General features: G+C 42.0%; 2 protein-coding genes across 2 annotated transcripts; both read right to left on the bottom strand.

The window, feature by feature from the left end:
- Positions 1–20,783: 20,783 nt before the first annotated feature.
- On the bottom strand, positions 20,784–48,694 carry LOC117542283 (zinc finger protein 260-like; the record flags this gene model as incomplete). Its single annotated transcript, XM_034209852.1, is given in 6 exon segments — positions 20,784–20,848; positions 22,973–23,083; positions 23,630–23,911; positions 24,352–24,768; positions 24,771–25,725; positions 48,222–48,694. Coding segments are annotated over 5 exon segments (1,617 nt in total), but the record flags the coding sequence as incomplete, so codon positions are not given.
- A 7,565-nt stretch (positions 48,695–56,259) lies between these two features.
- LOC117542287 (zinc finger and SCAN domain-containing protein 12-like) lies at positions 56,260–70,334 on the bottom strand. Its single transcript, XM_034209855.1, has 2 exons — positions 69,895–70,334; positions 56,260–57,182 (listed from the first exon to the last, which is right to left on the bottom strand). The coding sequence occupies exons 1-2, from the start codon at positions 70,079–70,081 to the stop codon at positions 56,305–56,307; spliced, it is 1,065 nt and encodes a 354-aa protein (XP_034065746.1). The 5' UTR covers positions 70,082–70,334; the 3' UTR covers positions 56,260–56,304.
- Between the last annotated feature and the right edge of the window lie 1,755 nt (positions 70,335–72,089).

Raw genomic sequence — 72,089 nt, 5'->3', positions numbered from 1 at the left:
CAGCCCGAGCAAGAGCTGGTCCCGCAGGACGACATCGGAGGGGGCGTCACGTGGGTTGTGCCGCCGCAGCCTGCAACATAGTTCTCTCAACCTTAGAATAAAGGATGGCACTGTCTCATTTGGTTTCTGTGAAGAGCTAAAGAATTGTGACCTCAACACTGGGGTAGGGGTTCTATCGCCATAAAGGGAATCTAAATAACAATATCTGGCGGACCTCATTCTTCTCATTGTCCTCAAGGACACTCACCTGGCGTTTAGCTTCCCCAGCAAGCGCTCCCAGCACAATACCAACTTTACTAGCTTCAGCTAATTCTTGTGAGCCCAACAAACCTTGTATTTGTGCCTTCCAATCTTGGTATTTTAAGTCATCACCTGACCCATTGAATTTAGGGAGCCAAGGGGCACCGAGATACACAGGCATCATCATGGTTAAAAACTAAAATGTGCTTAAAAGCTATGCTAAAAATGGTGCTAAAACTATGATACAAGCTAGGCTCCTGATTACCACAGCTGCTCTCAAACCCAATCCTGCCGACAACGCCACTTTATGTAAAGGAGGGGGAGGGGTAATAATTTAAGGAGAGGGAAAGGGTTCTTTTAAATCAGGTGGAGAGCAAAACTGGGTAATCAAGGAGCCAACTACTAAGTTTAAAACACAATAATTTATTCAGTAGTATAACATCTTTACTAAGAAAACTAAAATCAGAGCTGTCTAAAATATAATCTCAGTAAAAAGATAGTCTAAAACTATGTTAAAATACAATTAAACGTAGTTAGGTAATCAAGGAGCCAACTACTAAGTTTAAAACACAATAATTTATTCAGTAGTATAAAATCTTTACTAAGAAAACTAAAATCAGAGCTGTCTAAAATATAATCTCAGTAAAAAGATAGTCTAAAACTATGTTAAAATACAATTAAACGTAGTTAAAACAATACAAAGAATTCAAAGGTTAAAAGTATTTTCTCAAAACCAGTCTTTCCAGGGCTGTAAAGGTGCTTCGTCGACCCTCTCTCGGACTGCCGTGTCTTTTAATCCCTTTGTTGCGTGTGCCTCTGCTCCTGGTGCGTTCTGCTTCTGCTGTCTCCTTCAGCCTCTCTCAGTTTCCGTCTCTGCTCCTGGTGCATACATATACATTGCCATGTGACATCTGTATTGAAGTCAATGGAGAGAGAAAGATTATCTTTCGATCCCGTTCGAATTGTGTCACGAATTACACATATGATGTTTGTCAATTTAAAAGATAATTTTGCAAGTAAAAAGAAAAAAAATGTGTCGTAACCGCTCAATGAACTACATCTCCCGTCTCGCACCACACACCAAGATGGCCGTCACGTTGGCACATTTCACTTCTTTCTTTCAGAATGAGGCAAAAGTATTAAACGAGGAGAAAATCACTTAAAGTCTGGGCACGTTGAGAGCTGTGCACACACACAAGGGGAGTTAGTTGGTTCCGTGAGAGCCAGCATGCGGGATCGGGACTCTGGGATTTGTAGTCTTTCTAGTTGTGTATCTTTCATAGTCTTATATTTCAATCGTTTTACGACAAACTGTGACTTTTTTTACGTGGAAATTATTTTTTAAGATTGACAAACATCATATGTGTAATTCATGGCACAATTCAAACGGGATCGAAAGATAGGTTTTCTCTCTCCATTGACTTCAATACATAATTTTTCCGAAATAAGGTCCCATGGGTCGGAAGTAGATGGGCGGGACTGCTATGGCGTTATATTTGTGCCTCTATCCTGAGCACGCAATGAAACATGTTGAGCATAGAAAATGCTATTGAGCGCGCACTTGAACATTTTTGAGCAGAGAAATATATTTTCTCTCATAAAACTCCTGCTCTGTGCGCAAGCAGACCGCTGCACGCGCTCTCTCTCCCTCGCTCGCTCGACCTCTCCAGCCTGTGCGCGCTCAGCTTTGCCTGCAATCACTCAAGTTGTCACAGCGTTACAAATGTGCCACAAAACCATTGACTGTATATATAAATGGACGTAGGGTCCGTGACGTCACCCATAGGATTCTGCAGACTTGCCGAGAAGCCCTTAGTACAGGGTTGCCAGTCTCACGCATCTGGCGTGTGACACACGCTTTCACTCTCAATCTCACGCTCTCACGCTGCCCAAACTATTCTCACGCCATAAACAAGAATACCGAAGACTAGAAATGGTTTTGAAAACTTTTGTCACGTAGTGATTGTCTTCGCAATAGAACATCTTTGATAATGTCTTCTGGCCAATCAGAATCAAGATAACGGCGTGGAAGTCCCGACGGAGAATACTTTTGCTGTAGTACATCCCTATATACATCGATACAACATTACGTGTTGATAGAAATCAACACGTAATGAAATAAGACCCCATGGTTTGATGATTGATAGGTGTGTGGGCTGTCTTTCATTTTGACACACAGAACAATGGGGGCTATCCACCCTATCCACAATGTAAAGTAATTCACACACCCTCTTCTCTCTGTGAGGAGCAGCAGGTTCAGCTTTCAGAACAAAGTAACAAAAAACTAAAATGGTATTCATTTTTTTAAATATGTCGTGTAGTAATAGATGTATTTTTTTTTTTTCTCAAGAGAGTACCAGAATGTGTATTTTATGTTAGTATTTCAAAAAATCTCCTGGGGGAGAATCTCCCCAGACCCCCCTGCAGGGGTTGGGTTTTCAGCATGTCAACTCTTTCACTTGTGGGGAAATTGCAGGATTGGCTCCAGGTCGCCCTTGTTATTTACTACAAGACAAATGTGCCTTTTTATATCATACAGTTCAATTTGGATTGAGGAAATAATCTAAACCTCACGCGTGGCGTTTCACTGTCAAGGGGAGCGTGTATGTAATTACATTGCAAATACTGACTTGAGCCCCACCACTGTATGGGTTAGCCCTACCATAGATTACCCAACACAAATACTCCGTGGCCGCCACTGCCGACCCGTATTGCGCATGTGTAGATCTAAGATCCAGTAGAAATGATAACAAGTAAAAGTTTGCTGCTTATTGTTCTACTAGGCCAAAATAGAGTCAAAGAGTATGAGAGTGAGTGTGTTAATTAATATATTTGGCAGTTTGGAGTAAGTCTGTAAATGTGTTTGTGTGTGTGTTTCATGTATAGGCATCTCACGATAATTAATTTTGTTGGATACATTTTCCCGGAAATTATTGCAATAAACGATAATATTGTCGGCACCGTTGTATGACCATTTTAGACCACTGACATAATGATAATATATAATAATAATTCAAGTACATCCTTTCAAACTGCTAGTCACATGCTCATGTAAATGGCAATTTATCGAGTTCATTTGTATTTATCGTACGATAAGTCAACTAATTGCTTATCGCGACAGGCACACAATAAAACAGTGGAAAAAAACATGTTTGACTTTCATTAGTGAATGAAACTGTGTGCTCTTTATAGTCTGTGTCCAATATTGTGTATTTGTATATATTGTATATAGGTTGAAACAGACGGTGCATGCATGCGGTAAGTGAAAATCGAGTACTTATTTATGTGTTAATGATTTTAATCAGCTACGTAATGAATGTTAAGGCTTGGGTTAGCGTGTAAGCGAGTGGTAGCTACATCGGTGCTAACGATGCTTATCGTAGCCTCCAAGTTAAAATCATAGACTGTATATATAAAGGTTAAAACGAAATAGACAAGTGTTAAAGCGTTAAGTGGGATAATACTGTTGAACAAACGGCTTCTGTTTGAGGTTGATAAAATAAGGTCATCCTTGTAACTGTAAATTGTATTATGTAGGTAGGAACTGTATGCATCGCTAAGGTTAATTTAAATTGGCTATGCTCAAGTATGTAGACAAGCTAATGTCAAAGTAGTGTATGTGAAATCAACCTCACAATAAGATGTGTGTATATTACAATTATTAATATCATATTTTAAGATGATTACTTATGACTCTTTTTTTCATACTGTACAAAGAATCAAGAAAGATATTGGTTTAAATAAATGAAGTATTGACTTGAATACACTGATATACATTCCATTAAACAATACTAAATACTAGATCACCTACACATCAGTTAAGTTGAGGGTTTTTTTCTATGCACAAAGTTACATTTATATATTTAGCAATATGACTTTGTCAGCTTTCTAATTTAATGTATTGAAGGCAAAGATATTTAACACATAGTGAGAACTGCTACTATTTATCTCTCAATATTGTCTGTAAAAAACGTGGTAAAAGTAGAACAGCCAAGAGGAACATTAAAAGCTGATGTTATGAGATTTTAAGACCAGTACAGGACATTCACTAAGAAACTACTTTTATTGTAAAAACAGTCAGCTGATAGAATGCACCTATTTCCACATCTACACTCCATCAGCTGATTATTTGCCTCACTTTATGAGCTTCACATCACCTGTGCCTTGTACCACAGAGTTTGCAATGTCACAAATAAATGGGACCAATCTTCAGTCAGATGTGAATGTGTAATCTAACATTTTCAGTAAGAATAATGGACGAAAGGAATGCAAATACAAATACAATTTATTGAAATGTGAACCAAAAGTTAATCAAACATGTTTTGAATAAAAAGCACATATGGACAGAAGGTGTAAACCTATTAAATGTATAAGTAACCACATTTAGTCAAATCAAGTGACCGACTAGGCCTGTGCAGTTGGTATCAGCTGTGCCCAGCATGGGCTCCTCCATCAGGCCTGGTCCTCCTCGCTGAGGAAAGACCCTCAGTCCTCTCCAAACAAACAGACAGGACGTCCATCACACGGAGGTTTCTCCCTGAAGTCTGCAGCTCTCTGGACACCACGCTGTCTCAATCCGTCCACACTGAATATGAGAGGGGGAAAATGAAAATAATAAATGCTTTAGACAATAAGAAATATAAAGTTGACTGTTGAGTTGCTCAGATTTTTTAGATTGCCAATACTATTACTGTATAACTAATATCTCAGGTTAAGAGGCACATTCAAATAAAGATTGGTCTTTAAATACATGTTGTCTTTTGAATTGTTTGTCTAAAGTCAAGAATCTAGAACTGGTACTTAGTTTTAATGATACAGTTATTATGCTGTTTGGAGGAGGCCTCACAGGTAAGAGCGCTAACTAGCTACCATCACATGTACCTTAGCTTGACTTAAATGTATTAAACGTATAATTAAGTGATATCAAAATATAAATAACTAATGTCATGCAAACATATTAATATTTGCTTGATTCCAGTGTTGAATTTAGCACAATTGCATACAAATGTTAAGGGGTTTTAAGATTCTGAAGTATTAAAACTCAATAACTTAGATTATTATTTATAGTTTTGCTGAATAGTTTCATGTCCGCTTACCTTAGAAACGAAAAATGCGACGGCATGTGTGCAGATGGGGAGCATGTTAGCTTAGCTTGGTAGCTTCAGCTAGCTCTGGAACTTCCAGCTCGGTGGCAGCAGGTCCCGCCTCGGCTCCACCTCTTTTCCCTTATTTGGAGCAGGCGGGAGTTGAACTCTGACGTCACTGTCGAGCCGTTAGTGGCCGACTTCGCCTAAAACTGGCCTGGCCGCTTGAGGACGTTTAAGGACGCTTAAACGGGGCTACCCGCTGCAGTGGAAATGCGCCATAATAAGGCAGGGTTGCCAACTTTTGGTACCTGGCTGGAGTGAGATTTTGGTATCATGGGTTTGCTTACACATATGCGCACGAAATGACTGCTATCGTGTCAGTAGCGGGACCTTAGCATATATATACTTTTTTATAAAGCTCTTTCAGTTTTAAACCTGATGTTTATAAGCTTCTTAGTTTTTGCAACAGTCTGTAAATATACACAACTTTATAATAAAATGCACACATTTACCTTTTTTACCTAAGTTAAAACATATGAGGCTATCATGAGGTTGTTAACATCGCAGTTTATCAGTGGATGTTTGCTGGAACTACTTGTAAACAGCTTGTTTCCTGACGGACACACACAGCGTTGAGACTGGTCAGGTAGAGACCGGTCTCAAGTCAGCACCGCTGCAGACTCGATGTTTTACCTCATTCACACCAACGGTGTTTCAGGGCCGGTTCGGAGCTGGAGCTTGAAAAGCACCGGGTTTTCCTGTTCACACTGCAGCGGAGCAGCCTCTTAGCTCCGGAATCCGGTTCGTTTCAAGCACCAAAAAATTGTCCGGCTAGAGCAAAAGCACCACATACGTCATGCTAACGTCGAGGCGGGGGCAGGGGCGGGATCAACTCCTGAACAACAACAAAAAGCCAGCGTTTTATCCAGTTTGTACACAACGATGGAGAAACTTAACAAGCAGCAGTGGTCCACTGAAGAGACCAGCTACCTACTGGGAATCTGGTCTTCCGAAGAGGTACAGAGGAAGCTGGAGCACAATCGGCCATTGTTGTTGTTGTCGGTGTCAGCTGTGAGGGGTTTCCGCGCGGTAGAGCCGGAGCTAAACCGAAGAACCGGTTCTGAACCTGAAAAGCTCTAGCACGGAGCTTGAACCGGAGTTGCTGTCAGGGTTTGAGTTTTTGTGTGTCTAGTTTTGGGGTTATTTTGCAGTTCTGTCCTCCCTGTCGTTAGTTTCCCTGGTGTGTCTAATTGTCTGATTGTGTTCACCTGTTGCCCTTGTGTTTCTCCTCCCCTGCCCGGCTGTTTCTTGTCTCGTGATTACCCCTCCCTGTATTTGGTATTGTCTCTTCCTGTGTTCAGTGTTGGTTCATTATTTGTCGTTCACGTCTCCCTTCATGTTGGTCACAGTCCCTGTGTTGGGTCCTATTTTTCCCCAACCCTGACAGTTGCGTTGGTGTGAATGAGGTATTTGAGGGCTTGATAGCCCACTCCTCCTCCACACCGCTTCACACTCGTTGCTTTGGAACAGCCCTCAATATGGCGGACCCTCCGCGTGAACGCGCAAACGGAGGGGTAGGGTGTAGGGGGCGGTTTGGGAATGGGCCTAAATGCATGTTAAATGCCCAGCATTCTGCACCACTCTATGACGTAGTATACTTGAAATAGTTGCTCTGCAGCATGTGTACTCGCGATTGAGAAACGGCCTGTGACAACTTGAGCGAGCGCAGGGAAAGCTGAGCGCGCACAGGCTGGAGAGGTCGAGCGAGCAAGGGAGAGAGAGCGCGTGCATCGGTCTGCTTGCGCACGGAGCAGGAGTTTTATGTGAGAAAATATATTTCTCTGTGCTCAAAAATGTTAAAGTGCGCGCTCAATAGCATTTTCTATGCTCAACATGTTTCATTGCGTGCTCAGGATAGAGGCACAAATATAACGACATAGACTTCACCTCTCTATAACTGCACCCTAACAAGAGTTAACTGATTGAATTATGAGTGAAGATCGTCAGCTGTCTTCCTCTTCCGTGTTTTCCCTCCAATACGTAAAGGCTGCAGCACCTTGGACAACTTCTCTCCATATATCAAACATACCGGTAAACCAGCATCGTTTGCTGTGAAAGCATATAACTCTGTCCACGCAGAATTAAACCCTCTGTGTTCCTCCGATACTTTTCTTTTCTTTGATTTATCCATAGTTCGCTCATCGAGCCGGGGGTCAGGTTATTCACCTGCAAGAAAAGGCGCTGGCGCAGGATGTGACGCCTATTTTAGTTGACGTTATTAAAACCGTTTTTTTTTTGTTTTTTTTTCACAGTATCACCTCAAAATACAAGATACGAAACATTTTCAACCGTGCAACAAAATCCTACAAATATTTTAATTTTAATTCCTTCTTATTTGTATCTAAGCTCAAGGTTAGAGGGCTTAAAGAGCCGCATGCGTCTCGAGAGCCGCGGGTTGCCGACCCCAGAGGCCTGTACTACGAAGCTGGTTCAACCTAACCTGGATATGTTTGAGTTAGCCGGTTGGCCTAATCCAAAACATACGCACTCTCGCTAAACTGTACTATGACGCGGGTTATCAAGTGGATCGCTCAAGCCAGCCGTGTCCTATCTAGTTAGGTGCGCGTTCACATGAAAGGGGTGGTATCTGGAGCATTCGACCAATCACAAACATGGAGAAGCATACGGACAGCGCAGCACGTCATACTTCCTGAATGAAAAGTCAACTATAATATGAGACATATGAAGAAGTTAAACTTTAAACATCCATGACTTAAACACTTGATCCAGGATCAAAGCCACAGAGCTGCACCTGCAAGGTGAATACAGCTGGTAACAGAACAAGTGTTTGAATGCGTACATTAACAGGTTTATGATATCACTGCCCCGTCTAAGACACCATCTGACTTTCATTACATTTGTCTCGAGTGTTTCGTCAACTTAATGTGTTGCTTAAAATAATACTTCTGCATACAGTATGTGACACTGTGAGTGTTGCACGGCCAGATACGGCTCAGCTGACTCAGATAAGGAAATATATGATACATTATGAAGTGATATGCCGCGGACTGTACTTAATGTTACTCTGATCCGGTTACTTATGTTGTGGCAGATATTTAATTAAGCTTTCTTAACGCTAATGTTATAGGCCTAATAGTCAGATTGCTCTGAAGATGGAGCTGATATTCTATTAATGTTCACGTTCACACAGTCTGTGATTTTTGACGGCCGTCTTTCCTGCAACGGCAGCTTTTCTGTATTTCCTTTCTCCTGTAATATGACTTGATAGCTTTAAACTCTGCACACTGAGCTCTGATTGGTCAGCAGGCGGTGCTTTCACTGAGTTGAGCTCTTAGCCTGCAGCCTAACCTGCTCTGGAGCAGGTTAGCCGCTCAGCATAAGTTACCATGGAGATCTAGCCCGCTAAAAAGAGAACCAGCTTCGTAGGACCGGAAACCCAGAGTTTTCCCTGAAGTTAGCCGCTAAGAGAAAATCCTGCTTCGTAGTACAGGCCTCAGGTCTATAGCCATGTTTATATATTTAGTTGGGAGTGTGTATGGATAGTTTTTTATATATCATTTGTTATTTCTCTATGTTTATTTATATTGTTTATATTTATTATTTATTTGTGATGTTTATATGTCTTATATATATGTATGTTTACTCATCTCTTTCGACTCCACTTCGAGCGTTAGAACGATTAACGAAGCACTTTTATACCAATAAAGGACTGGATTACCTAAAGCCAGTTGAGTAGCACTTGAAATGTTTGGCTCTATGAAACCTGATGTACTTATATGATTCTGTTTTCTTCAAGGTTGTGTCTTCCTGGTCGAATGTACTTATTGTAAGTCGCTTTGGACAAAAGCGTCAGCTAAATGCAATGTTTATATGTCTAATTTTAATATTGTTTTTTAATAGGTTCAACATTTTTTATATATTTGTTATATATTTAGTTGTATTATTTAAACCTTTATTATCAACTGTTTTAAAGTTTTTATGCAGTTTTATTTATTTTAATTGTTTTATTTTCAATTACATTTTTAATTGTTAGTGTTTATATATGTAGTGTATTTGTATCCTTACCAGTTAACTGGCTCCTGCAGATGGATGATACAAATGATGGGGATGAGATAGCCAGCCAGCCTGATTGTTCTTCAGTTGTGAGCAGAAGCAGAAGAGTCTTTGATCTCACATGTTGTGTGTGAGGTTTTGAATCCCTCAGACTCTTTCGTACGTGTTGCACAGTTAAGATAAGCCAACATCCCCCATTTTCATCACTTACAGCGCCCATCGTACAGGGCAAATGAAACGTGTAACCGGGGTGAAAAGGGTGTTACATTTACTTAATTATGAATGTTGTTACATCAAGGCCGAAAATTAGGATGAGCCCCAACGGTCAAAAATGTTTTTTCCCTCCCAGAGCTGTCAGCGCAGCGTCTCCACAGATCTGGCGCCCTAGGCGAACATCTATAACGCCAGTGCGAAGGGCCGGCCCTGGTCCCAGGTTACGCTGTAGGAAGTGTAGGTACTGTACAACCAGTGGCGCCTCCAGAACATTTTCATAGGGGTGGCCAAATGGGGCCACTGAAAATCTTGGGGTGGCCCACCAAAACCAAGAATGTAATTGTTGTAAAAGTAAAGACTAGATGAAAACAATGGCAAAGAGAATCACCTACTGATATACTTTGGTTTCTTATTTTACATTTTCTGATACTATTCAACTGAAGTGAATATAATACGGATAGTTAACATTTTACTTCAAACAACATTTAAAAGAACCTTGTTTTGTGCTATGTATACATGTGTTGGTGATTTATTGTTTTGTTTTTTATATATGCTAGTTGTTCTTTCCTTTTAAAAAAGACAAATACAGCTTAATTTAAATAAGTTCCTTTATTGTAAGGCACAAAATGATTACAAAGGTCACAATCACATTAATAAAACTGTACTTTACAAAACAGAGTTCCACATGTACTTTCTAGCATGTATGGCTAACACCCAAAATGAATGAATGTTTCTTAAATGATATACCATTTCAGGTAACATATTTTTTATTAAATAGTCGATTAATTATTTTGTCTGCTTGAGAAAAACTATGAAAAATGGCCATCAGTTATCTCGAGCCTAAGATGAAGTCATACGTATTCCTATCAATAGTCTCAAACCAAGATACATTTTATTTACCTAAATGTAAGAACAAGAGCAACAATCAGTCAGTAGTAGCTCAATACAGTTTTATTCGCCTGTTGCTGTGTTTTTTGGCAAATGCATCCACAAAATCATCAAGATTGAAGGCCCTAGCCCTTCTTAATTCTACACTTAACACCCCCACATTGCTCAATCGCTCATCAGTCATAGTATTTCTCAAGGCAGTCTTGATTAACTTAAGCACAGAAAAACTGCGCTCACATGATGCAGTGCTCACGGGCAGGGCCGCCTTAATGCACGGGCTGACCTGGGCTGAAGCCCAGGGGCCTACGGAGATTGGGGGCCTATCATGAGCCACGGATGTTTTAATTATTTTTTTTAAATAAACAAAGTCTTGGCTTTCAGAATATGACATTTTTATTTCCAAAATCCGCCGATAAATAAATGTTTGAAGCTTGTAAAGGGAAGAAGACAGCTCTCCCTCGCCACTCTGCTGTTCTGCTGTTCCCCTCCCTCCGCTGAAATTATGAATGTAAGGCGTATAGTAATCATAGATAACACGGCAGGGTCCGTTACAGTTTGTTTTCATCTGGTTTCAAATAAACAAAGCCTTGGCTTTCAGAATATTAAACTTGTTTCGGCAAATTCAGATGATAAATACAACTTTGAAGCTTTGGCATAATTACAAGCGGAAAACGGAGTAACTTGACGTCACAGCAGGCATAACAACAGCCGGTGTTTCTCCTGAGTGTTTTCCCCGGGAAACAAACACAATATACCACACACACACACACAACACACACACACACACACCACACACACACACACCACACACACACACCACACACACACCACACACACACACACACACACACACACACACCACACACACACACACACACACACCACACACACACACCACACACAACACACACACACACACCACACACACACACCACACACACACACACACACAACCACAGCACACACACAACACACACACCACACACACACACACACACACACACACACACACACACACACACACACACACACCACACACATCCACACACACACACACACACACACACACACACACACACACAAGCTTCCCCCAGACCAGTAATCCAAACTAAAATATCTTCCCTCTTTTGATCATTTGCTCCGCTAATCAATCAGATCGATGGATTCCAGAGATGACTCAGTAACAGTCAGTGGGCACCACTTAACAGCCAATCAGAATGAGAATATGTTTCACATGTGACGTATTCAAATTGCGAGTGATTGAGTGACAGATGAAGGTTGTTTAGAAGAAAATGTCGGAGAAGAAAAAGTTTGAGAGTAGCGCTCGGAAAAGGAAATTGTTGAGGGAAAAGTAGTTTCGAGACAAGCAGCCATTACAAAACATGCCGAAGCTTACAGGTTATTTTAAACCTGTAGGCCAGGATGAGGAGGAAGGACAGATGAGTTCTGTACCGAGCGTCAGCGGTGCCGGACGCGGGGCCTCGGAGCCAAGTAGGCCGTCTGGTTCTGATAGCGATGGAGTAGCGGGAGAGGAAAAACAGAGAGGAGGGATGTTGGAGGAGAGGACGACAAGGACTTGCTACGTGGAGGGGAGCCAACGGCAACTGGACAAATACATGAGGGAGGCCCGATACGTCACTCATCTGGAGGAGAGGACCAGGCGCGCGTGGAGCAGAGTGGAGAAGTGCGATCACGGAGCCTGCCGAGGCTATAAATGACTTTGATTTGTTGTTTAAATAGGGGGCCTACAAAACCTATCAGCCCCAGGGCCTGATGGCAGGTTAAGGCGGGCTTGCTCACGGGTAATGCTAGTGCAATTTTGCACAGTTTAAACATTTCATGGAACACCTCCTTATATGGCTCAAGGAAGACTGTGAGCTCTGTCAAACAGTTTGGTGTTTCCAACCCACTAGTTTGCTTCTTTTGAAGAATGCGCGTGAGCTGGGGAATCTCATATTCTAGATCATCAGTGCTGCAGTTGTATTGTGAGGCAAATTGAAAAACCAAATCTTTCTCACAAAATGTGGGACTGCTAGGATTCAAGGCTTGTATCCCTTGCATTATGACACAGTTTTCTTTAGAAAATCTTCTCTTCACCTCAGAGAGAAGCACATCAATGATGGGAATGAATAAACTTATCCGAAATGACTCTTTATCTGTGTTGACCTGTCTTTGTATTATTGGAGTGGATATGTAATGCCCTTCAAGCCTTGAGCTTGGTGTGACCTGACGTCCTGGAGGTGCAACACTGATGTTGCATTGCTCAGCAATGGTCACAGTATTGTCCCAGATATCATTAAAGAGAGAGCCCTCTCTATAACTCTCCAATGTGTCTACAAGAGAGTTAGCAAGTGTAACAGCTGTGCCCAAATCTAATTGTGGTGACTGTAACATATCTGACAGATGTTTTACCTTACCAAAAACACTGGTGAATGTTCCAAGGAGGCCAACAAACTTGAGATCTATTTGGGCTAATAAACCCCTTGCTTCTACAGCTCTATCACCATGTCTCTCCTCAGAGATTTCTTTCAGTAGACGTATGATGGCTGGCAGTCTGTCCTTCACGGTCTTGCAAGCATTGTACCTACATGCCCACCGTGTCTCTATCAGCCTTTGTAACTCTCTTGGGGGCCCCTGAAACATCTCCCTCTGTACCTCAATCCATCTTTGGTGCACATATGAACCCGACACAAATACATACAGTTTCTACAAAAGAAAGAAGAAGCAATATGCTTCAGGGATGCATTTTACACTGTCAACTAAAACTAAGTTCAAGCAATGTGCATTGCAGTGAACATAAAATGCTAATGGGCCTCTGATTTAATACGTGCTTGCACACCTGTGTTCTTGCCACTCATCACTGAGGCTCCATCATAAGCTTGCCCTACTAGGTGGTTTCTGTAGTCAAGACCATGCTTCTGCAATATTTGTACAATTTTCTGTGAAAGTGCTGCAGCTTCCAGGCGCTGTGCTGCTTCAAATGCACGATAATTATCGGCCCGATAATTATCGGTCCGATATTAGGAATTATGATGTCATCTCGATAAACCCGATAACAGTATTAATAGCCCCGATAACATAAAATATATTTTTTGGGTAAAAAAAAGAAAAAAATACTGCAGTGTGGGTGGATTGGGATGAGGGGCGCTTGTTTTTCACTCGGCTCCTCCCGTTTTGCCAGTACTGTGGTATTAGTGGTTTAGGAAGAGGGGAGTTCTTCACAAATCCAGCGCTCCCTAACTCATGCCTGGCTGTGACCTAAATGGTGTGCGGCCGTGAAGTCAGGACAGTAAACAAACATGTCGTCGGTGGTATGGGCAACTCAAGGCATATACTCGAACCGGAGCTGCCTGGACGCTGCAATCATGTTGCACTATCCGTGCTGAGTGTGCTGACTTTTCGTACAATATCCCACTGTCTGGCTTCCTGCATAAAGTCAAGTGCTCGGCGCAGTTGTGGCGAAATGTCGCTCCTCTGTTTTCATTTAAACAGCTCCTTATATCCGTTAGCGCAGCTAGCTAGCACCAGATGCTAACAACAACAATGCACGTAAGGTCTCTCTCTCTCGCTCGCTCGGGCCACACATACACACACCCTCCCGGTCCTCCAGATGGCCAGTCGGTGCCTGCCGGTGAGCGTGGAAGTGTGGTCTGCCACAAGCGGGCGGCAGGAGCGGGGCTGTCAGCATCAGCTTGTAGATGGTATTTTAAAACTCGATGCGCTCTGAAACTACGGGGCGGCCAAGGAAAAAAAAATACACATGCGTTAATCGCGTTAAAATAATTAGTGGCGTAAACATTTTTTTGTTATCAGTATCGGTCTTGAGAAGCAGGAAGTTATCGGTATCGGTTTCAAAAAACCAATATCGTGCATCCCTAATTGTAATAATACCGAATTACAAAGGACATCTGTTCCTTCTTGCTTATGTCTTTGCTCTCGTCAACCAAAATGCTGAAATCTTCACTTTGTGTGACTTAATTTATAATGAGCTGCGGACCATTTCAGCCAGGCAATCAATTATGTTGCATTTCTTTGACTTGTCATTTTTTTCTGACTATGGGATTGTGTTTGGCTCGTAGTTCCATAATAGAGAGGAAGTTTCCTTTATTCTCACCTTCTGATTGTTTATGTCCTCTCTGCGCAATGTTCTGGGTAGCTGTGAGAAGCAGGGCTTCTCCAACTGTTTTAATATACTCTCTATTTTCCTTGACTAATTTACTATACTCTGCATTTAAGGAGGCTGAGAGAGAGAATGTGCTTGCATTTAACTTTTCATATTCTGCCCATGCTAACATTGCATTTGTATGTGGCTCAGATTTGGCATGGCCTACAAGTCCCCCGTCTTTGTAGGTTGCCTTTTTCCAATTTTTTAACCCTTCTGTCGATGTGAATGCAGAATCACCTGAGGAAGGGAGACTGAAGTGCCGGCAGGCATAACAGTAGGCAGAGTCTTTACCTTGAGAGTATTCAAGCCATTTATGAGAATTGAACCAGTCTTTAGAGAAGCACCGTCTTCGATCCCCCTGAAGTGTTCGTGGGAAGAACTTCAGGTGTGGCTGCTTGGGCTGCTCTGCTCTTGACTGTGAGATGTCTGTGAAGAAATAAGAGGCAAAATCAATTATTCTGATATTATAATAATGATTATAAAACGAGTAGCTAACCCCTCTCCATAGTAATTAGTTACAGATATGATCTGTTATATATGACAATTCTATTCAAACTCAACTACCAATAACCATGAATCAGAATGCTTTGGTTATGTCATGACTTGTTAATGTAGAAACACTATAACCACACAATGATCCAGATGACTTTACTCTCTAGCAGTGTTTGGGCAGTAATACATTACTAACACAGTACTATAATATCACCTTTGGAAAGAGCAATGATTAATATAGTACTTTTTTAGAATGATTAGCCCAACATTACTTTCTAGCCTAGGCATCCATCTCATTATCAGGGTCACAGTCATCACATCACCTGGTGGTCCAGGAATAGCTGCTTTTGATTTGTTCTGTCCTTCTTTGACTGATGCTGCTGCCAGTTCCTGGCCTGCTGCTGTCTGGTGTTGTGCACCCTCCTCCTCCTCCATATGCTGCTGCTCCCCTGCCAGCTCTGTCTCTCCTTTAGTCATCTTCTTCTTAAAATAAGAAGAGATGTCTGACTTTCTCTTCATTTTCTGCAAATTGACATTACACACACAGCAGTGATTAATAGTAGCCTACGCATTACACCAGCCCAGCATATCGACATCAGCTAACGTTAGCTTGCTAAGCTAACGTTAGTTTAGCAAGCTAAACTAATGCTAACTAGGATAGCCGCCAAAGTGTGTTTACAGACGAATTATACCTGAAGTCAAGCCAGCCTTTACTGAGCCCCGAGCTTGTTTTCCAAGTCTTCCCGCGTGTCTCTCGTTTTAACACCATTGAACACAATTTTTTTATCAGTTTAACAGCTACAGGTAAGCATATCTCCGTTTTTTGCTACCTAAAGCTAACACACTAAAGCCTAAAGTGTTGTGGGCCTTAATAGGCAACGAACGTATACGACTTACCTTCTAGAAGTCTGGTGGATTTTTGTCAACTCCAGTCCAGTCAGTAGAAATAAACGTGTTGCTGCCAGTGCAATCTGCTGCTGTCTGTGTGAATCTCAGAGAGTGGTGCGCCGACTATTAGAGTGTTACCATGGTAGCAGTGGGAGAGGGAGGAGGGGCTGCAGTATGAGCTTTGGAAGCTCAAATCAAGGGACTCGCTGGCTTTGTTGTTAAATATCAGATAAAACTAATACGCATATGTGACTGGCGAGGCGGTGTGTCTGGTGTCTGGTGCCCCCCCCCCTGCTGGCGCCACAACGCTACATTTCCCGCCCGCCGCAGTCATACAGTAGGCTACGGAGAGTGGCGAGAAACATTTCCTCAGGCATCGAAAAGCGGAACCGAAATTGAAATTTCTAAATGATGCCATTGGAATCGAAATGTTGGAACCGGTTCCGAACCGGTTCCGAACCGGACCCGGTTCTCGGTACCCAACCCTATGGATGGGTTGATTGAGCTCACCTCTCGGATTGACAGACGAATCCAGACCCGGAGAGGAGAGCAACAGACGCGAGCAGCGGCCCGCCGCTCGCGACAACAACTTCCGGTTTCCGGGAGATTTCGACTTCCGGTTTCGGCGGAGAATTACCATTCCTACTCTGACTCACGGTATGGGGAGGTCGAGCCCATGCAAGTGGGTCGTACCAGTCTCACCTCTGAGGAGAGGGAATTACGTCGAAGAGGGTAATCTTTGCCTTTACTGTGGTCAGGCTGGACATATGGTTTCCCGTTGTCCGGTAAAAGGCAGAGCTCATCAGTAATGAGCTGATCCCCAATCTAAGACCCTTGTGCCATGTTACTCCTCCTGACAGGCAAATCTCAGGCTCTGGCTGTTTTTATCGACTTCGGATCAGATGTCAGCATCATTGAGGAGGAGCTCGCACAACAGCTGGGCATACAACAGGTTCGGCTGCTCCAGCCGGTACCGGCTATGCTTTGGATGGTTACCTGCTGGGAACAGTGACACACCAGACGACACCGGTCCATATGCTCATGTCGGGGAACAACCATGAGACAATCCAGTTTCATGTGCTACGGTCCCCCCAAATTCCTCTGATTTCGGGTTATCCGTGGCTCCGCCGCCACAACCCGAACATTGACTGGGGCAACTGGGTCCATCCTAGGTTGGAGTTCCTCCTGTCATCAGGTTTGCCTCAAGCAGGCCGCCGCACCTCAATTATCTGTGGATATGAACCTGGTTCCGGATGTCACAGGTGTTTCCGGCAGAATATTCAGACTTTAAGGAGGTTTTTAGCAAGGCTAAGGCGACATCTCTCCCATCTCATCGGCCCTATGACTGCGCCATTGAGCTACATCCAGGCACAGTCCCACCCAATGCCCGGTTGTTACTCGCTTTCCGGCACCGGAGAGGAAATCCATGGAGACTTACGTCAATGACTCTCTGGCTGCGGGAATTATTCGTCCTTCCATATCACCCGCAGGAGTATGTTTTTTTTTGTGGCGAAGAAGGACAAGACCCGGAGGCCCTGCATTGACTATCGGGGTCTGAACGACGTCACGGTGAATAATCGATATCCCCTGCCACTCATCTCGTCAGCGTTCGAGTTACTACAAGGGGCTACAATCTCAACCAGTGTAAAGACTTCAGAACTGAAGTGATCCTCTTTCTTAGTGTTAGTGAGGACTCGAGTGTGAGTCTTTTTCAGTCTCATAACTACAGTATGTTTTGTAGCCCAGCTTCAGGTCCAGCTCCAGCACCTCCGACTCCGTCACTGCCGGCACCTGGAGCTCAGGTGAGTCTGCATGTTTACATAATGTAGTTTTTAAATATTTAGTTTTTAAATATTGATTTTCAGTGTCTTTATTTTTTTTTTAAAATATTTTTGTATTTTTATATTTGTGTTTATATTGTTTTAATGTTTGTATATTTAATTGGAGTGTCTATCTATATTTTATTTTGTTATATTGTTTATATTTAACATATTTCTTTTAGTTGTAGTGTTTTTTTAATTTATTTTGAATATTTATATATTCTTTTAGGTTTCTTTAATTATTACATTTCATATATTTTATTATAATTTAATATATATTTAGTTTTGTTATTAAAGTTTAAAATGTACTTCCAGTGTTTATGTATTGATCACATGTATTTGTTTTTCTGGCCATGTTTACATATTTAGGAGAGTGTGTATGGATAGTTTTTGTATATCATCTTTTATTTCCCTATGTTTAATTTGTATTGTTTATACATATTTTATATATTTATTATTTATTTGTGATGTTTGTCTAATTTTAATATGTTTTTACATACATTTGTTATATATATTTAGTTTTATTGTTTAACATATATTTTTTAAAGTTTATATGCAGTTTTATTTGAACTTTTAAGTGTTTTTTTTAATTTAATTTTTTATGTTTAGTGTTTATATATGTAGTGTATTTTTATCCTTACCCAGGCTGAACCTATATTATTATTGTCTGCAGGTAGAGACTGTGAGCAGGTCAACCCGTGGGGCGAGTCCTCTCCGGACGACCACCGCTCAGAGGGACAAGGACGCCCCGGGACAGAAACAAACACACCTCCTGCTGCAGAGAGGAACCTTCTGACAGCACAGGGACGCCCCGGGACAGAAACAAACACACCTTCAGCTGCACACTGAAAAAAAAAAAGGCTGTTGGAATCACATGATTTTAATATTGACATCGGTTGCACATATTAAAAACATTTGTACTCAAAACTATTCCATTATGTTAAAGACACACAACTATGTTATGTCAAAGAAACATGAAATTGTTGTTAATGTGAATATTTCCTTTAATATTAGGTATATTCATTTACCCTATGTTTAACCAGCATGACTTTTTTATGTTCAATATACTCAGTATATTTCATTTGTACCTGTTGTAATGTAGCCACATTAATGTTTTGTTTAAACTACATGCTATATTTTTCTGTTTAATCAACCTAGTGCTCAAGGGGTACATAATATTTATTTCATGTGAATAGAGGCATTTCGTACATTCTTCAACAGGATCCATCCTAATCTCTTATCTACAGCATTTATCATAACATTTTAAAACAAATGGACAGTAGTGTCTAATAAGTATAGATAACAAGAGCAGGTGAAAGTGAGATGATAATGCAAGCTTAAATAAACCCAAAGATGAAAGGGATCTAATAGTAGCAGGTTAGTTTGGTTTGATAATATAAGCAAAATAGAACAGAATAAAACTGAAAACATCGTAAATATTCTCTATATCAATAAGTCATTGGTTCTTCTTTTAGACCAGAACAGACTGATAACTCAACAGGAACAATCAACAACATCCCAATGGAAGTTTCAAGTCACAACATTTCATTAACCAAACAGATTTTTAGAGAAACTACTCGGCAGATTAATCAGTCAGTGGTTATAGTATACATCAGAAAAGTAGTATGACAAAAACATGAAACATTCAAAACTTCAGTTGATAAAGATGGAGTTTAGATGAAGTCATGAATGAATATTGTCAAACAGACTTTATACAGCCAGACAGATTTTTCTCATGTGAATTGTCGTAGAACTAATTAATTGTCTTCTTTTTTTGTTTGCAGATTTGCCTTGGAAAATGTCAGGGTTAAGAAGAATCTCCTGGGTTGTCCTCAGTCTCTGGTTGTAAATGTCTCTCTGGATCTGAGTTCCTGGCTGGTTTCTGATCCTCCACAGTCCTCTCCATCAGCTTCCGTTTCCATGTGTTCAGCTGAGCTGCTGGCTGGAGGCTCTGCCTCTCTGTTCTCCTCAATTTGATGAAGCTGTGAGGACTGACGACCAACACACTTATGGATTTTGACCTGACAACTCCAGGTGAATCTTTTGTCACAAACACTGCAGCTGTATGGTTTCTCTCCTGTGTGGATTCTAATATGGTCCTTTTAAACTTCTTCTCACTGCAAAAGATTTCTTACAAATTGAGCAGATGAATGGTTTCTCTCCTGTGTGTATCCTCATGTGGCCCTTTAAACTGTCTCTCCGTTTAAAAGATGTATCACAGACTAAGCAACTGAATGGTTTCTCTCCAGTGTGTATTCTCATGTGGTCCTTTAAACTTCCTCTCACTGCAAAACATTTCTTACAGACTGAGCAGCTGAATGGTTTCTCTCCTGTGTGGCTTCTCATGTGCAGATTTAAATATCCTTTCCGTGCAAATGTATTCTCACAGACTGAGCAGCTGAACGCTTTCTCTCCAGTATGGATTCTCATGTGGTTCTTTAAACGTCCTCTCTGTGTAAAACCTTTCTCACAGACTGAGCAGCTGAATGGTTTCTCTCCTGCACTATGTCTTGAATCACTGACAGTTTCTTGTTTATTTCTCTGAGAGTTTGAACCTGGTTCTCTGGTCTCCTTCCAATCAGCACTGTCTTCAGTGTCAGGTTCAGAAGAGTCTCCAGGGTTGTCCTCAGTCTCTGATTGTAAATGTCTCTCTGGATCTGAGCTCCTGGCTGGTTCTGGTCCTCCACAGTCCTCTCCATCAGCTTCTGTTTCCATGTGTTCAGTTTGTCTTTGATGAAGCTGAGAGAACTGAGGTTTCTCTTCATCATCTTCACTCTTCACAGGGACAGGAGGGAATGTGAACTTGGTGATATCAGCCTCCTCCAGCGCTTGAAGCTGCTCTCCCTCCTGACTGATCCAGAGTTCCTCCTGTTCCTCTTTAATGTGTGGGGGGGGCTCTGGGTCCTCCCGGTCCAGACTGGAGCTCCACTCCTGCTGCTCAGGGGGAACCTCTTCTTTAACCACCACCAGCTGCTGGACGTCTGCAGGAAACAGGAAACACACACAGAGACGTTACAGAGAATAGCTGTTGTGTTCATTACGTCACCGCTCAAAGCCCCGTTTTGAACCCCTTATTTGTCAAATCCTAATTAATATCATAAATACCTATGGCTAATATCTTGTTACATTTATGCACCAACAATTATCGCAGAGAAAAGTAAGTGTCAAAAGATTGTCCGAGGCGCTTAGTGCTGTGCCGAGGAGGGATGAGTCCGAGGCTCCTAATCTTCACTATCTCTGCATGGAGGGATGAGTCTGAGGCTCCTCATCTTCACTAGCTCTGCATGGAGGGATGAGTCTGAGGCTCCTCATCTTCACTAGCTCTGAATGGAGGGATGAGTCTGAGGCTCCTCATCTTCACTAGCTCTGCTCGGAGGGATGAGTCCGAGGCTCTTCATCTTCACTAGCTCTGCATGGAGAAGTTAGCCCTAACATCATTGTTTTTAAATCTGAAGGACAACATCTGAGGTCAAGGCATTTTTTCAAAGGATTAAAACTGTCACTCTTCCGTAACTTTAAAGTCATTCGGAGGTGGGGGGGGGGGGGGGCGTCTCCTCTCCTCTGTGATGAGCTGCTGCTGAAGGGGGTCTCCGCCCTGTGTAGCGGGTGTCTTCAGGATCAGTAAATGAAAACCAACATTCAATGTTCTGGGGAGGACGTTGTCTACCCTGTCTGCACTGTGTAGCTCCTTAAGGCAGGCTGCTGCACCCCAGCTGTCTCACGGAGAGATACCGCAGGTCCTTCCTTCCTGCAGCGATCAGACTATTAGACCCTCCAGAAAAGCGCGATTCTGCGATCGCAGAATTTACCGCATAATTAGCAAAATGGCGCAGATTTAAAAAAATGCCGCATATTTATCAAAAGGCCGCATAATCCCCGCATTTTTCCACACAAAGTTGAGAAAAAAGTTGACTCGTCTTGACGTGAAGTAGTGATGATGATGACGATGACGCGACGTCATCAGCTCGCGCATCACAGAAGGTAAACAACACCGTAGAGTGAACGTGTGGAGCTCATACGAGAGAGAAAACACCAAGATGAAAAAATCTAATCCATCTCATTTACCGACAAACATTTCTGCTAAATACCGGGCAAAGCAGTACACCGATGTCTTGCACGAAAGTGGGGGGAAACTATTCTGCACCCCGTGCAACTGTGTGTTGGAGCATAAGAGAACATCTACGGTGACGACCCACTTTGACTCATTCGAAAATGCTTTCTGCTGCTGCGGACAAGAAAGCCAAACAACTCACGTTCACCGAGGCATCAACCTCCAAAACCCTTTCGAGGGCTACAAGAAACGAGGTGAGTAGCCTACAAGATTGAAGCTGGTCAGATAACGAACAAGTGAATGAAAACAGAATGAGGCGGAGAAGTGTGTGTGTGTGAGAAAGAGAGAGAGTGTGATTAAAATAGCCCAATTGCTTTTACAATAAATAAACATTGAATGTGTTTAATTGTATAGTAAAGGGGTTTAACGTTAGTGGCAGGTTGTGTGTGGGAGAGAATAAATAAATAAGACATCCCCAATATTTATTTTTTTCCGCATATTTAGCATATTTCCGCATATTTCACAACTTCCCGCAATTTCACCGCATAAAATCACATAAAACCCCGCATGTTTGATCGCATAATCAAGGATTTTTGCCCGCGTTTTTCTGGAGGGTCTAGACTATGTGCAAACTGTGCAATATACACCTGGCTGCTAAATCCTAAGAACTGTTACAGGACATGTATTTTGTAAATTGTGTCACTTTTTGTTGTTGTTTTTTTTCTTATATTATTTATTTGTATGCAAGCTTCTACGTAACATTAAGCGGCCTTTGGCTCTTTTCTGTTGTAACAACGTACATTTCTCCTCTGAAAAGTATCCTGATTGATTTGACCTGGGGGCACAACAACACGTTGTCCATGATAGAGATGTCCTGGCCCTTAGCCTAAGTGATCGACCAATCACAACAGAGCCGGCCAGCTAACCATTCAGAGCAGACTGGGCTCTGGTTTCAGACAGAGGCTGAAAAGAGGCAGTATGACAAAGATAAAGAGCTTTTTCAACATTAAAGCATGGAGACATGTCCAAGTGAAGACAATATACTAATACCAACCTAAAAATGAACAGAATATGTCATCCTTGTCGTTGTCCTCAGTCTCTGGTTGTAAATGTCTCTCTGGATCTGAGTTCCTGGCTGGTTCTGGTCCTCCACAGTCCTCTCCATCAGCTTCTGTTTCCATGTGTTCAGCTGAGCTGCTGGCTGGAGGCTCTGCCTCTCTGATCTCCTCAGTTTGAGTTTGATGAAGCTGTGAGGACTGACGACCAACACACTTATGGCTTTTGACCTTATGCCTCCAGGTGAATCTTTTGTCACAAATACTGCAGCTGAATGGTTTCTCTCCTGTGTGGATTCTAAAGTGGTCCTTTAAACTGCCTCTCACTGCAAAAGATTTCTTACAAATTGAGCAGCTGAATGGTTTCTCTCCTGTGTGGATTCTCATGTGGTCATTTAAATGTCCTCCGTGTTTAAAAGATTTTTTACAAACTGAGCAGCTGAATTGTTTCTCTCCTGAATTACGTCTTGAATCACTGACAGAGTCTTGTTTATTTCTCTGAGAGTTTGAACCTGGTTCTCTGGTCTCCTTCCAATCAGCACTGTCTTCAGTGTCAGGTTCAGAAGAGTCTCCAGGGTTGTCCTCAGTCTCTGATTGTAAATGTCTCTCTGGATCTGAGTTCCTGGCTGGTTCTGGTCCTCCACAGTCCTCTCCACCAGCTTCTGTTTCCAGGTGTTCAGTTTGTCTTTGATGAAGCTGAGAGGACTGAGGTTTCTCTTCATCATCTTCACTCTTCACAGGGACAGGAGTGAATGTGGACTTGATGGTATCAGCCTCCTCCAGCCATTGAAGCTGCTCTCCTTCCTGACTGATCCAGAGTTCCTCCTGCTCCTCTTTAATGTGTGGGGGGGGCTCTGGGTCCTCCTGGTCCAGACTGGAGCTCCACTCCTGCTGCTCAGGGGGAAGCTCTTCTTTAACCACCACCAGCTGCTGGACGTCTGCAGGAAACAGGAAACACACACAGAGACGTTAGAGAATAGCTGTTGCGTCATTGCTCAAAGCCCCGTTTTGAACCCCTTATTTTTATATTCCTAATTAATATCATAAATACCTATGGTTAGTATCTTTACATTTATGCACCAACAACTATCGCAGAGAAAGATACGTGTAATTATAATTTGAGTGGTTTGGTACCCCTAAAGTCACATGTGGATACAGCTTGGGACTCGGATTGCCTTTTGTGTTTTAAGGCAGCTCTAAATAGAGATATGAATGATTTAGAAGAGTAACTAGAGCTGTCAGTCAAATGAAGTGCAGTCATGGCCTTACCCCCCATTACACTCAACGAGGTCCGGCCCTCTGTGTTTTTTCTGAGGTGTATGTAATAAAATAAAACACTGAAATGAACAGGGCTCTATTAGACCAAGTCCTTTCTTACTTATGAATATATCATCCTTGTCGTTGTCCTCGGTCTCTGGTTGTAAATGTCTCTCTGGATCTGAGTTCCTGGCTGGTTCTGGTCCTCCACAGTCCTCTCCATCAGCTTCTGTTTCCATGTGTTCAGCTGAGCTGCTGGCTGGAGGCTCTGCCTCTCTGTTCTCCTCAGTTTGATGAAGCTGTGAGGACTGACGACCAACACACTTATGGGTTTTGACCAGATTACCCCGGATAAATCTTTTATCACAAACACTACAATGGAATGGTTTCTCTCCTGTGTGGATTCTCATGTGTCTCTTTAAATCTCCTTTATGTGTTATAGACTTCTCACAGACTGAGCAGCTGAATGGTTTCTCTCCTGTGTGGATTCTCATGTGTCTCTTTAAAGCTACTTTCTGTCTAAAACAATTGTTACAACTGAGCAGCTGAATGGTTTCTCACCTGTGTGGATTTTCATGTGTGTCTGTAAACTTGATTTCTGTGTAAAATAATTGTTGCAAACTGAGCAGCTGAATGTTTTCCCTCCTGTGTGTGTTCTCATGTGTCTCTTTAATTCTCCTTTATGTGTTATAGACTTCTCACAGACTGAGCAGCTGAATGGTTTCTCTCCTGTGTGGATTCTCATGTGTGTCCGTAAATTTCCTTTCTGTGTAAAATAATTGTCACAGACTGAGCAGCTGAATGGTTTCTCACCTGTGTGGATTTTCATGTGTGTCTGTAAACTTGATTTCTGTGTAAAAGAATTGTTACAAACTGAGCAGCTGAATGGTTTCCCTCTTGTGTGGGTGCTCATGGGTCTATTCAGATGTATCTTGCTGCAATTTTCTTTCCCGCACTGAGAGCATCTAAAGCGTTTCTCTCTAGCACTATGTCTTGAATCACTGACAGGGTCTTGTTTATTTTTCGCAGGCTTTGGAGCTGACACAAGTTCTCTGGGTTCCTTCGAATCTCCACTGTCTTCAGTGTCAGGTTCAGAAGACTCTTCGGTGTCAGGTTCCGAAGACTCTTCAGTGTCGTCCTCAGTCTCTGGTTGTAAATGTCTCTCTGGATCTGAGTTCCTGGCTGGTTCTGGTCCTCCACAGTCCTCTCCATCAGCTTCTGTTTCCAGGTGTTCAGTTTTGTCTTTGATGAAGCTGAGAGGACTGAGGTTTCTCTTCATCATCTTCACTCTTCACAGGGACAGGAGTGAATGTGGACTTGGTGATATCAGCCTCCATCAGCCCTTGAAGCTGCTCTCCCTCATGACTGATCCAGAGTTTCCTCCTGTTCCTCTTTAATGTGTGGGGGAGGCTCTGGTCCTCCTGGTCCAGACTGGAGCTCCACTCCTGCTGCTCAGGGGGAACCTCTTCTTTAACCAACACCAGCTGCTGGACGTCTGCAGGAAACAGGAAACACATATTCAGAGAAACTGTAGAGTATTAGGGTTTAAAATCTTACCACGATTAACACTTCATTAACTTTGCAGCCCTTATCCATTCCTTACTTTAAATGCTTGCCTATTGTTTTGCTAAGTCCCGCCCACTGTGTGTTTCTGTTGGCTCGATTGTCTGTCAATTACACCTTTTCAGATGCTCTTGAGAGCTTCAGGACAACAGGTGAGTGAGTACTGTAGCTGATCTAAAACATAGCAACAGTGCTTAGTTTGGAAAGAGAGAGCGTGGGGGCGAAGTTTCTACTTTTCTGTTTGCAGATATGAGTTGCTACATGTTGGTTTGAGTAATAAATGGGCAAGACACTTCACCCCAAATTGCTCCTGTGGGGATTAACCACAGTATTGAGTATGTAACAGGGGTAGACATTAAAGGTAAAATGCCACTGGCCCTCCGGGCTGGTGGAATTGTATTATCACTGGCCCCACCATTGTAACCACTGGCCCGGAGCATTCGTCCAAAGAAAATCGACTAATAATGAAGAAAATGAACACATTTGTTGCAATAGTAATTTATGCAATAACTTTTTATTATTTTTTATTTAACCAGATAAAAGCATTGAGATACAATCTCATTTCCAATGCTGACCTGGCCAAGAAGGCAGCAACGTTACACATAACACAAACAATACAGAGAACATAACTAAGAAAAAAAAAGGCAAAAAAGCAGGTACAACTACATTACTACAACATTTGAATAATCAGTTCTTCCTCATTTTCCTCAATTGTTCATATTTGGTTTATTAAAATAATGATATTGTGGTCATTGTTAAAAAATGTCTGCTATTATTATGAGTATTATTATTTGTATAATGCGCTTTCTGGCTTCCTGTCATTAGGAGTTAGAAATGTAATGGCTATGTAATAGATTAGATTATAACCTTCATTATCCTAAACTGCTGGGACATTTCCCTATAGCCAATACCTTTATATTGTCTACTCTTCACTTACTTGTCAGAATAGGTGGGCATTGATGTACAGAGCCGACAGAAGACCTTGTTTATATTGGCATCATATTGAGAGGTGCAGTGACGCATCCTAAAACCAGGAAGTAAGCTGCTGGTTCCCTCGACAAAAAAGCAATGGGATTTCTCCACAGGGTTTTGGAAAATAGCTGGAAATAGGGTCTGTGGAAACAAACCTGTTTGATAAATGCACGTTTTGTTCAGCCGGATAATCTCCACATGTCTACCCTACTTTTATAATTTTCGAATCATAAATCTAATCGATAGATTATAAAAGGGTTTTAGGATGCGTCACTGCACCACTAGAAGCCAACTCCATCGATCAAGCTGAAACTTTCTCTCCCTCTTCTTCTCATACTCCCTGTCACTCGCCTTTAACTCCTCCGGTTACTTTCTTTTATTTGAAGATCGTTTTTTGCCCGGTGCTTGGCCGGTTACCGCTGGTTTAAAAACATTTTGGCGAATGGTTAGGTGGCACGATAGTCTGTTGTGAAGGAGCGCGCTCACGCTCACGGGAGCCTGCTCGCGCTCACGGGAGCGCGCTCGCGCTCACGGGAGCCTGCTCGGGAGCCTGCTCGCGCTCACGGGAGCCTGCTCGCGATGCGCTCCGCAGGAAACAGCCGTTTGTTTTTCACCCAACAACGACAACCGCCTCACGAAACACTATGTTGTAGCGTTAATAAACGAAACAATTTAACTAAATTGCTTGTCAAAATACCAATACCACAGGACAATTTCTTTTTTTAAAGCAATATTTTTAGTGGCCCGAGCGGGCAAGTGGAAAGTACGTTATGCTGGTCTAAATAGTGCTTCCGGGCCAGCGAGCCATTTATAAATGTTGAGCCCTGTGTAAGTCGCTTTGGATAAAAGCGTCTAACAAGTGACATGTAATGTAATGTAATGATGGTATCTCACAAACTAATTAACCATCATTTTTCTAACCCATTTATTTCAACTACAGAAGTCTGCTGCCAGTGCCACTGGCTCACAGAGAGTGACTACGCCCACTCAGAATCAACGTACCCTCCAAGCTCTTTTTGAGCACCATATTAAGTACCCAAAGGAGTCCAAAGATGCTACAAGGCTCAACAGGGCAGTGGCAGAGTTCATCTGTATAGACCAAATGCCAATATACATGTATGTAGTTAAAAAGGCTGGGTTCAGAAACCTTGTACAGCATCTGGACAAAAGGTATAACCTCCCCTCTAGGAATTTCTTTATGTATAATGACATTCCCAAGATCTATAATGAGACGAGGTCTATAATCAGTACACAGCTGACACCAAAGCCATTCTTCTTCTGCACTACGGACCTCTGGACCAGCAGAACTGTAGACACATACATGGCTGTAACATTCCAGTTCATAACAAAGTCCTGGGAAATGCAGTCCTGGTGCTTAGGATGCTCTGCATTGCACTCTGACCACACAGCTGATACTCTGAAGGAAGCCCTGGAGGAAATTGTCACAGATTCCTGGGGGCTATATATGGCCAAAATGTCTGGTATCACAACAGATAATGCTTCTAACAACCGCAAGGCTTTTCTGACTACACCTGGATACCCTGTTTTGGTCACAACTTTGTCTCATCAGTCCTGCCACTCATGTGGAAGATAAGAGCCTGCACAGAAGATGAGGAAGGTGACCGTCCACTGGCCCTGGAAATGAAGCACAGAATTAGAGAAGACTTAGAAAAGTGATACAATGAGCACGATCTGAAGATGATGCTAAACATCTCCACTTTCCTAGATCCAAGAGAGTACTTTTGTTACGATGGAAGAGGAAGTCAAGAGGGAACTGCTCCTAAAAGCTGACACCGTTATGCTTCCTATGGAGGAGCAACTAGAAGACTCAGAGGACAATAGAGGAGCAGCTGATGCAACTGCAGGGAAGAGAAAAAGAAGTGACCTAAAACTTTTGCTCTGCAGTATCACCTCAGAAAAGAAGGGGGCAGATAATTCTGGAACAAGACAAGATTCTTCCACATCCACAATACCCACAGATAAACTAAATGGTGAGATAACGGACTACAAGCTATTAACAGACATCAGCCCTGCAGAGGACCCCCTGACCTGGTGGAGTCAACATGAGGTACACCTGCCCATGCTGGCTCACTTTGCAAAACAGTATCTGTTAGGGATGTAACGATATATCGAATATCGCGGTAAATAAATGTCTCAATACCGTCGTGAGACTGACAAAATCTACCGCGATTAAAAAAAATATATATATATTGTTTTTTTAACCTTTATTTAACCAGATGGTCCAATTGAGATCATCGATCTCTTTTTCAAGGGAGACCTGTCCAACATGGCAGCAAGTAGGTTACAACATGAACATAAAACAACAGATAACACAAAAGGAAATCGTATTTACAGGGCTACATGTACATACCTAGAGACATTGACAAGTACCAACAGTATATTTACAGTGGGGCAAAAAAGTATTTAGTCAGCCACCAATTGTGCAAGTTCTCCCACTTAAAAAGATGAGGCCTGTCATTTTCATCCTATGTATACCTCAACTATGAGAGACAAAATGAGAAAAGAAAATTCAGAAAATCACATTGTCTGATTTTTAAAGAATTTATTTGCAAATTATGGTGGAAAATAAGTATTTGGTCAATAACAAAAGTTCCACTCAATACTTTGTTATATACCTTTTGTTGGCAATGACAGAGGTCAAACATTTTCTGTAAGTCTTCACAAGGTTTTCACACACTTGCTGGTATTTTGGCCCATTCCTCCATGCAGATCTCCTCTAGAGCAGTGATGTTTTGGGGCTGTCACTGGGCAACACGGACTTTCAACCCCCTCCAAAGATTTTCTATGGGGTTGAGATCTGGAGACTGGCTAGGCCACTCCAGGACCTTGAAATGCTTCTTACGAAGCCACTCCTTCGTTGCCCGGGCGGTGTGTTTGGGATCATTGTCATGCTGAAAGACCCAGCCACGTTTCATCTTCAATGCCCTTGCTGATGGAAGGAGGTTGTCACTCAAAATCTCACGATACATGGCCCCATTCATTCTTTCCTTTACACGGATCAGTCGTCCTGGTCCCTTTGCAGAAAAACAGCCCCAAAGCATGATGTTTCCAGCCCCATGTTTCACAGTAGGTGTTCTTTGGATGCAACTCAGCATTCTTTCTCCTCCCAACACGTCTAGTTGAGTTTTTACCAAAAAAGTTCTATTTTGGTTTCATCTGACCATATGACATTCTCCCAATCCTCTTTTGGATCATCTAAATGCTCTCTAGCAAACTTCAGACGGGCCTGGACATGTACTGGCTTAAGCAGGGGGACACGTCTGGCACTGCAGGATTTGAGTCCCTGGCGGCGTAGTGTGTTACTGATGGTAGCCTTTGTTACTTTGGTCCCAGCTCTCTGCAGGTCATTGACTAGGTCCCCCCGTGTGGTTCTGGGATCTTTGCTCACCGTTCTTGTGATAATTTTGACCCCACGGGGTGAGATCTTGCGTGGAGCCCCAGATCGAGGGAGATTATCAGTGGTCTTGTATGTCTTCCATTTTCTAATAATTGCTCCCACAGTTGATTTCTTCACACCAAGCTGCTTACCTATTGCAGATTCAGTCTTCCCAGCCTGGTGCAGGTCTACAATTTTGTTTCTGGTGTCCTTTGACAGCTCTTTGGTCTTGGCCATAGTGGAGTTTGGAGTGTGACTGTTTGAGGTTGTGGACAGTTGTCTTTTATACTGATAACGAGTTCAAACAGGTGCCATTAATACAGTTAACAAGTGGAGGACAGAGGAGGCTCTTAAAGAAGAAGTTACAGGTCTGTGAGAGCCAGAAATCTTGTTTGTTTGTAGGTGACCAAATACTTATTTTACCGAGGAATTTACCAATTAATTCATTAAAAATCCTACAATGTGATTTCCTGGATTCTTTCCCCCCATTTGGTCTCTAATAGTTGAAGTGTACCTAGGAGGAAAATTACAGGCCTCTCAGCTTTTTAAGTGGGAGAACTTGCACAATTGGTGGCTGACTAAATACTTTTTTGCCCCACTGTATATCTCGCCCTGTCAATAAGCCTCACCTTCTTGGCAAACACTGTATTGTTTTTGAAGTGGTGGAGAGACAATGCACAGTTTGACCCACTGCTGTCACCCATGGCCAAAGCATATCTCTCTGTCCCAGCAACATCAGTACCAAGCAAGAGAGTTTTTTCCACAGCAGGGGATATTGCAAACGCCCAAACATTCCAGCTTCTACCTGGAAATGTGGACATGCTCATATTCCTAAAGGATAACCTTGATGATGCTGAGTGAGTGAGTTAGAGTTGAGTTACTTAAAAAACTAAGTGAAACTTGATTTATTCTATTGCAGGGTCTGATTATTATATTGTTGACACTTTAAAATACTACTATCCTACTAAAATGCTGTACAAATCTGATTTATTATTTAATAAAGAAACAAATTCAAGTACAAAAATAAAAAATATCGCACCATCCCTAGTATCTGTGCATTCCAGCATCCAGCTGTGCATCTGAACGCGTCTTCAGCACATCTGGAAACATCTGCAGTCCTAAGCGTTCTAGACTGACTGAGGAACACTTAGAAACCCTTGTTTTCTTGGCCATAAATCTTAAGGCAAAGTAAATGAATAAAAAATGAAAACCAGCCTGCCACCCTAGGACTAAGGTTTAGTCTGAGTAGGGACATAATCAAGCCAGTTATGCTGATAAACAGTAGGGCTATGTTCTATTTTTTGTCGGAGACCTCATTGTGTTGAATGTCATTTATGTTGTTTAACATACAAATCTATTTTGACAAAAAAGTAGTTAAAGACGATGCTTAATTTTATTTAAAAGGTGACCTATCATGCAAAATGCACTTTTGTACATGAATATGTGTCCCTGGTGTTCCAGTGAACTCACCAAGTGTCAGAAAACACAACTCTCTCTCTTTTCCTCCATACCCAAATCTCTAAAAACAGGGCGGCAACGGATCTGATAGACTGATCCAGATTTGAATTATTTTCTACGTCACAGAAGTGGTGCTCCGCTTAGTGGTCAATTCTCCACCTATCAGGGGAATGTGGGGTTGGGTCACGGCCGGCCATTGCCGCTCGAAAGCGCTGGAGATGCTGTAGTACATATGCCAGGCCTGTAAGTGGCGCTGTAGTCTGCCACAAAAGCAGCGAAGAAGACTCATGGTTGCCCTTCTGTTTATTCTCTGCTGTGGCTCTTTTTCCTCCCTCCCCGAGGCAAGCGTTTGCTCCTGTAATTCAATGCAATCCCTCCCCGTCGAGGCAAGCACTGTAATTCTCTCCGGGAGTCCACCAGCAGATGACAAACACCCACCTGTCCGCCTCTTCCAAGGAACGAGGGGGCTGTGCGGCAGAGTTTCAGTTAGATTTTTTTTCGCCGGTCAAGATGTCCGTTAAAGTTTAAATCTTCCGGACAAAATTAGAAAAGTGCTGGTTACAGGTCTTCTTTGTTATTTATTGAGCTTTAAAACAAATGAATAATGACTCTAAATAATCATATATAAGAATAAAACAAAAACTCTTTTTCTCCCCCTCTTCAGCCCAGCAGCTGATCTCAAAGCATGCTCCCCTCTCCTGCAGGGGGGCGTGGTCAGCTGCAGCTCATTTGCATTAAAGCTACGTCACAGAATCAGCCCCTGCAAAAACAGGGAAATGAGGCATGGCTAAAATGCATGATCTGTTTGGTATTTTAAAAAAAATAAAATAAAATAAAACTATTTATATAGGTATGGCCCTACAATATATGTTTCAAATATAGCATGATATGTCCCCTTTAATACGACTTCTTGTCATTTATTTTATGTATTGTTCTTATTGTTTAAAAGTTTGTGTTATGGTTCTGGTGTGAAATAAAGCACAATAATTACATTTAAGTCAGTTTCCCTTTTTTTAAGAAAAGTATTGAAAAATAATCGGAATCGCAATTCTTGACTTGGTATCGAAACCAAAATGTTGGTATCGTGACAACACTACTATGAGGTGTGATTTGTACCAAAGAACAGACAACTAAGCTGACTGAGCGGAGAACGAACGTGTCAACGTGCGTCAACGCCTCCATCAATTTTGAATGGGTTGACGTAGAATACAGGCGACGTCACGACGATGTCAGACGTCAGGGCGACGTATCATAGGTGCGCTCAAAGTACGCTCTCACGTGGCGGCGGCGTAGCTTAGAAAGCGCTATCTCAGATATGCGTGTTGATAACGTTTAATGTGCTGACTTTTCTTGTACGTTTCACAGTACACCAAACGTCATGCTATTACCAAATTGAAAATGCAAACTTCAGCACTTCAATCGGCCACCCCCTCTCTTAGGGAACGCATGGTTTAGCCCATGGACTCGCTCCAGCACACAAGAGGACTACAAGATGCTGATTTTTTTTGTCTGTCAACCAACGTCAGTTTTCAGTAGTAACACAACATAAACACTGCCATATTGTTTATTATACACTCAGGACAGGGCTGTTTCTGTTTTTGACACTTCGGGTCGTGGCTAAACCTGTCTCTGCGGTCCTGCCTGGGTCTCGTCAGGCTGCTTCCCTGATGGCTTCCACAGGATTGTTGACATCCTCGTGGATTCATCTTCTTATTACAGACATGCATTTCCAAACATTCGGTCTACGTACGCTGTAAAATGTATTATCTCTTACACACGGCATCTATTGCACGTCTGTCTGTCCTGGTAGAGGGATCCCTCCTCTGTTGCTCTCCCTGAGGTTTCTCCCATGTTCCCCTTTAAACTGTGGGTTTTTTCTCCGGAAGTTTTTCCTTGTACGATCGATGTGAGGGTCTAAGGTCAGAGGGTGTCGTTTTCTCATACTGATATTCTGCACAAACTGTGCTGTTGTATTTTCTGTATAGTGTCCTTACTGTAAGGTAATTATTATATATATATATATACACAGCACTTTGGTTCGACCAAAAATCGTTTTTAAAAATGTGCTATAAATAAAACTTGATTTGATTTATAAGGCTACAAAAAAAAACATGTCCTTAATGTTACTCAAGGCAAATACATGTAATATAACTGTTATACTGCAGCTAACTGTAGGGCTACAAACCCCTCATACTGTGAGTGAATAACAACAAAGAGGAGATTTGTATGCAAATACAGGGTCAACTAAGTGATAAAATAAGTGTTGTATAATATATGTTCTTGAATAATGTTATTTCATAAATAGTTGTTAATATAATGATTACATTTTCTCCTTATTCAGTTCCACTATCAGATGATAATGTTGATGGTGGTGATGTCTCTGAGGGAGAGATGCAGGCAGACCTCAGTGCTAGGACAGAACTGGCAGGTACAGAGGAATGTTTCAATAGGCTATGACTATGAAAACACTGAATAAAACCAAAGGAAAAGTAATGACAACAGTATAAGCAAGCTATGTTCATGTTCTCTCAATAAGTTACTATATAGTTATTGATAAGAGTTGAATCCATATGCTGGTTCTTATTCAGTACCAGCAGATGCCGAGAAGGTTGAAAAGTCAAGATTCAGGGTCCAGCACAAGGGAAATTGCAACTGAGGAGAAAGACAGCGAAAGAGACGCACAGGAAGTTGACACAGAGAGGCCTTTTGATTATTTTGCTCGCCCTCAGCCAACCACCCACAACAAACTTCCAAGAAAGCCATTCCCAAAGTATTCCACAGCAAGGATGGGACAAATAGGAAATGGTTAACTTACTGTGAATCATCGCACTCTCTATATTGCTCGCTCTGTCTCATGTTTGCCAGGCCTGCCAGTGACAATGCTTTTGTGAAAGGAGGCATGCAGGCATGGAAGCATGTTCATCAAAGAATTGAAGGAGCATGAAAGAAGCGGGTTGCATCAAGATAGTGCAGATGCATATTGGATATCTATGCAGCTGATATCAGTAGCCAAAGTGCACCAGATTGATGCATTTAACTGCAAAATTAAAATAAAAATCTTCCCGGGGGAGCATGTCCCCTCTAGGGCTGTATCCGAATATCCGAATATTCGGTCGTTGGCTTACTATTCGGGTTTCAATTTCGTTATTCATACATGTTCACTTGGATAGGCTCCCAAATACATATGCACACTTTTTTTAAACAATATCCTATGTCCATGTGTTTCTATTTGGTAAGTAGATTTATACACTACACACATTACGGATTAAACTGATATCACAATTTAGTTACTCTCTTTCAATACATATACTGTAATTGGAAATAATCATGTGTGGTGTCCTTGTTTTGTCCGTCCTTGAGCCAGGGCTCTTTTGTATGTAGGTTATTCTTGGTTTTAGAATGAATTCAGTAATGGTGTGTAACAGAAATAATACATCATTGGATAGTGTTTCTCAAATGAAGGGGGGAAATAATGAAATAAAGTCATGTATGAAGACTCAGTGCGAGTTATTACTTTCTTCCTTTACTTGGCATTCTTCAACAATACACAGACATTGCAGCACATGGTTTCACGTCTTTGTTCAGCCTCTCTCAGCAGTAGAGTAATGTGTTAGTGAACCTTTGTTTCCTCCTGACAGAAGCACTTAAAGATATGCTCATTCTTGTGGCCAAAGGGGGCAAACAACTCTTGTGTTCAGATTAGGGCTCCAACAAACGACTAATTTGATAATCGATTAATCTATCGATTAATGAAACGATTAATCGACTATTCTGACTATTACTGTATGCCTTGCACAATTTCTCAAACGCTCTTATTTAGCCATCAACTTTTAGATTTAGCTTGAGGTTGTTTTAAGCATGTGGAAACTAACAATGAAGACAATAAAGATGAATACTTGATTCAAAAATACATCTAATATTGAATTAACTTAACAAATTGTGAACAGAATTAACATTGCTTTTTATTTAAATTAAATAAATAATATTTCACATCAAAAGAAACAACAGTGTTTTAACAAATCATATTAAATAATGTGATGACAGAACTGTAAACAGAATAGCTGAAACTTTAACAAACTAAATAACTCAGTTACCTCTAATCATTAACCCATGTTTGTATAATTGAGTTAACTCCGTGTGTGGCTGCTAGCATACATAACACCTGACGTGGAAACGTTCCTCGTGGATGGGGCTACAGAGCTGCTAGAGAGACAGTCGAACCCGGTGCATTCCTCCGTCTGAATGTGGAGCACTTTTGCTAAATGTTTAGACAAATTGCTCGTGTTACTGCCCTTACATGATAAACTCTTATTGCACTATTGTCAACGAGCATTGTCCACATCGAGACGGGTAACATTTAACCACACCTCGGAGCGCTTCTCTCCGCCATCCCCGCCGTGTGTTGCTGCATGTAGCAGCCGCGTGTGTAAACTGCCCACCCCCTCGCACACAGACGGGGGAGAGATCTCGTCTGCGATATAATGTTTTTGTAGCAATAATACATGACATATATTTTAAATGTCTCCAGTAGCCTACCGATAAAAAGACCGATAACGTTGGAGCTTAACGGCGTGTAAAACACACGTGATGATGTCACCAACGAATCGACGACTGAATTAGTTGGCAACTACTTTGGTTGTCGATTTTAATCGATTAAGTCGATTAGTTGTTGCACCCGTAGTTCAGATGTATGCTTGAATGCAGGAAAATGTAGCACAGTGACTATTTTGTCAACTAAACATCATAAAACAATACATATTTTAGTAAACGGGACATTATAATCTCTGCATTAACTCTATATTTGCCTCTGCCATGGTGCCGAAATGAAATAAACAATATAGGGGTTGCTTCTTCTCCTAACTTCTATGCATACTGCATCCCTCCATATAAAATAAACCATAAACAAATACATAAAGTCGTGTTCACTGCAGCGATCTATTTTACACACTATACTATATGAAAACGTGGTGATATACAGTTTTCTCCTGGAGACCAAGGGAAGACAGGCTTCTCCTGTTTTTTCAGCTATTGTTATCATTTTGATAATTAAAAATATATATTCTTGTCTGTGGTTGTTTTGGGGTCCAGGGCATACAAGAGGTGTAACATTAGTTTAATACCAAAACTATATTGAAACAGTGTCTAGCTTGAACAGCAACAAAGTAGCTGTAACATTACTGGGTTATTTGGTGATAACTAAGTAAAGTAACTTCAGACGCAGACGTCACGTAGCTTCTCAGACGAGAGGGGTGGCAACGAGTGTCACGTTACTTCTCTCGCGGCATAGTTCACGGCATGGTAGACGACTATCAACACGATTGGCTGCTCAGTTAGTTCGTTCTTTGGCACAAATCACACCTCATAGTTCACCTTCCTACCAGACATGAATGTCTACGTCTCCGGTATAACAATAAACGTTGAATACCCTGCTGAAAAACCAGCATAGACCAGCTTAAGATGGTTGCTGGTTTTAGGCTGGTTTAGTTGGTTTACCAGGCTGGACAAGCTGGCCAGGCTGTTCTTGCTGGTTCAAGACCAGCCTGGTCAGCTAAACCAGTATAGCCCAGCATGGTAACCGGCAACCCCCCTGAACCACGGAAATGCTCCCGAGCAAGTTTAGGGAAAAGGAAAAGTGAAGCTCTAACCACCATACCGATGGTAACTAGAGAGCAATGGCGGCGGCAGGTGCAGTGGGTGCAGTCACAGCTCTCTTAATACACGCAATACTTTTGAACTTTGTAAGACCTGTTGACATAAACCAGCAACAAAACGCACAATATGCAAACAAGGCTGATCTGTTGAGCCAACAAACCCATACAACTCTTGGAAACTTTGAATATGGGAAGCACACTCTAGCGGTGTCTCATTTTTCCATCTTTATACAAATGGCTAAAGAAACACTCAAAGCCACAAGCTCGCCTTCAACAAAGTAATGCACTGCTACTCACCATATGTCTGCTGCTATCTGGAGATATTCATCCGTGCCCTGGTCCATACCAAACTACACCAGAGAATCAAGCCAACATCACGGCGGATGCTACACGCAATACACATTTCCAACAGAGTGCTGTTTGGCCTACCCCGGGTGTGGAAGCTGGAGTGGAAGTCGCGGCGGACGGCTGTGGGCTGGTTGGAGCTGCGCGGTTCGAGGCTGACCTACTATGACGGACTACTGCGAGGAGCGGGGGGGACGATGCACCAGCACGGCAAGACATTCATAACACCGCTGTATCTGGGTGTAATAATCCACGTACATTTGGAAACAGTACAACTCAAAAGGTAAACAGGAAACAGGTGAATCCGGCGATCACGAAGAACAGGAACCGGAGTATCTTTCAAACTGTGAATCACTCAAGGACAGTCTGGGATCCCAAAGCTAAGCCAAAGGGCCTTTTAGGTGGACATTTGAACATACGAAGCATTAAATCTAAAAGTGAGAAAATCCAGCATCTTTTACTGGACTCTAATCTAGACTACCTGTGTTTATCTGAGACCTGGCTTCATGAGTCCGCTCCTACAGCAGCCTTTGACGTGCCCGGTTTTAACATTTACCGGAGAGACAGACGCGGCTCGAAAGGGGGCGGGGTTACGGTGTATGTGAAGGATAGCATCCAGTGTAGTGAAATTCAGTGGTCTAATTGCAATGAACTAGAATGTGTTGGTGTCAATATAACTGTCACCACAAATGTCATTTGTTGTAATAGCTATCTATCGGCCTCCTTCTTCAAACAATCAATTGTATGAGAATTTTAGGAAATTATTAAGAGAATGTAATTTTAACAAAGAAGTTATTATAATGGGCGATTTTAACATCAACTGGGAGGATAAATCTGTTAGAAAGAATCTTAAACAGATAACCGATAACTTTGACCTTGTGCAACTGATCAATGGACCTACAAGAATCACTAATTCCACCAGGACACAAATTGATCTAATTTGTAGTAACAAACCAGAGAGAATTTTTAAATATTTTAATATGTTAACTGGTCTCTCTGACCACAATATGATTCTAATCGCCAGGAACCTAACCAAGAGGCGATTTAGCCCTTCATTCATGAAAAATGATTATTTTGGAATTCGCAAAAACAAATATGAGACCTTTATAAATGCTGTTCAACATATTAAATGGGATGATCTTTTGCTGGGAATAGACCACGAAGACGACAGTAAAATGTTCTCAAAAATATTAAAGAACACTATCAGAGATTTCAATTGCAAATTCAAGCAGAAAAATAAGACAAAAAACTGTCCCTTAAAATAAATAAATGACGATATTTTAAAACTGATGAAAGAACGTGATCTAGTCCTAAAAAAAAAAATCAATCAAAACTAAACTATGCCATGACAGGCATCACTTTGCTATGCTGAGGAACAAAGTCATTAAGAAATTACGGAAGGCTAAGGCAGACTTCTTCTTGACTATAATAGACAAGGCAGGGGTTAATTCTAAAATGATCTGGAAACAGTTAAAACTATTCACTGGAAATAAATATAAGGAAAGAAAACAGCTTGAACTTAAAGTCAATGGAAAGTTTATAAACAATCCAGCTGACATAGCTGAAGTTTTAAACCACTACTTCATCGATTCTGTTGCAACCATTGCACAGTGTTTCTCACCTGACTGCACACATTTTTGTTATGTTAATACAATTGAGCCGGCTTTCAGCATAAGAAATATCACTGAATCTGAAGTTATAAAAGTGATTGGATCACTTTAAGCACCGAGAACAAAGGATATACTTGGCATGGACATGCTAAAAAATCTCAGCAGAACACTTTATAATCCTATTTCCAAAATGATTAACCTCTCCTTCAGTCAGGGAATGTTTCCAAGTGTTTGGAAGCCGGCTATAGTTATCCCAATATTTAAAAAAGTGGAGACCCCATGTCTTCCTGTAACTACAGGCCAATTAGTATCCTTCCTACAGTGTCAAAGGTTGCTGAGAAACTTGTGTCTGAGCAAATCATTGACCATTTAAACACGAGTACATTTTCTCTGCATCCAATGCAATTTGGCTTTAGGGCAAAATACTCAACAGAGACCGCCAACTGTTTTTTCACAGAACAAATCAAATCAAAAATGGATAAAGGTGGTGTTGTAGGAGCTGTGTTTCTTGACCTAAAAAAGGCTTTTGACACTGTTAATCATAAAATACTCATATCTAAGCTTTCCAGTTTTAACTTTTCTTCACAAACACTTGGATGGTTAGAATCATATCTGTTTAACCGATCTCAGTATGTGAGAGTTCAAAATCATGAATCTGCTGACCTTCATCTTTTGACAGGGGTCCCACAAGGTTCAATCCTGGGACCATTACTATTTTCGCTCTATATAAATGATTTACCATCTGTATGTCCTGACAAACATCCAAATGTATGCAGATGACACTGTAATATGTACATCAGGGTTTCCCACACATAGACTATACTTGGGCGGGCCGCCCAGGTATATTAACGGCCGCCCAAGTATATTTCGCGACCCATTTATATATATATATATTTTTTTTTATAAATTTTTTTTTTAATATTTTTTTTTTTTATTCCTCCGTGACCACGACGCCATCTGCGATCGATTAACTTGTAGACAATGATCCCTCGCTCCCTTGCTCTGATCTCGCCTCCTTCTGGCCTGTTAAGTGGCCTGCCTCACACAGGGTGACTGGCTGTCCACATGATGTGGCCTGCTGACATGGCCACTGTCATACAGATCATAAATCAAAGCCCTTGATTGGTCTCTGTGTGTAATTCAAGCTCGGGATAACCTCAGCTCAGGTGAGGTAAAGGACTCTCTGAGTGTTTAGATAGTTAACTTAGTCTAAGTTCTCAGTGGGTCTCAAACGGTGTGGTCACCATTTATGTAAACACATATTTCCATTTGAGAGGGTAGTGATTGGTCTAATGGATAGTGAGGTGGGCTGAAGATCGGAAGGCTGTGAGTTCAAATCCCGCCAGGAACACCACCACTAGTGTGCCCTTGAGTAAGGCACTTAGCCCTTAGTTACTCCAGGGAGAATGTCCCTGTAATCGGTCATTATAAGTCGCTTTGGATAAAAGCGTCAGCTAAATGAAATGTAATTTGATTAGTAAAATATGCATGAATAAATAAATAAAAAGTTAACTAGGTGAAAAAAGGTAAGATACACTTTTAAAACTTGTTGAGAGAAAACTAGTCTTTGCTGCTGCCTCAAAGAGGAGCAGGGGGAGAGGATGGAGAGGGGGGAGAGGAGGGAGAGGAGGGGGGGAGAGGAGGGAGAGGAGGGAGAGGAGGGGGGAGAGGAGGGAGAGGAGCAGAGGGAGAGGGAGGAGAGGAGGGAGAGGAGCAGGGGGAGAGGAGGGAGAGGGAGGAGAGGAGGGAGAGGAGGGAGAGGAGGGAGAGGAGGGAGAGGAGGGAGAGGAGGGAGAGGAGGGAGAGGAGGGAGAGGGAGGAGAGGAGGGAGAGGAGGGAGAGGGAGGGAGAGGGAGGAGACAGGAGAGGCTGATTCAGGAGCACAGACACACTCACAACTATAAATGAACCAAAACTAAATTAATAAACAAGTTTCAGTGTTTTTTTCATATTGGAAATGGTATGTTGTTGGTTATGGCCTTGATTTTATGATTATTGAAATGTATACAGTTCTGTTAAATATAGGTGTTTCCATAGATCTAGTCTCTTTATTTTCCCCTCAAAATGCACCAGATTGATGCATTTAACTCCAAAATAAAAAATAAAATCTTACCGGGGGGGCATGCCCCTGGACCCCCCTAGAGGATTTGAGGTCGACCCCCACTAAAAAAAAATCACATGGATAGGTTCCTAAATACATTAATAAATACATTTATTTTTTTAAATAGTAACCCATTTCCATATGTTCATGTGTGGGTAGTAGATTTAAACTATAGGGCTATCATTATGGACCCTGCCTGTACCTGTTCGCTCTGCCATCGCGTGAAGGGTCTGCTAACAAGCGACCAACAGAAAGGTTAATGTTGTTGCACGTCACCTCAACCCCCCCCCGCTACCACCACCCCCCAAAGTATATTTCAGATCTGTGGGAAACACTGGCAGTTAATGGACCAGCACCAGAGGCATTCCCATACACACAGGCGTTGGAGCTGTTCTTCATGAAATCCCAGAAAGATGAAGTGCTCTGACAAACAGTGCCATCTTTGCGCAAAATGATTATACCGGAATGAAAAGTCAATAAATAATGTTGTTAAAACTTTTTTTTTCGCGGGTACTTACACCAAAAAATAATGTGATACTGTGAAAAGTAACGTTTTAGTTACTTAAAAAAAGGGCTCCCATTAATGCCCTTATAGCCTTCATTTCAGTACTGTTATTGCATTGGAGAATAATACAATCTGTTGATCAACTTGACATGCATTATATGCAATCTGGATTGCATCGATATTAGCTGGCTTTCCATTTTTGTATATTCTTTCTCCAGGTAGTTGGAAAAAATGTTCCGTCCCATATGCCGCCCGGACATGCTATCATGCTAACTAGCTCCCTGAAAGCGGGTGACTCCACTGTAGCAATAGCCTGCATGTGTTCTACAACATACCGTGCAATGGCTTTATCGACTTTCCCCTGGCTAGCAGTCCCTTGGTTAAAATCCAGCCGCTGTTGCTTAGGTGGAGGTGGAGTGGTGTTGGATGAGTCTCTGTGGTCTTAGTTACTAGCTTCGTCCCAGCATGTTGTTTTTGCAGATGTTTTAAGAGATTTGAATTGCTGTTTTGGGCAGTAGATAGGCTCTTTGACCCGCCAGGACACAACTTACATTTAACAGAAACTTTATTTTCTTTGTGCTCGACAAAAGTGACATTGTGAGAATATCTCCAGGTGGAGAAACTAGACTTGAGCTCCGCCGCCGCCATGATAGTAAACAACACAAACACGCCCACAGCGCGTCTCCGCATGTGGCACAGGAAGTATCTAAGTACATTTACTCAAGTACTGTACTTAAGTACAGTTCTCATCTCTGTTCGCCTGGCTGTTGACTATATAAAAAAAACTAACGCAGTAACGGAGTAACGCACCATGTAGTAACGGTAACGGAGTTACTGAGTTTAAAAAGTAATGCGTTAGAGTACTAGTTATTGCCAAAAATAACGGCGTTACAGTAACGCGTTACTTTGTAACGCGTTAGTCCCAACACTGGTCACAATACAAGTACCTTGGAGTCATGATTCAACACTCAATGTCAAGGCTCAGGTTAAAAAAATATGTAATAGGGTCAAATTCAGTCTGTCGAATTTTAGGTTCACCAGAGATTACATGTCAATTGAGGCATCTCTGATGTACACACACTCTATGGTTCTCTCACACATCACCTACTGTTTAACTACCTGGTCACATGCCAGTACAACAACATTAAAACCACTGGAGACATTGTACAAATAAACACTCAAAATACTGGACAAAAAAATCTGTTTTTTCGCATCACTGCCCAATACTCAAAAATACAACTTGCTAAACTGCGAAAACCTCATTAAACAAATGCTTGCCTTTTTTACAAGATTGTCAACGGCCTTACCTCACCTCCTCTTAGACAGTTTATTAACATACGCACAACTGCAACTAGGGTAACAAGAGGTGCAGCGAGAGGAGATTGCATTATTCCACTCAGAAAAAGTTCTTTCAGTCAGTCTTAATTTTCTGTTAAAGCTGCTCAGCGATGGAACTCAATCCCACCTCCAATCAGAGACCAGACCACATTCACTTTATTTAAATCAAATCTCAAAATATGGTTAGTGAGGAATCAGCTCTGCCAACACTGACCCAATCTTCTGCTCCTTACAACCTGTGTTTTAACATGTTCTTTTGTTTTGTTTTATTTGTTTTGTTTTAATGTTCTGTATTTTAAATAGTTTTATTTAAGTATTCCAGTAATGTGTGTTGCATGTTTTAAATGTATTGTATTTACTTGTTTAAAATGAAATGTGTTTTAGGTTGACTTTTAAAATCTGTCCAGGGACTACAGATGAAAAATAGCCTCTTGGCTAACTCTGGCACATTTACAGAAATGTTCATTAGTGTGCACTGTACCCGTTAAATAAATGAATAAATAAAAAATAAATGGATGTCATGCTGGTCTATGCTGGTGAACAGTGGCGGCGCCAGGGTATGGCTGGGGTAGGCTACAGCCATACCAAGAAATGGATTAGCCCCACCATGAAAAATGATGTTAAAGTAAGCAAAATAAAGTCCGCCAACTCGCGGAGTAAATTGCACAGACAGCAGTTAGTAAGATTGATTTCAGTAGCCACTTGTCTGGAAATACCGAAGACTATAAACTGTTTTGAAAACTTTTGTCACGTAGTGATCGTCTCCTCAATAGAACATCTTTGATAATGTCTTCTGGCCAATCAGAATCACGATAACGGCGTGGTGTTGTTGCAGGAAGTCCCGACGGAGAATACTTTGTCTGTAGTACATCTCTATATACATCGATACAACATTACGTGTTGATAGAAATCAACACGTAATGTTGTATCGATGTATATAGAGATGTACTGCAATGAAATAAGACCCCACGGTTTGATGATTGATAGGTGTGTGGGCTGTCTTTCATTTTGACACACAGAACAATGGGGGCTATCCACCCTTATCCACAATGTAATTCACACAGCCTCTTCCCTCTTCTCTGTGAGGAGCAGCAGGTTCAGTTTTCAGAACAAAGTAACAAAAAACTAAAATGGCATTCATTTTTTTAAATGTGTAGTAATAGATGTATTTATTTTTTTCTCAAGAGAGTACCAGAATTTGTATTTTATGTTAGTATTTCAAAAAATCTCCTGGGGGAGAATCCCCCCAGACCCCCCTGCAGGGGTTGGGTTTTCAGCATGTCTACTCTTTCACCTGTGGGGAAATGGCAGGATTGGCTCCAGGTCGTCCTTTTTATTTACTACAACACAAATGTGCCTTTTTATTTCATACAGTTCAATTTGGATTGAGGAAATAATCTAAACCTCACGCGTGGCGTTTCACTGTCAAGGGGAGCGTGTATGTAATTACATTGCAAATACTGACTTGAGCCCCACCACTGTATGGGTTAGCCCTACCATAGATTACCCAACACAAATACTCTGGAGCCACCACTGCTGGTTATGCTGGTCTGCAGCAGTCTTGCTGGCGAAACTGAAATAAACACAGACAGACAGAGAGGGCGGGACACGGCAGTGGTTGAAACAAAGCGGTATGTTTTGACTGGCACTAACGGTCGAGGACTGAAGATCAGTTGAACGTTTCTGTGACTCCGCCTAGCGGCTGCTCTTCTGAGAGGCACCGCTCTGACAGCTCGGACTACTGGGAAACGCGCTAAATGTCCTTCTGGAGGGTAGCAACACTACACAATTTCACCAATTCTGAGAGTAAAAGCTTTCTCGAAGGTTCGTTTTGCTTTCTTACAACGTTAAGTTAATGTTAACTTAACCTTACGTTTGCTAGGAGGCTAGCTGTCTTAGCTAACAACAATTAGCAGCTAACATTTTCTGCAGTTTGTGTTTCCCCTAAAAAATGTGATGCAGTTATAAGTTTACTTAACGTTATCTTACAAGTTGAGTTACGTTTATTTTAAAATCGTCAATGTAATGCCATTAGAGGTGTTGTGTTAAACATAAAGTTAGCCAACTGTAGCTCTCTACCAAAGGTTAGCATGTTAAGCTATACTTTGTGTGGCAGCTAGCTTAATACAAAGAGGGTTTTTGTGCTTCATTGTAAACTTTTCTTACAAATGTGTGTTAATCTACCTGAAATTGTGGGGACAGTTGTTTTCCTACTCAATGATACAGACCATTGTTGAGGAGATGTAAAACATACATATACTTTGAGTAATGTTACTTTGCTGCTAAAAAATGAAACATTATCAGATGAGGACATCACCAAAGTGTGTGAGTCTGTCAGGGTTTGATCTGTTCTCTGCATGTCATACAGGGCCTATGTACACACTGCTCTGGTATGAATTAAAAATATAATTGTAAAATCTAAGTCTCGCTCTTGTCATCGTTCAGGCTTTGCATTTGAACCCCTATGACTGGTTGCGGACTTGAAGGGAACGACTTCCTGGCCTTCCTGACATCCAGGAAAAAGGTGAGATTCTAATCTATTTCAATGCCAAAAGCAAGTTATTGTTTTTAACTTTTTAATATGATTTTTTGGGGCATTTCAGTTTTATTGGACAGTAGAGATCTACTGGAAACAGTGGAGAGGGAGGAGATGATATGCAGCAAAAGACCGAGCCGGATGGTTGCTGCTCCGTGTGGAACGTGTTCTATCAAGTAAAGCACTTTGGTACCCAGTTATTTGTGGTATTGAGTTTGAATTTAGCCTTTGGAAGGTCATTTCCAACAGTGCATTGTAAAGACCTAAAAAAACAGGCTCAGGTTAAAGCTTGACATGATTTGGTATTTTACTTAAGAGGATGTTTGTCCTCCTGTCTTCTCTTATTTCCTTATCTTTCTTTCAGGTGTAACGTCTACCAATGGTTGTACATGACACAACCTCTTTGCTGTCCTACTAGTCAACCCTCCTGATCAGAGCCTTTCCTAAATAGTGCTAAGTTGTTTTACAGTTCAGTGTACGTTAATTTAGCAACTTAATGCTGTTGAATAAACCCTATATATATATATATATATATACACACACATATATATATACACATACACATCCATCAGTAATCAATAAAACAAATCATCCAACACAAAATAGAAGAAATCTGGACCTATTCTATTTCTTTTTATACCACAGCATCTATTGGGACTGCTCATTGATGTCATCAAGAGCCATCGAGTCTACCTTTTGTAGTCGGCCTCTCAGAATGTTTAGCATTTCTTTGTCTCGTAACATTCCTATAATCATTTGTTTTTTTTATTGTTGATATTGTTTTTTTCTTTATTTTTGTTGTGAGAATCACTTTGCAATTGTGTAAGTGCTATATACATAGGTATACTATAAACTATACTATACTTATTGTTGTTACCATCATTACTATTATTAATAATGTCTTCTATGTTTTCTTTATTTATCGCTCTAGAAAGGTTCAAAAAGTTCCCTGTACATGGAACCATGCCTGTCCTCTGTTCCACATGTCTTCAGTCCGTTCTGGACACCATGACTCGGACACTAGTTCTACCAAGGCTCATTAGAGGTAAGCAGTGGTAGGAGAGTGGAGTTATCTTTGTATTTAGGCTGCAAGTCGACAAGAATAGATTACAAATCGCTTACAAACTGGTTCAGACAAGAGGCACCATGTGTTACGCAGGTGTGGCGCTGATATAGTTGATATAATATGCGGTTGAACTTTAAAATTAAATCATTTCCGGTGCAGAGACAAACACTCGCGGTGGATGTATAAAGTACATACTGGTGTTAATCAAATATAGCGTATATCCCTCAATTTAAAAGGTGTAAAGTAATATATCTATCATACTGTAGATCCTACACATCCACTGGAGGTAGATTCTGAAAGTATAATATACACTTCTCACTAGAAATGTAATCATAAAGCATTATTATGGCCAAACTATCCTACAATTTAGGATTTTCCACTGAAAAAAGTGTTGGATTCAAGATTCAAAGGTTTTATCATCATATGCTGAGCAGTGTAGAAATGTCAATGAAATTCTTCTGACCTGAGCTCCTCCAACAATGCAACATATATAATAAATTACAAAAATAAAAAGTAGTGGAGAAATGTTTATATACATGTAATATAATATGATATTTACAAGAGCAGAATATGAAATTAAATAATGTAAATTAAGAAACACATTAAATACGGTGTATTGCGTGGATAATAGACCCAATCACAGTGAATGTTCAAAACTAAATTTGATAAATGTTTTTTTCATCTCACAGTGCACATATTTAAGTAATCATAACACAAAGCTAAAAGTTCATCTGTTTTCCTTTCTCTTTTCAAGAGTGCTTCAGAGGATGGCTGAATTCACAAAACGTGGAGAAGACCGAGAGGGAGAAGTTGGCCGGTTACTACATTTCACAAAAATACAGGACCTTGTGAAAAACGGAAAGAAACAATTGAAGGAAACTGCTTAAAAATATGAAGTAATGGGTGTTTTGAAAATGTTTTCAAATGTGTGTTAATGTTCATTGTGTGTTATAAATTATTGTCCTGCTTCTAATCATTAGATGTATGAGTATTTATTTACAGACATTCTATATTTTCTGTTACCTTTCTGGTAAGGTAGGTGCTCTGATCTGAAATGATAGATGTTCATTGAGCTACTGCAATTGGGTGAGAGTGTTTCATCATCATCATATATGACCAGCTTAACCATCAAGTAATTCCAGTTAAAGTTCTACTCAAGATCATACCAGTCTGACCAGCTAATGGTGACCAGCTAGAACACTGTGACCACCAGCTTTTACCAGCTAAACGAGCTATCCCGACCAGCTAATGGTAACCAACTAGACCACAAACTAATCCAGCCTAATATTGTTATTAGCTGTTTATTTTTCAGCACGTCGTAGTCTGGAGTATTGATTGTACATACAGTACGAGAACAAAACACCCAATACTCACAATCAGTTATTAAAGTAAGTTAAACCCAATACTCACATTTATCCGTTATTAAAGTAAGTTAAACCCGATACTCACGTTTATCAGTTACTCCTCACGTGCTGCCTTCTCTCTGAGACCGGACCGACATTTTCTTTGTTTTCACGTCACCGGCGCGCATTGCATCCTGGGATACGGTGGGCTACGAGGAAGAGGACTCTTCGGGAAAAGAAGAAGAAGGCCGCATTCCAACCCGCCCCTCCCCCCTCTCTTCTGTCTGTCCGCAGAATCAGAAGTCCTTTATTGGTCCCACAGAGGGACATTAACATGGTTACAGCAACAGTGGAGATAGATGCTGCTCCCAGACCGTAGTGGAGGAATACAGGGGAGGACTCTCTGCAGTCTTCCCGGACTGAAGCACCAGTCTTCGGCTTCAATAACCCACTCTGAAATTAGGCAGCCAGGCAAGCGGTTCCTTGGGAGGTCGCTGTGTTTCCTCAGGACTTTGTTATACAGCTAACTGGAGACAGACTGATTACTGCTGCTACTCCCGCTCTCTTCCGGACACACACTACGCTCGCTCACTCTCGCTCTCGCTCAACACATGCATGCTCCACATGCACACACCACACCTCCCTCTCTCTCTTAAAGGGATAGGCGAACCCACTCTGCATCACCCTGCTGTTATAAGAGAGATAGATAGATAGATAGATAGATAGATAGATAGATAGATAGATAGATAGATAGATAGATAGATAGATAGATACTATTTGATATTTAAAATTATATTTGTAATCCTCATACAACTTTATTTATATTTTGAGGACAAGTTTATCCAGAAAAACAAGTGCATGTATTATTTACATGTTGGATTGTTTATTTCTAGTCTTTTAATTCCTCTAATGTTCAATGTCTTGTCTTTTTATGCTGCTGCCACACAAACATTTCCCTAGTTGGGATCGATAAAGTACTTCTTATCTCATCTTATGTTATCTTAATAACACGCAGGCCTGTTCCTCCTTGACTGCTATTCGGTGCTTTTATTAACATGCATTGTAGTTTTAGAGGTGAAGGTGCTGGTATTTGTATGTTGCTATTTGCTTGTCGATGTGTCTTTACAACTGTTGATGTGTTGTTTATCTGTAATGGAGGTGCATCATGTTGTTCTCTCTTCTGAAGCTGAAAATATGAATACATTCTGGAAAACTTTAAGAAAGAGACAGGAGCTTCTGAGATCCACGTGTTTTAGAAATGGACATTTTCAAAAGCCTCAAATAGACAGTTTGCGTATCTGTGAGTATTTTTTTTTTTTAAAGCATCGGTGAGGAACAATGTGAGGGTCGGTGTGTGACTGTTACACTAAAGTGTGTGTGCGTGCATCACATGAGTGACGTCCAGACTCTGGACATGCTTTGCAGTGTGTTCAGAGCTCAGCCCCCCGCAGACGTTTACTCTCTGAACGGAAATCACCTCTCTCGATCCTCCGTCTTCCCCCCTCACCACTCTCGATATGTAACTGAATATGAAATATATTAAAATACTGGATAGATGAAGCTCATGAGATACTATGTTGAACATATGATAGCTTTGTTTCTACGAATAACATGAGGATTCAGCCCCTAGGGAGATCAGAATCATTACATTGCATTACATTGCATTTAGCTGATGCTTTTATCCAAAGCGACTTACAATAAGTGCGTTCGACCAACAAAATACAAACTTGAAGAAAACAGAATCATATAAGTACATCAGGTTTCATAGAGCAAAAACATTTCAAGTGCTACTCAACTGGCTTTAGGTAAGCCAGTCCTTTCAGAAACAGGTTTATCACCAGGTAGGTGCACACATACGAGGAATTTGACTTGATGTCATGGTGCAGACATAAAATATAAAACAAAAAATCTTTAAGGACACCGTAATAAAATATAGTTAAATAGCAATAAAATAAATCAGTAATTTACATGGAAATAGAATGCTATGATGAACTTTAGGCGCAGAGTACTTTTCCTGTTTGGTTCAAACCAAAAAGAGTACTTAGTGCCGGGAACTTTTACCCCAATTTTTAGTCCCTGCTAGAGAGGTGGTATCCTGGGGAGAAAAAAGTACCAATTTCTATTGGCTGGGCGAATTGCAAACCACGCCCTGTAAAACTCTGAAAAGTTTTTTGAAGCCTGTGAGACTGACCGTTGAGCGGCCCAGACCAAGCAAGGAGGCAGAGGCAGAACGTCCAAAAATATAACCCGACGTGGGCATTTATTAAAATCATGTGCACAAAGTTCACAGCCTCAATCCTGCTGTTCTCCTTGCACACATCCTGCAGCCACAAGGATCTCAGACACACTCAGTTACAAGGAAACAGCACCTAAATACACAAGAGGGGGGAGGAGACAACACAGGACACCAGGTGCACACAATAATCAGCCACAGACAACATATTATTTGCACCCTGATTACTCTCAACCGCTGTCATCCTTACACCAGCATAACTACTCTCGGTGCTCTCGCAAACTCCCCTATCTTTTCAGGCGGAGCCGAGGACCCGACCAGCACCTGCCAGACGACATTCCAATAAATATGGTTTAATCAGTTAAAAAATACTACCTCAATAATTAGTATAAATTATGTGTAAATATGTCATGTCAACTGTACTGTGCAATCACGCTAATAAAGTGCAATATTACCCGGCCCGAAGCCGTCAGTCCATAGTGACGAAGTTACCTTCGTCACAAAGCCGCCATTGAATTTGCTGGCATTAGCATTATTAGCATTAGCATTAGCCCCGCGCACCAACGGAGAGAGAATAACTTATGGCAACAAAAAAAAAAAACATGAGAGCGGTGGAGTGATGAGGAGGTGTCGGCGTTCTGGCGATTTACTCTGAAGGCTTCAGTAGACGCTGCTGGGAGTCCCAGCAGCTTCTACTGAAGCCAGTCCCCAACTCCGGGGACTTCCGGCCGGGGACTTCGGGTGGCAGTATACGCCGTGAAGTTGTTTGCGGCCTGCCAGTAAACCCAAAGCAGAAGAAGAAGAAGTGACGTCAGCGGCTCATTTGCGTAATCTTCCCTCAGGGAAAAGTACTCCAGTGTGAACCTATCCCGGTAGGTGAAGAGGGTCTGGTCATACAAAACCGGGTGATTTGCTACGGCGATAATTAGTTTCTCCTCCATCTTTTTTTGAAATATAGAAATGAACGGCGGGATATCTCTCCCAGCTTAGACGCGGTTTGATTGGCTCGGGCTTGAGCTGTCAGATTTTCAGAAACGGGATTTGATTGGCTGGCGCTGGCTACTCCGGCGTCTCCGGCGTCAGTGACGCCGGAGACGCCGGAGAGGGACCGCTATGCTACCCACAATTCAATTCGGCGAAAAGCGAGGCAACGTGACGTCACCCCATTCAAAGTGAATGGGCAGACGCGTTGGAAACCGTTTTTTGTAGCTTTGATTGATTGATTGATTGAAAAGTTTATTAGCAGCTTGTATATTGGGTACAGTACAGTACAGCTCAAAACATACAATTGTTAAGGGGATGCAGACCAGAGAAAGACTTTCGTCTTGTTTACATCAGGGTCCCCCATTTCCAATTCATCATATCATTTAAGACATATAAGACATATTTGACATACAGATGGCTTATTTACAATTTACATACAGGTGGTTTTTTACATACAGATTGCTTATTTACAATTTTCATTTTAGATTTCGTTCTAATACATCCTAACCGGACATTTAAGACATACCAAGTCTACAGATATACAGTTAGTAACAGAGTCTAAAATGCGAGTATATACATAGATGGGGGGGGAAGCAGTCCATTGTACTACAGGTTGAGATTTGTACCATTACCGGGGCCAGTTTTGCAATGCTCTCCCCCGAAGGTGCTCTTTAAGAGAGGTTTTGAAGGTAAGTATAGTTTTACTTTCCTTTACAGTTGTGGGAAGAGCGTTCCACCTTGATGTGGCATAATTGCGAAACGTGTATTCCCCCTTTTTTGTGCCAAATCTGGGTTTCACATGATTTGTGGAGCTCCCTCTGGTGTTATGATCATGGTATTCCTTGACCTTTGGGAATAATTTTGACATGTACATGGGTACCATAGAGGTGTAGTGGATCTTGTAGACCAGGCCCATTGCAAGTAGCTGTACTCATCGTCTACTCTAAGCCATCCTAGGTTGTCAAAGTGGGCAGAGGTGAGGTGGGTTCTAGATGAAAGGTCAAGCAGTAGTCTGACTAGTTTATTTTGCGATGTTTGAAGTTTTATTTTTAGCGCCTTGGAGGTGCTATGGTACCATGATGCAAGCATAGTCATAGTACCCTTGAATGAGTGCTCCTGCCAGAGTTTTCAGGGTGTTTTTGTTTACCAGAGAGGAGATCCGGTATAGGAATCTAGTTCTTTGATTGACTTTTTTTATTACATTGGATGCCATTTTGTCACAGGAGAGGTTTGCCTCAAGAATAGATCCTAGGTATGTCATTTCCTTCTTACTTGTGACAATAATGTCGCCCACTGCAACTGAGAAGTCGTCGGATTTGCTGAGATTATGTTTCGAACCGAAGAGAATGGACTCTGTTTTACCCAGGTGTAATGATAATTTATTATCGGCGAGCCAGGTGCAGATTCTGCCGAGCTCGGAGCTGAGGGTTTTTTCAATCTGCAATCTGATCCTGTCAGAGACCAGCAGGGCTGAGTCGTCCGCGAACAGGAACAAGTTGCAGTCACATGCTGATGATATGTCATTTGCATAAATTAGGAACAGTAACGGACCTAATATGCTTCCTTGTGGAACACCACAGCTCACTGGGAGGGGGGGGGGGACAGAGTACCGTTTACCTCCACCATCTGTTCTCTCCCCTCCAGGTAGGATTGCATCCAGCTCACCGATAGTTTATCAAAACCAATTGCTTTTAGCTTGTCAATCAGAATGGGGTGATTGACAGTGTCGAAAGCCTTTTGTAGGTCCAGCATCACCATGCCGCAGTATTTGCCCTCGTCCACCTCTTGTTTGATGTGGTCGCTCAAATAAAGAAGGCATGTGTCAGTGGAGTGGGATGTTCTAAAGCCAGATTGAAATTCATAGATTAGTTTATTTTCCGCGAGGGTACTTTTCGACTGTTCATATACTATTTTTTCCATGACTTTCGAGATGGAGGTAAGTATAGAAACAGGGCGGTAGTTGCCTGGGTCCAATTTGCTGCCCTTTTTGTGCAGGGGGGTTACTCTTGCAATTTTGAAGTCTTTGGGTACTTTTCCCTGTTTTATGGAGAGGTTAATTATGTGAGCTATGACTGGTGAGATGGCGGTTGCTGTGTCTCTGAGGAATTTGGAGGGGATATTGTCGTGGCCAGTGGCCTTGTTAGGTTGGAAGGCGCTCAGTTTAATGAGTACCTCTGCTGTTGTTACCCTTGCTAGACTGAAATCATCTTTGCGTACCCCTAGGTTTTTGTAGTAGGTCATGATGTGATCTACTCCAAAAAGCCCTGAGTGGGAGGGTAATTTATTTACAAGAGTTGTGGCTATGTTTGTGAAAAAAAATGTGAAGTACTTGGCCACATCCAGTTTGTCTGTGATGAGCCTGTTATCTGTCTTTATGTTTAAGTTTGAAAATCTCGTTTTGAGTTTTTTACTGCAGCCAAGCTGGTTATTGAGTAATTTCCAAAGTTCACAGGGTTTATTTTTGTTTTCCTCAGTTTTGACATTGATGAAATTCTTTTTGGCAGTTTTGATCATGGAGCTTACGTCATTTCTTAGTCTGTTTCTTTCAATTTTTAGTTCAGTCACGTGGGCCTGGAGTTCACTGCTCGTGCTTTTGGAAAGCATTGACTGACTTTTATGAAACTCAGAGCATTTTTTGTCTCTGGTTTTCATTGCGGTCAGTATGCTGGAGTGTGATTTGTTACCCTGGTTGTTCTTAGGGGGGCCAAATCATTGAGTATTGCAGTGAATTTGTTTTTGAAACCAAGCCATGTTTCTTCAACTTGTGTACCACTGAGCTCATCCGACCAGTCCAGGCTCTCCAGTTCTCGGTTAAAGGCCTCGCTAGAGTAGTTTTTGAGGTCTCTAGATATGACTGTTTTGTGACAGCCGGCCTTTTGTTTTAGCTTTTTGCGGGTACAGAATATCATATAATGATCACTTAAACCGCATGCTATAACCCCTTTACTGGAGATCTTGGACTTGTCAGAGGTCAGAATGAGATCAATGGTAGTTTGTGTTGTTTCACATACCCGGGTGGGTTGGGTGATTAGCTGGCTGAAGCCGTGCAGATCACAAATCCTACTGAAGGACTTGAAGACGGACGTGTCTTTACATTGCATTATCCGTGTTCCAGTCTCCAATAATAATTGTCTCTACATCCCCCACATCAGCCAAACACCCATCTAATGTATCATAAAAGACACTCTGTTCCGGTGGTCTATAGATTGTCCAGACTATTACAGCTGTCGAAGCTGTAGTGTGGACGGCCCGTTAGCCTTATAGTTTGTGACCTGTCTGCTGAGTCGTTAGCTGAGAACTGGGGTTGGAGTTTCTCAGAGTAGTCGTTTAGCATCTCACTCCGCCTCGCCCTCATCTCAATAAATTGAATATCATGGAAAAGTGAGTTTATATCAGTAATTCAATTTATAAAGTTGAAACTTATTCATCACATACAAAGTGATTATTTCCAGCGTTTCTTTGTTAATCTTGATGATAACATGAAAGCCACAATTCAGCATCTCAGAAAATTTTAATAATACATAAGTCCAATAAAAAAGAGATGTTCTAATATAGAAGTGCTGGCCTTCTGAAAAGTATGTTAACGTCCGCTTCCTTAACTGCGTGATAGTTCATTAATGCATTTCATTGTTCAAGCATTCCAACAGCAATTGCGGATATATCCATTTAATATCATCCTCAGCATCATGATATCACTGGATGGATTTCCCGTTTCGTTTTGTCAAACATCCGTAACTATGCACACATCAGTCCTTGCATTTTTTTTGACGAAGCGATCTCTTTGTAAATAGTAAATTAATACATTTTAAACTATAGTGTGACTCACAAAAACACCTGATAAGTGAGAGTTTAATCAAATTTATATTATTATCAAGCCTAACATTCAGACAATAATAACAAAAGGAAGATGGCTCTAAGACTCGAGATCTGAGTTCCTGGCTGGTTCTGGACCTCCACAGACCTTTCCATCAGCTTCTGTTTCCATGTGTTCAGCTGAGCTGCTGGCTGGAGGCTCTAGGCTTGTTTGAGACGCGTTGCGGCTCGCCTCGAAAGTAGACGAGAATAGCCGATCGCAGCCGGGGGAGGTCTCAAAAAGCTTGCCTGAAGTCGGACAGCTCGGAGTCGGCTTCGTCTTCTTCTTCTTCTTCTTCTCTCGGTTTTTTGGCGGATTGCAAACAGCTTGAAGGTGCATACTGCCGCCTCCGGAGTCGGCTTGACTCGGTTTGCATTTATAAAGAATGCACACGTGTTTAATCGTTAATGTCAGATATGTACTAAGTAAATACATTTGTTCCTGCTCAAGATTAGATTCAACTTTATTGTTATTGCACATATTACAGGTACTGAGACAACGAAATGCAGTTTAGCTTCTAACCAGGTGCAACAAGCAGTAAAGTGAAAAGTAATGTACACAATCTACAGAATAAAATATAGAATGAATTGAATGATGAATAAACAGTGAGGGGTATGAATACACTAGATATACACAGCGGCCTGAGAGCAGTATGAACAGTGTGTATGAACACACTAAGATATATAAAGTATGAAAACGGTAAGCAGTGCAAGTAAAGTATAAAATATATGGATATTAATTTAATGATGATAAATATTGTGGAACAATGATGAAAAATGTGAATGGAAGTGGCGACGTAAAACTGACACAAAACAACAACAACATTTTGCCCAGCCAATTGCATCACCAGCACGTGGAAAAAACCACCAATGAGCGCTAAGCTCGAGATACCAGCGAGTCGTTTCCCATCAAGCATTTCGCTTACGCAGCCCGTGGAGAGGAACTGCGCCGCCTCGCCGCGCCTCGCTCTCAAGGCTGCGGGCGTCTTTGTCCCGCGAGATTTCAACGTCTCATGTAGGCGAGCCTCCAGAGCAAGTCGGACAAAATGACTAACCATCATGCAACGCACGAGCAAGACGTTGATCGAAATTGTGCAGGTCTGCGCAGGTCTCGCTTGTCTCAAACAAGCCTTCTGCCTCTGTTCTCCTCACTTTGAGTTTGATGAAGCTGTGAGGAGTGACGACCAACACACTTGTGGAATTTGATATGATGACTCTGGTTGAATCTTTTGTCACAAACACTGCAGCTGTATGGTTTCTCTCCTGTGTGGACTCTCATGTGTTTCTTTAAATCTCCTCTCTCTGCAAAAGATTTCTTACAAATTGAGCAGATGAATGGTTTCTCTCCTGTGTGGATTCTCATGTGTTTCTTTAAATTTCCTCTCTGTGCAAAATATATCTTACAAACTGCGCAGCCAAATGTTTTCTCTCCTGTGTGGTTTCTCATGTGCCGATTTAAATTTCCTCTCTGTTTAAACGTTTTCTCACACAAAGAGCAGACAAATGTATTCTCTCCTGCACTAAGTCTTGAATTACTGACAGGGTCTTGTTTATTTCTCTGAGACTTTGAACCTGGTTCTCTCGTCTCCTTCCAATCAGCCCTGTCTTCAGTGTCAGGTTCAGAAGAGTCTCCAGGGTTGTCCTCAGTCTCTGGTTGTAAATGTCTCTCTGGATCTGAGCTCCTGGCTGGTTCTGGTCCTCCACAGTCCTCTCCATCAGCTTCTGTTTCCAGGTGTTCAGTTTGTCTTTGATGAAGCTGAGAGGACTGAGGTTTCTCTTCATCATCTTCACTCTTCACAGGGACAGGAGTGAATGTGGACTTGGTGATATCAGCCTCCTCCAGCCCTTGAAGCTGCTCTCCCTCCTGACTGCTCCAGAGTTCCTCCTGTTCCTCTTTAATGTGTGGGGGGGGCTCTGGGTCCTCCTGGTCCAGACTGGAGCTCCACTCCTGCTGCTCTGGGGGAACCTCTTCTTTAACCACCACCAGCTGCTGGACGTCTGCAGGAAACAGGAAACACATTCAGAGAAACTGTAGAATATTTGAATTTAAAATCTTTCGACGATTAACACTTCTTTAACTTTGCAGCCTTTATCCATTCCTTATTTTAAATGCTTTTCCAGATGCCCTGGAGAGTTTCAGGACAACAGGTGAGTTAGTACTCTAGCTGATCTAAAACGTAGTTTTACTGCCGCTTAGCAAGGCATCGGCCGTTCACGGAGTGTGATGCCTTAGCCTCATAGTTTGTGACCTGTCTGCAGAGTCGTTAGCTGAGAACTGGTGTTGGAGTTTAAAATCTCTCTCCGCCTCGCTAAACCTGTTTAAATGTATACATCACATCTATTCATCAGATACAAAAGGGATTATTTCCAGTGTTTTAATCTTGATGATTGCGGTTTACAGCTAATGAAAGCCAAAATTCAGCATCTCAGAAAATGTGAACATAACATAAGACCAATACAAAAACTGATTTTGTAATAATATAGAAGTGCTGGCCTTCTGAAAAGTCTCAGAGTAGTCGTTTAGCATCTCTCTCCGCCTCGCTAAACCTGTACTTGGACTCATACAGGTGCATCTCAATAAATTGAATATCATCGAAAAGTGAGTTTATATGAGTAATTCAATTTATAAAGTTTAAATGTATATATCACAGATTCATCACACACAAAGTGAATTATTTCCAGCGTTTATTTGTTTGTTTGTTTTGGCCTTCTGAAAAGTATGTTAATGTTCCTGCTGTCAGTACTTGGTTGGACCTCCTTTAGCATGAATAACTGCATCAATGCGGTGTGAAATGGAGACTATCAGTCTGTGGCACTGCTGAGGTGTGATGGAAGCCCAGGTTGCTTCACTAGCGGCCTTCAGCTCGTCTGAATTGTTGGGTCTCGTGTGCCTCATCTTCCTCTCGACAATACCCCATAGAATCTTTACAATAATAATCTCCAAATTCTGACTTTTTCCCAAAATGTTTACTTTTTCTTAAATGCTGAATATTTAAGAAAATCTCAACATTCTGACTTTGTTTCTCAGAATTACGACTTTTTTCTGGAAAACTCACGTTTATAATCACGTTAATAATGATTTTTCTCCACTCATTAGAACAGAGTGGGCGAGCTGACCAATCAGAGCACAGTGGGCTCATATGGAGGGGGGGGGGGGGGGGGGGGGGGTCGTTTCTCCAACAAGCCGTTCAGGACAGAGAGTGAATGCACATACTATACAGAGATGCTGTTTGAGAAACCAATGTGAGTTAGGAACATTGAAAAATGTAAATCTATTCTAGTAGACCTCAACAATGGAATTATGATCAGTAGAAATGGCCATGACATGGGACCTTTAAAAAGCATCAGTTGAGTGAAACTTCTGTATGACAAGCAATTTAAGATTTGTATTCACAAATCCCAGAATGGTAGACAAGGCTCAACATTATAAATGGCCCGCTGTACCGGAAGCACTATTTCGACCACGGGGCCAGCATAACGTACTTTCCACTTGCCCGCTCGGGCCACTAGAAATATTTCTTAAAAAATAAATGGTCCTGTGGTATTGGCATTTTTGTTAAAGGTCCCATGTCATGGCCATTTCTACTGATCATAATTCCATTGTTGAGGTCTACTAAAATAGATTTATATTGTGCAATTTTCACTCTCTGTCCTAAACGGCTTGTTGGAGCTCCTGCCCCCCCCCCCCCCTCCCTGTGAGCCCAGTCATCTGTCTCGAAGACGGCTGCGAGACAGCGAGACACAGCGAAACCCAGCCCGAAACACACACACACCCGCAGCCTGGCCTGTGCTCAAGCTGAGTTCCGCGGTGTCCCCACACCAGTGAGCCAGCTCACACTGTTCGCTCCTCGCAGCAGCGAGCCTCGCAACGTCCTGCCTAGTGTGTGTGTGTGAGGAAGTCCGCGGATTGGTCCAAACGTAACGGCTTTGACGTTACGTCACTGTACCCAGGAAGAAAAAGAGAAATCTCCAACGAGGCATTCTGGGGCAGCATAGACAGGTCTTTCTGTGTTAGAGTTTTACTCGCTACAGGGTATACTTTGAGGGTTTGTGACTCTGCAGACCGTTTACATGCATAAAAAGCTACATAACACACAAGGGGACGGGTAATAACCAGAAAAGCGTGACATGGGACCTTTAAATTGTTTTGTTTATTAACGCTACAACATAGCGCTTCGTGAGGCGGTTGTTGTTGTCGTATGAAAAGCAAACAGCGGTTTGCTTCGGAGTAGAGCGCAGCGCAGCAGGCTCCCGTGCGCGCTCCTTCACTACAGACTTTCTCGCCAATGTTTTTAAAACCACCGGTAACCGGCCAAGCGCTGAGAAAAAGATCTTCAAAGATCTTCAAATAAAATATAGTCACCGGAGGAGTTAAAGGAGAGTGACCGGGAGTATGAGAAGAAGAGCAGGGCTCGACAGTAACGGTTGCCAGGTTGCCATTGGCAACCATTCAGGAAAAATGTCAACCACTTCTTGGCCTTTGGTTGCCATCAGTGGCAACCAGTTTTTAACATAAAGAAATAAGGACAGCAAAATGTGCACCCCAAAATAGATACATGTGAATTATCTGTTGTATTAAGAGTAGGGGTGCAACAACTAATCGACTTAATCGATTACCAAATTAGTTGCCAACTAATTCAGTCGTCGATTCGTTGGTGACGTCATCACGTGTGTTTTACGTGCCGTTAAGCTCCAACGTTATTGGTCTTTTTATCGGTACCGGAGACATTAAAAAAATACTTGTCATGTATTATTGCTACATAAGCATTATATGGCAGTCTTAGTGTCGCCAACTCGTTTCTAATATGCAAAAAGACAACAAAAAATGCGTCTATGATGTATTTTCGATCTTTCCAATCCAGACGAGAGATCTTTCTCTCCCCCGTCTGTGTGCGAGGGGGCGGGGCAGTTTACACACATGCAGCTGCTACATGCAGCAACACACTGCGGAGATGGCGGAGAGAACGCGCTCCGAGGTGTGGTTAAACTTTACCCGTCTCGATGCTCGTTACCTAAAGTGCAATAAGAGTTTAGCATGTAAGGGCAGTAACCAGTGTGAGAAAAAGTTTTTAGAGAGTACTTGTCCATGGACAAGTGAGTTTGGCAATTTACTTGTCCGAATACATTTTTCACTTGTCCAGAATGGACAAAATTGGGGCCACTGGAATCTTCTTCTTCGTCATCGTATTTTACATTTTCCCACGGTTTTTACGACACCGCTAACGTAAGTGAGCGGTAAGATTTTACTGCATCACACATAGGGTTGGGTATCGTTTGGATTTGAACGATTCTGGTTCTGCTTTTCGATTCCGGTTATTTTCGGTTCTCAATTCCGGTTCTTTGAGAGGGTCAAAATAAGTCAAACTGGGAGAAAAATATATTTATGAAAAGATTAAGTCAAATCTGTATTCCTATTTACAAATCACTTCATACTGTTGAATTTCTTACGGTTATTGAATACAATTATATAAAAATAATCTCTGCATTGTTTAGTTAGTTCTGGTGCAGTTTGAGAATGTACAATTGGCCCAGTCTCCTCTGATGTTACACTGCAACCTGCCTGTGAGACAAAGTCCAACCACACATGTCCAACACATAGGACATAACCTAATAATAATAATAATAATGACACATTAGATGTATAGCCTATAGGCCTAGCGCTTTTCTACAACTCAAATACGCTTACACATGTCCTGCAATACACATGCTGCAGCTGCCCAGCTGCTCACTGTTTGTAAAAGTAAATAAATAGTATTTTCATTTCAATAATGTACCTTCTATACCCTGCTTCATAAACAATACTGACATCCAGTGGCGTGCACAGACATTTATAGGGGCAGGTGCTCAAGAGAAAAAAAAGGGGCACCTTCTGAGTCGTTGTGGCGGTCGCGCCGAAATTGTGCGCTCCGAAATTGTGCGCAAAAATTTGCCGGATAATGGCGGATTTTGTTACGTTTCTTTTTGGTTTTGGTTACTCTATTTCGGGGTTAGGGTTATGTTATTTAATTCTTATTTTTGCCTGATTTTACTGATTTATTATCAACATTTTTATTATTTTAACATTTATTTGTATTATTCTAAATGACTTAGGGGGGTCCAATCTGAAGCTAGGGGGGGATGAAACCCCCCCCCCCCCCCCGGGATTGACGCCCCTGGTGGAACCGCCGGCTGCCTTAGTAGTGTGAGATTTATTAAAAGGCACATCTTGTATGTCGTAATTGCATATATATTTATTTCAATAACCATATGCTGTCTGATGCAGATGCCTATCTAAAACAAATCAAATAGTAGGCTTACTAGCTTCTACACGCTAAAGCAACTGTAGTCAGGGATGCAAACTCATCGGGTATGAAAAAGGTGACAAGGATCCGAGCCCCCGACCCCACGGAATATCGGCTTTAAAATGAGGAATAACAGAGGATTTTAGCAGTCAGAACAACTAAAGCAGCAGGTAATAATAACAGAAACGCCAAAGAGTTACATCTAATAGAAATATATAAAAGCATTTATTTTAATTGTGTAGCAGTCAGTTTATAATTTTGGCAGCACTGTTGAGCATTTTGAAAATGTATTTTCATGCCTCTTAGTATTTTTATAATACTTTTCTACTTTCACTTGAGGAACATTTTGAATGCAGGACTTTTACTGTAACAGAGTATTCCTACACTGTGGTACTTCTACTTTTACTCAAGTACAAGATCTGAGTACTTCTACTTTTATTAAGTACAAGATCTGAGTATTTCTACTAAAGTACAAGATCTGAATACTTCTACTTTTACTCAAGTACAAGATCTGAGTACTTCTACTACTAACAGCTGTTCACCAGCGGCTCAGTCTGTGCCACAGTGACTCTGCACAGTTAACGAACACACCGTAGATAATGTAGCTGACCCTCATCCCGGAGCAGCAGAGTTCAGCCGGCCCGACAGGCAAGAAGACTCGAGCACACAGCTCGCGCTTCATATATTAAAAAATAACACCATGCGCACATAACAGCTCGCGACCGCAGATTATTTCGGCGATTAGATAAAATGTAAATTATATTTGACGCAACTTTAGTTACATTTCCATGACTTTTCCAAAACTTTGGGAAAAATATTGTTTTCCATAACTTTTCCAGGGCCTGGAATTTGCATTTTGAATTTCCATGACTTTTCCAGGTTTTGAATGACTGTACGGTACGAACCCTGTATAGTTTAGTTTGGCATCTGATTTAGGGGATTAAACAATACACTCGTTGTATTTGTTACCTGTTGGTTACTGACTTGGTCGTCACTAGGGCACTTTTAATCGTGTTGCTGCGTGCTGCTGCACCACACACCCGCTGTGGCCTGTCTGACTGAGTGACTGACTTAGTGATGTGTCGGTCGCGAACGAGCCGGCGCAAAGAGCCGGCTCTTTTAAGTGAACGACGGGAGCCGGCTCTCGCCCGCGAACGAGCCATTTTTGCGGAGGGATCTAGATCGGCATGAAGGCACATTTGCAATGTGCACATTATCCCGCTTATTACATGGCCACATTCTCAACAAAGTAACGACATGACTCCCAATAGTAATGGAAATGCTTTTATGGATTTAGAAAATGATTTTATTGATTTAAAAAATAGTTTTATGTATTGATTTAAATTGACATGCATCCGCTAAGAAAAGTAGTCCGTTGTTACTGTTTGAACTAACGTAGCAACGGCAGGAACTGCTTCGATAGTGTTTTTGATTACAGATTTGAAAACGTCGTTGCTTGCTTTAAAAGTAGCACAATTCATTATGTCAAACCTTGGAAAGTATCTAGATATCCCTGCCCTAATGCTAAAGTAACTGGCAACTGAATATGTGTCGCCGTTTGATGTCTATGTCTGGACCGCTGCGTAAAAAGGAGGGTTTCTGCCCCGTTACTTCTCTTCTTACTTCTATAAGAATAAAACACGGAGGACGGAGATCTCTTTTTCTCCCCCTCTTCTGACAGCCCAGCAGCTGATCTCAGAGCACGCTCCCCTCTCCTGCAGGGGGGCGTGGTCAGCTGCAGCTCACAGAATCAGCCCCCTGCAAAAACAGCGCTGGATGGAGCAAATAGAGCGAAATGAGGCATGGCTAAAATACAGGATCTTTTTGGTATTTTGAAAAAAAACCTATATTTATATACTTTATATACTTTATATAGGTCGATACAGTAGCCCCTTTTTTTTAAATAGTTTTTATAGGTGTTGCTATCTGTTTTGTGTAGTGTGGTTCTACAAGCAAGTCAATGCATTCATTGGGTGGTATCAGAGAGTTGCACGGGTCTGTAAATGCAATGAAAACATTTGGCCACAGCAAATCATTTATATTAAACATGTAATTTTTACTTTTGAATACTTCAGTACAAAGGATGTATTGAATAATTTAAGTGATATATGTGTACACATATAAATCATTAGTCAAAACAGGGCTACATTTGATTTAATTAAAAGGTATAATAAGTGGTAAACTGAAGAGCCGTTTGGGAGCCGAAAGAGCCGGCTCTTCTTGGTGAGCCGAGCCAAATGATCCGGCTCACCAAGAAGAGCCGGAATTCCCATCACTAGACTGACTGTCAGCTCTGCGCGCTCACGTTGAGAGCAGGGAAGGGAGGGGCTGCAGCCAGGAGTACGGGAGTGCCGCGGGGCACGCGTGGGGATGTCTGACAAAATTACAACGCGCATTTGGGGCATTGTTGTATATATTAGAAGCTTTTAATCCAGAATTGATCGATGTTACCATGAGCCACATACAGTACACTGTAATTTTTTTTTTAAACTGTAAAAAACGAACTTTCAAAAGGGCACATTGCTGTCCAGAGGGCAAAACGGGCAGGTGCTCAAGCACTACCTAGAGTCTATGTGTGCACGTCTCTGCTGACATCCCTGTGCTCCTCTGAGTCTGGGGGTCCGGGGATGTGAGGACAGCGCGAGGACACAGACAGGGAGGTTGCTTTACTTCATAAAAGGAAATGGTGGTCAATATTAACAACATAGGAGTTAAAACGCTTAATAACCTTCATTATGCGTTAGAGAAAGAACATAAGAAAGTTTGACAAAGATGAGGCTGTTAATCGGGCAGCGGATCCGCTGTGTGTAGAAAGAGAGAGAGACGCTGAGCTGCACCGTGCAGCGATCAGCTGATACGGAGCATAGATAGAGCTGCAGTCCGCGGGGCTCGGCCTCGCCTCCTGTCCTCACAACTCTTATTAATCCCGGTACCGGACAATTGATATTTGTTCCTAATCGGAACCGTGTTTTGCTTCCCAACCCTGCCACTGTGCTACACTTCCCGCCCCGTCTAACTGTACAGAAAGCGGCGAGATGCATTTCCTTAGGAATCGACAAGCAGAATCTAAACGAACAATGGCGGACACGTACAATTTGCGATTGAGTTCTGCCTTTTGTAAACTGAATGTATCAATAATTTGTCAATAAATCAGGCCGAAAAACGTCACTTGTCCGCCGGACAAGTCAATTGAAAGATCTACTTGTCCGATATTGTAAATAACACGTCCCGGACGGTGGGACGTGTACTTTTTCGCACACTGCAGTAACACGAGCAATTTGTCTAAACATTTAGCGAAAGTGCTCCACAACCAGACGGAGGAATGCACCGGGTTCAACTGTCTTTCTAGCAGCTCTGTAGTCCTGCTGTCAGCATGCCAATTGCACGCTCCCTCAAAACTTGCGACATCTGTGGCATTGTGCTGTGTGATAAAACTGCACGTTTCAGAGTGGCCTTTTATTGTGGCCAGCCTAAGGCACACCTGTGCAATAATCATACTGTCTAATCAGCATCTTGATATGCCACACCTGTGAGGTGGGATGGATTATCTCGGCAAAGGAGAAGTGCTCACTATCACAGATTTTTTCAGATTTGTGAACAATATTTGAGAGAAATGGTTATTTTGTGTCTATAGAAAATGTTTTAGATCTTTAAGTTCATCTCATGAAAAATGGGAGCAAAAACAAAAGGGGTGTAGAGTTATTTTTTTGTAAAACATCCTTCACTTCCTGAACTGGCTGCAGCATCAGGAGGCAGCCTCTGAGAAGTGCAGCACCAGCGCGTACACACCGCCTTCACTGTGTTCCCCACTGCAGGCTGCTACGTTTCAACCACACACACACACCCCGATTACTCGTATGAAGGAAATGTCCGGTCACAAAGGCGCATGATGTGTGTGTGTGTGTGTGTGTGTATGTGCTCTGCTCAGCTCCGCTGTGTGTGTGTGTGTGTGTGTGTGTGTGTATGTTCGGTGTGTTTGTGTGTGTCCAACAATGGCATTTGTTTTCAAATTACCATGAACAGTAATTTACACACATCTGGCCAACTCCATAGGTATGTGGGTGTTCCCAAAATAAGTTAGTTTAATCTTAATGTAGTGCTAAATGCTGTCGGAGTGCACCGGAACGAACGCCCCGGTATGACGTTATTATTGCTGGCAAACAAGCCCAGGGGTCTCACTGACATTTCAGTTGTATCAATATGTGTACAGTGGTCCTAATTTGTTTTAATTGTATCCTGGTTTTAAACTTTGTTAATATGTTTTGGATGAATATTGTTCTATTATTTGTTCAGGCTGTTACATATAATTAGCCACTGTTGCCACCTATATTAGGCTATATTATATTATATTAATATTTGTAAAGCGGTCCTAATTTTTTGTTTTAATTGTATCCTGGTTTTAAACGTTAATATGTTTTGGATGCATATTGGTATTTCTTCAGGCTGTTAAATACAATTAGCCTCTGTTGCCACCTGCTGGTGAGTAAATATTCAAATCAGTTAAAATTGACAACCGATCCGCACATTTTTTTTAAATGTATCTGCCGGTCTTTGGCACAATAAAGGTTGGGAACCCCCGAGCTAAAAGGACTCCGAGTGTTTAGATAGTTAACTTTAGTCTAAGTTATCTCAGTGGGTCTCAAATGGTTTGGTCACAAATTATTCAAAAGACTATCTCTGAGGCACACCTTCATATGATCATTATAGTTATAAAAAAAATAAGAGAATAAAGGAAAAACAGTTATGAAATCTACTATATGGCAGTAAAACAAGAACAGAGTTTAAAAGGAGAGTGATTTGTAAAATATCCATAAAGAAAAAGGAAATCGGTTTCATATGGGTGTTCCCGTCTGGAACACCACCACTAGTGTGCCCTTGAGGAAGGCCTTAGTTACTCCAGGGAGAATGTCCCTGTAATTGGTAATTGTAAGTCGCTTTGGATAAAAGGGTCAGCTAAAATTAAATGTAATGTGTTGAGAGATGTATCCATAGATCTCTTAATGTTGCTCTCAAAGTGCACCAGATTGATGCTTTTAACTTCAATATTTAAAATAAATATATTCCCGGGGGAACATCCCCCTGTACCCCACTAGAGGAGGTGAAGTCCGCCCCCCACTCATAAAAAATAGCACTTTACCCCTGCCTATATGCCGTGAGCTGATTATCTAGCCTTCATTGTAACAGTCGCGGGTGTACTGTGTGCGTGTGGGGAGTGTTTTTGCAGTAGACCAGGGATCGGCAACCCCTGGCATGCGGCACCGTAACCAGTGGCACACTAGGAATAAGTGTGCAAAAATATTTAAATTGTATTTTCGGATCCTGAACAAGACCGCCGCCAGAGCGCGTCTCCCCGTTACCTGCAGAAGGAAGCCATGCACGCAACGCAGCCCCGCTCTCTTTAACTCCAGGCGACTTTCTGCCGCTTTCCTCCGTGGTGCTGATCGTTTCACCACGGAGGAAAGCACTTCACAAATTGCAGTAGGCCTACCCATAAGGAGCTGTACAAATGCCGCAGTTGTTGCGTGGCTGTGTCTTTAGTGGAAAGCCCAGGGGCGATCTGCTCATCTCTCATCGAAATAATATGCTACAAAGGGGCGGACTGGCCATCTGTGTGTTGAACTTTCCTGTCGGCTCCCAGACCGTAGTCGAGGAGGGCAGAAGCAACAAGCTTCAGGTTCAATAACCCACTTTAGCTTCAATGACTGGAGAGAGGCGAGCTCTTCTTGGGAGGCCGTTGCATTTATTTAGCTGTTCTTCTGTTTCACAAAATACATCACAGACCTCTGTTTTTTCTGCTTCTTCGTTTCACTTCCAGAAACATGCACACGTTCTCTCACTGTCGCTCTACCATCCACACACACACAAACCACACCCCTCTCTCTCTCTTAAAAGGGACAGCGATCTCATCTCACTCTGCATGACCCTAATATCATAACATGTGTGCTCTGGAGAATCACAGAACGGACGATCGTCCTTATTATTATGCCGTTTAAACCAATTATTTAAATGTGTTTGTTAAATTCGGCATCATGTAAGCAGTGGCGGCGGGTCATTAGGGGCAGGTGGGGCACAGCCCCACCTAGTGTCAGAAGAAAGTATTACAAATAATGATTACAAAAAAATACTAAAAAATAAATAAAAAAACATATAAAATATATTTTAAGGTCATGTTTAATAATCTGATTCGTCTGTACATTTCTGTTTTAGTCTGTGTTCTTCTAATTAGTGTCTAGAGTGCCGTTTTGAGCTGTTTAGAGCCATGTGGGACAAAACCCGATCCTGCCCCTCCCTCTCACTGTCTAAGTGAACGGTGATTGTAAAAACTACACTGCGCATGCTCAGAGTATTTTTCTATTTAATGTGTGTGGCAAAAAAATAATGACCGTAGGGGCATAGTGCTCCCATCCCCACCATACGTCATCTCACATAATTCAGAATTGATTGGCTGTAAGTACTCACGTGTGCAGTGCTGCGAAACGTCACGTGTAGTTTGAAGAGGAGACGAGAGAGCAGCATATAGCTAACATCACCAGCGATTAAAAGAAGTAAAAAACTGAAAGAAAATGAATGAAGTTGACCATTTACTGGAGCACACATTTGAGACACTTAGTCTCGGAGAGAAACTGGAGGTAAAGCGCCTCGGTGCCCACCATCCACCGGATTTCCAAATGGTCCAGACTGCGGGCAAAGTTAAACGTGGGTTTAACGCTGAGTGGTTTGCTAAAAAGAAATGGCTAACGGCGAGCATCCAGAAGAATTCCCTCTTTTGCTTTCCTTACCTGCTTTTTGGTGAAGATCAAGGTACTTGGTCGAGGACAGGTTACAAGGACTTAAAGCATCTTTCGGAGAGGACAATGAAGCATGAGAGCAGCAACAGTCATTTGGAAAATGCCGTAAAATTGGGATTACTTGGAAGGGTGAATGTTGCAGCTCAGATTGACAGCGCCTACAGACGCGGCATTGATTCTCATAATAGGAAGGTAAAGAAAACAGGTACGTGCTTGGTCGGATCATCACCTGTATTAAACTGTGTGGGAAATGTGAGACAGCACTGCGGGGCCACAACGAGTCGGCGGACTCTCTGAATCCAGGGATATTCAGGTCAATTTTCGAGACAATGTGTGAGGGCGATTCCAGGCTTCAACGGCACTACGAAGCTCAGCTTGTTTTCAAAGGGACATCAAGCACCATACAGAATGAACTCTTGGACTGCATGTATGATGTGTACAGGGAGGAAATAGCCAAGCAAGTGGACAACACATCATTTGTTGCCGTTCAGGCCGACGAGACAACCGATGTCTCCTGTAAATCGCAAATGGTGATTGTGCTGCGATACATTATGCCTTGGTAAGTTCATTTATGTCATATATTTTGTTGATCTTCTGTGTTTTGCCTCTGCTGGATCGATTGATATTGTGACCTCGATGATGAGTGTCTGTGTTTTCCTTATATTTACAGTCTATGGTGTTTTAATGCTAAAGCATTACGGTTGTTGTTATTGTTAAGAATTACTTTGTGATGGTGACCTTTACTCCATGTATGAAGGTGCATTACTATGACATCCCCACGCTGTGTACGTAAATGTATGCGCTCACAGTGTTGCTCCTGTGGTCTTCAGTATGTAATTTGACACTCCCCCTCTCTCTCTCCTCCCCCCCTCTCTCTGTCCCCCCTCTCTCTCTCCTCCCTCTCTCTCTGTCCCCCCCCCCCCCCTCTCTCTCTCTCTCCCCCGACCTCTTTCTGCCCCCCCAGTTTTGTACACCTAGAAACGCCACTGCATGTAAGTTGCGCTGACAGGTCCACACACTGCTTCCCCGCAGCAAGGCTCCCCCCGCCCTCCTGCTGATAGTTCACAAGCGCAAAGCTCCTCAACCCCCCCCCGTTGATAATTGTCGATCGTTGGCACGCTGATAACAAGTTTTTTTTTAATGGCACTTCATATCAAAAAGGTTGCCGACCCCTGCAGTAGACAATTCCACTGTTGCGCCACTGTGGGCTAAGCCCCGAATGTTTTCAGGTCCAGGCGACGCCCCTGGTGTCAACTCATGGCTCGTAACACGTCTTGTGAATTCTCCGGCCGAAGCTCCAAATAAACCGTCAGTGTTTGCCATCAAAGCTCCTGCTCTCCCCGTGTGTCTCTGGAGTCCTGTTTCCAATTACTTCAGAAGTTCTCTAAACTGGGTAACAGGGGCGCTGCACCCTCTTACTCTCAGCATGCACCCTCATACCAAAATGCAGATTTTCCCCATAACATTTTAAAGTGATGCCAGAAAAATAATATTTATGTTCATCAAGAAACGGTATAATTACTCCAGAAATATGAACATGGTGTCAAATAGAGCGTCAGGCGGCAGAGACAGCTATTAAGAGTCTAACGAGTTAATACAGAGTCTAAAGAGTGAGAGAGAGTGAATAAAGAGGGAACAGACCTGCTCTGTGGATCTGAAGCTTAGCCTGTAAAACAGCGTCCAGTAGTTTCCGGTGTCTCTCGTTCTCCTGTTTTGAACGAGACAGTTCCTCCTCGTACTCTGCTATCGTTCTTTCAAACAGAACAAAGATGTCTTCAGCAGCTGCAGTGAGTCGCTGCTTCACCAACGAGAGCAGCACAACACTCATGTTTACTAAATCACCACTTCCCGTTTCTCTCACTCTGTGTTGCTAGCGTGTTACCAGCTAGCATGCTAAGCTAGCATGCTAAGCTAGCTTCTAGAGTCCGAGGTAAAGGCTTCAGAAGAAAGAGCACAAAGTCAGAGGTTCATCCAGACACACAGACGATGGATGGATCAGCTGCTCACATACACTTCCTCAGGAACACCGAGAGAGAACCATGGATGTAGAGAGAGAACCCACGAGACGCGATCTGGTTCCAAGTTAGAAAGTGCGGGACCATCACTTCCGGTGCAGAGGACTTCAAAATAAAAGCGAATATAATTTCCCCTTAGACAATACCTAAACCTTTAAAATACACAGACATGGAGCTGCGCAGAGAACCCGGTTTATTCCTCCTGAAACACCTTTATTTATATTATATGTATTTCCCCTCTTGCTGTAATATAATATTTGTAAGAAGAGAAATGCAAAGAGAGACAACGGTGGGTTTTGTTGTGAAGGCCAGCACCGGAAGTTCTGTTTCAGGATCTCCATTTGCAAGTTAGCGTGCTAGCCAAGCCCCCAGGAAGTGCGCCGGACTCAGATGAAAATATTCGTGCTGGCCAAACGGCGGTACTACACTTTCCATTGACTTACATGGGGAAAGAGTGGTCTGTAACTCGTTGGATAATTTTTTTTAAACTAAATAAACTACCCAGTATGAACACTTGTATAGCCCTTATTAAAAACATTCGTTCCTCAAGTTGTAAAAATGTGCTAATAACGTTATTCTGAGAGTTATTTCCCTCTGCATTATGAACGCGCATCTAACCCACGGGACCGCGCCGCCCGGCACGTTCATGTTACGTGTCCCGACCAATCAGAGCACACTGTGCTCACAGGGAGGGTGGGGCTGGAGCTACAACGAGCTGTTAAAGGCAGAGAGTGAAATTCAGTGAATACACGTAGTTTACAGAGATGCTGTATGAGAAACCAATGTGAGTTGCGTTTATCTTTACCCATGGATGCACAATGGGAACGCATCCATATCGTCTTACTGCCATCCCAGGGAGCTGTAATAATGGATATATTGCACATGTTTGCTGTAATTCATTATCATACTACATGGGCTGTATGATTAAATCTTGTACCGTAAATGTTGTATTAAATAAAGTTAATATTACCGACATTATTAACGTCCCTGTAGCTTCGTATTGCACTAAGAAGCTTATTGCACTGTATATAAATATATATATATATATAATATATATATATATATATATATATATATATATATATATACAGTGCAATAATAATTTCATGCTAAATGAAGCTCTGTTGGATATCACTAGATCCTGTTACAGCGTAATATAAGTACATAACGATTGATGTGTACATTAGCATCATTACTAGCTAGCCGCTAGCTGCTAACTGCCGCCTCGTTCATATCAAATCCATGATAACAACAAACCATTACCATTACCAAGCTGTCATGAACGCGCGGTGCTGTTACGTGTACGCAAATTGACGTGCTTGATGTGAACGAGCATTTTGGTTAAAGTTGCGCATGCTCTATGAGTGCACATACGGGTACTTCTCAGGCATGCTGGGTAATCTGTGACGTTTCACTCTCTCAAAAGTTGGGCCATTTTATCATCATGCGCTAATGAGCAGCTCTCATAGGAATGAATGAGGCCCCGCCTCCCACGCTGTATCCAGTTCTTATTATACATCCATGGTGCTAGCTGGGGGTAAACAAGAAACCCTGGTATCCGGTCGAATTGTCAAAAAATCAGCTCCTATCGTCTTTTCCAAACCACTATTCCTTGACCTCTATGTGAAACGTCACAGGGTTAAGGAATAGTGGATAGCATAATTCAAAAGGACTTAGGAAAAGAGACTGTGGTGCTTTGAGAATCCGGCTGCACTGACCAAGGTTGTGATTGGCCCCGGTGCAAATATTGTTTGCCCCAAATATAAGCACACGCTGATGCGCTCACACGCACGGACATACACTCTCTCTTGTCCTTTCTCT

This window comes from Gymnodraco acuticeps, unplaced genomic scaffold (genome assembly GCF_902827175.1).
Source record: "Gymnodraco acuticeps unplaced genomic scaffold, fGymAcu1.1, whole genome shotgun sequence".
Taxonomy (NCBI): domain Eukaryota; kingdom Metazoa; phylum Chordata; class Actinopteri; order Perciformes; family Bathydraconidae; genus Gymnodraco; species Gymnodraco acuticeps.
Note: the sequence above shows the minus strand (reverse complement) of the source record. Positions and strands in the feature narration are given on the sequence as shown.

Bases quoted from the DNA above. Each gene is read 5' to 3' on its own strand.
- LOC117542287 (XM_034209855.1), bottom strand. From the start codon at position 70,081: ATGAGTGTTGTGCTGCTCTCGTTGGTGAAGCAGCGACTCACTGCAGCT. The intron at 57,183-69,894 runs GTCTGTTCCCTC...TGTTTCCTGCAG, and splicing joins GCTTCAGATCCACAGAGCAG to ACGTCCAGCAGCTGGTGGTG.